General features: G+C 34.3%; 7 protein-coding genes and 1 long non-coding RNA gene across 14 annotated transcripts in view; 3 read left to right on the top strand and 5 right to left on the bottom strand.

Moving 5' to 3' along the window:
* LOC121248238 (LRR receptor-like serine/threonine-protein kinase ERL2) overlaps window positions 1-4,084 on the top strand; it is a 7,727-nt gene extending 3,643 nt beyond the window's left edge. Inside the window, exons 15-27 of the mRNA XM_041146640.1 lie at window positions 16-87; window positions 209-280; window positions 383-454; window positions 534-605; window positions 719-790; window positions 893-964; window positions 1,058-1,129; window positions 1,212-1,283; window positions 1,353-1,426; window positions 1,725-1,856; window positions 1,941-2,279; window positions 2,529-2,899; window positions 3,300-4,084. Coding sequence (XP_041002574.1) covers window positions 16-87; window positions 209-280; window positions 383-454; window positions 534-605; window positions 719-790; window positions 893-964; window positions 1,058-1,129; window positions 1,212-1,283; window positions 1,353-1,426; window positions 1,725-1,856; window positions 1,941-2,279; window positions 2,529-2,899; window positions 3,300-3,662 — 1,855 coding nt within the window. The 3' untranslated portion in view covers window positions 3,663-4,084. The remainder of the gene's footprint in view (window positions 1-15; window positions 88-208; window positions 281-382; window positions 455-533; window positions 606-718; window positions 791-892; window positions 965-1,057; window positions 1,130-1,211; window positions 1,284-1,352; window positions 1,427-1,724; window positions 1,857-1,940; window positions 2,280-2,528; window positions 2,900-3,299) is intronic.
* A 1,445-nt stretch (window positions 4,085-5,529) lies between these two features.
* Window positions 5,530-8,246, bottom strand: LOC121248377. Of its 3 annotated transcripts, XR_005937430.1 has the most exons (5): window positions 7,452-8,246; window positions 7,109-7,204; window positions 6,101-6,260; window positions 5,883-6,014; window positions 5,530-5,784 (listed from the first exon to the last, which is right to left on the bottom strand). XR_005937430.1 is itself a non-coding variant. In XM_041146837.1 (4 exons), the coding sequence occupies exons 1-4, from the start codon at window positions 7,621-7,623 to the stop codon at window positions 5,969-5,971; spliced, it is 474 nt and encodes a 157-aa protein (XP_041002771.1). In that variant the 5' UTR covers window positions 7,624-8,246; the 3' UTR covers window positions 5,530-5,968. The 3 variants fall into 3 exon arrangements, 2 of the variants coding, with proteins under 2 accessions (XP_041002771.1, XP_041002772.1); XM_041146837.1 differs by having other exon boundaries at window positions 5,530-6,014; XM_041146838.1 differs by having other exon boundaries at window positions 5,530-6,011.
* A 3,770-nt stretch (window positions 8,247-12,016) lies between these two features.
* On the top strand, window positions 12,017-15,756 carry LOC121248294 (probable aminotransferase ACS12). The gene is made up of 4 exons (XM_041146713.1): window positions 12,017-12,576; window positions 12,699-12,833; window positions 13,970-14,130; window positions 14,286-15,756. The coding sequence occupies exons 1-4, from the start codon at window positions 12,136-12,138 to the stop codon at window positions 15,139-15,141; spliced, it is 1,593 nt and encodes a 530-aa protein (XP_041002647.1). The 5' UTR covers window positions 12,017-12,135; the 3' UTR covers window positions 15,142-15,756.
* On the bottom strand, window positions 15,362-16,683 carry LOC121248344. Its single transcript, XM_041146791.1, has 2 exons — window positions 15,749-16,683; window positions 15,362-15,494 (listed from the first exon to the last, which is right to left on the bottom strand). Exons 1-2 carry the CDS (start codon window positions 16,586-16,588, stop codon window positions 15,384-15,386), a joined length of 951 nt encoding a protein of 316 aa, XP_041002725.1. The 5' UTR covers window positions 16,589-16,683; the 3' UTR covers window positions 15,362-15,383.
* Window positions 16,684-19,843: 3,160 nt separating this feature from the next.
* LOC121248339 (AT-hook motif nuclear-localized protein 6-like) lies at window positions 19,844-25,075 on the bottom strand. The gene is made up of 6 exons (XM_041146787.1): window positions 24,239-25,075; window positions 22,545-22,612; window positions 22,127-22,258; window positions 20,926-21,087; window positions 20,183-20,544; window positions 19,844-20,037 (listed from the first exon to the last, which is right to left on the bottom strand). The coding sequence occupies exons 1-5, from the start codon at window positions 24,588-24,590 to the stop codon at window positions 20,245-20,247; spliced, it is 1,014 nt and encodes a 337-aa protein (XP_041002721.1). The 5' UTR covers window positions 24,591-25,075; the 3' UTR covers window positions 19,844-20,037; window positions 20,183-20,244.
* Window positions 25,076-26,176: 1,101 nt separating this feature from the next.
* On the bottom strand, window positions 26,177-32,118 carry LOC121248260 (65-kDa microtubule-associated protein 3). Of its 5 annotated transcripts, none has more exons than XM_041146665.1 (15): window positions 31,906-32,097; window positions 31,698-31,766; window positions 30,658-30,703; window positions 30,502-30,589; window positions 30,162-30,368; window positions 29,747-29,998; window positions 29,427-29,636; window positions 29,179-29,334; window positions 28,901-29,060; window positions 28,665-28,816; window positions 28,484-28,571; window positions 28,051-28,124; window positions 27,833-27,907; window positions 27,464-27,752; window positions 26,177-26,867 (listed from the first exon to the last, which is right to left on the bottom strand). In XM_041146665.1, the coding sequence occupies exons 4-15, from the start codon at window positions 30,571-30,573 to the stop codon at window positions 26,395-26,397; spliced, it is 2,208 nt and encodes a 735-aa protein (XP_041002599.1). In that variant the 5' UTR covers window positions 30,574-30,589; window positions 30,658-30,703; window positions 31,698-31,766; window positions 31,906-32,097; the 3' UTR covers window positions 26,177-26,394. The 5 variants fall into 5 exon arrangements, 4 of the variants coding, with proteins under 4 accessions (XP_041002599.1, XP_041002600.1, XP_041002597.1 ...); XM_041146666.1 differs by having other exon boundaries at window positions 30,502-30,583; XR_005937414.1 differs by lacking the exon at window positions 30,658-30,703 and adding an exon at window positions 26,987-27,129 and having other exon boundaries at window positions 26,642-26,867; window positions 31,906-32,101.
* An 11,480-nt stretch (window positions 32,119-43,598) lies between these two features.
* Window positions 43,599-46,838, top strand: LOC121248398. Its single transcript, XR_005937441.1, has 3 exons — window positions 43,599-43,912; window positions 44,714-44,818; window positions 46,579-46,838. It is a non-coding gene; the product is annotated as an uncharacterized LOC121248398 (long non-coding RNA).
* Window positions 46,839-49,605: 2,767 nt separating this feature from the next.
* LOC121248279 (protein trichome birefringence-like 18) lies at window positions 49,606-53,383 on the bottom strand. The gene is given in 6 exon segments (XM_041146686.1): window positions 49,606-50,703; window positions 50,705-50,749; window positions 50,934-51,208; window positions 51,679-52,525; window positions 52,617-52,852; window positions 53,115-53,383. Coding segments are annotated over 4 exon segments (1,911 nt in total). The 5' UTR covers window positions 52,505-52,525; window positions 52,617-52,852; window positions 53,115-53,383; the 3' UTR covers window positions 49,606-49,938.
* Window positions 53,384-70,021: the final 16,638 nt, after the last annotated feature.

Below are 70,021 nucleotides of genomic sequence, written 5' to 3'. Positions count from 1 at the left end.
CATTCTATGCATCAGGAATCTTGCCAATAATGAGCTTGAAGGACCAATTCCACCCAACATCAGCTTCTGTGTGGCATTGAATCAATTGTAAGATGGTGTTTTTTTTTTCCTTTGGTTCTTTATATGTTTTTGACTTGTGACATTAATTTCAATTTTAAATTTGTCTGCAATTGACTGGTCTTTGTGATTTTTTCCCACGTCCCCCAAGCAATGTGCATGGTAATCGCTTAAATGGATCAATCCCTTTGGGTTTGCGCAATCTGGACAGTTTGACTTATCTGTAAGAGTTGACTCACTGGGTTTGAAAGTATTTCGTTTATGATTTTTATTGCATGTTTTTCCTGTACATTATTGATAAAAGAAAACTTTCTGGACCTTACAGAAATCTTTCAGCTAACAGTTTCAAAGGCAGAATTCCTCTAGAGCTTGGACACATCATTAATCTTGATACACTGTAAGTTTCATTTGAAAATTTGTTTTTCTGGTTAGTATCCGTCTCACAAGAGGCGGCTGACTGTGTTACTCTTTTTCAGTGACCTCTCTCGCAATAATTTCTCTGGACCTGTTCCAGCTTCAATTGGTGACTTGGAACACCTTCTCACCCTGTGAGTCTGCAATCAAAGTTTCCCCCTCAATTTTACTTCAATTTTTTTGCATCCAATACTTTGAATTTCTTTGATATTTGGTGGTAATGTTCATGATCAATATTTGCATTTAGAAATTTAAGTGGCAATCATCTTGATGGGTCTCTGCCAGCCGGATTTGGCAACCTCAGAAGTATACTGATCATGTGAGTTTTAGGCTTATGTAGTAATTTTTGTTGGTGTAATCATAGGAGACATCACCTTTCGATATTTATCTTTAAATGTGTGAAACTTATCTTTAATTGTAGTGATATGTCGATGAATAATCTCTGTGGTAGCATCCCTCCAGAGTTTGGTCAGTTGCAGGATATCTTCTCTCTGTAAGTAACATCTGCTACCCCTTTCATAATTTGATGGTTTTGTAGCTGGCACATTTTTGGCTAAAGCCATTTCCTTCGTAAATGTTTCGTTAGGATTCTTAACAACAACAAATTGCATGGAAAAATTCCTGATGAACTAACGAATTGTTTTAGTCTTGCCACTCTGTAAGTTGAATTCCACTCTCCTCTTCCACTTCCATTCATGTAGTGTTTAGCATCCTTTAATATTTGATTCCTCAATTTTCAGCAATGTCTCTTACAATAACTTATCGGGAGCTGTACCCCTTATGAGGAACTTCTCACGCTTTTCACCAGACAGGTATGGCAAAAAGATTATTTTTATTTTTTATGATGACTCCTTTAATGATTCCGTGTACATTGAAAGCAGCTTCATAGGGAATCCGTTGTTGTGTGGCAACTGGTTGGGATCGATATGTGGACCTTATATGGCAAAATCCAGAGGTACTAATACAATTATGTACCGGCGGGGTGCATTTCAGTTCCCATTAATGAAATATTTGTTATGCCAACAGGCTTGAGTTCATGTTTTTTGAGGGCTTGGAACTTCCTCTATATCTGAGTAGTGCTATTGGAAGGTTTTTACACTACGCACTATCCACATTGCATAATTTGATTTATAAGATTTAAATTTTAGAATTATCTTTTCAAATATAATTATGTCAAGTGGATGGTACGTGGCGTAAAGGCTTTCAAATAAAATTATTTTATAATTTCATCCTAATATATCTCTCTTTTCCAGCGCTTTTCTCTAAAGCTGCAGTTATTTGTATGTCGTTTGGCTTCATCACCCTCTTGTCTGTGGTAATAGTTGCTATCTACAAATCGAACCAACCAAAGCAATTGACAAAGAGATCTAAAGGGAGTGGACAAGGTATCCAAACTTTGGCCAATGTACTTGCAAAATATTCCTATCTTTTTAACCTCAGGTCCTGAGGTGCATTTCTTTTATTTCTAGGTTCCGCCACGCTTGTAATTCTTCATATGGATATGGCTATTCACACCTTTGATGATATAATGAGAGTCACTGAGAATCTGGATGAGAAGTATATTATAGGGTATGGTGCTTCTAGCACAGTATACAAATGCGTCTTGAAGAATTCCCGGCCGATTGCAATTAAGCGACTTTACAACCAATATCCAAACAACTTGCAAGAATTTGAGACCGAACTGGAAACAATTGGTAGCATTCGACATAGGAACCTAGTCAGCTTGCATGGATATGCTCTCTCTCTCTACGGAAACCTTCTCTTCTATGATTACATGGACAATGGTTCTCTGTGGGATCTTCTTCATGGTTAGCTTGCCTATACTGTTTTTATTACTTGTTGATTTTCTTGAATTTGATGAGTTTTATGATTCATTTCTGGTACGAGAAGTTATGAATAAAAAGCTATGCTGTTATCTTTCTTTAACTTCTGGAATACAGGAAAACTTTTCAACTCTGGAAGAGAGATGTACTGTTTTTTAGGACTATGAATCAAGTGTATATAGTGTAGATTTTTCTTGGATATTGCCTACTGTTTTGACGTGGCATGTATTACAGGACCTTCAAAGAAGGTAAAACTTGATTGGGAGACACGACTAAGAATAGCAGTTGGGGCTGCTCAGGGACTTTCTTATCTTCACCATGATTGCAACCCCCGAATTATACACAGGGATGTTAAGTCGTCAAATATCCTGCTGGATGAGAATTTTGAGGCTCATCTCTCTGATTTTGGGATTGCCAAATGCATCTCAGCTTCAAAAACTCATGCATCCACTTATGTTCTTGGAACAATTGGCTATATTGACCCAGAGTATGCTCGAACATCCCGGCTCAATGAAAAATCGGATATTTATAGCTTTGGCATTGTTCTACTGGAGCTACTGACTGGAAAGAAGGCAGTGGACAATGAGTCAAACTTGCATCAACTGGTATGTTTCTCGATCACAAAGTTGTTTCTGTATGAATTGTTAAAAGTCTTGTCATCCTAAATTGGCAATAAATGAAGTTCAAGATCCTGGTCAAACTTGGTTGATTTTGCACACTGCAGTGTGATGTGATTAGTTTTGATCGGCCAATTTGGCATGTATGGCCATTTTGCTTTGGCTAATTGATAGGATGATTTCTTATTTGAATATTGGGACTGTCTGACCAAGTGTTGGGAAGTATGGGGCATCTGGTTAAAACTAAAATGAAGATGGATTCAATATTTTTCACTTCTGTGCGTGGTTGGGATCCCAATACATACAAAACAACAGGAGCCAGATATAAAATGCAGCGGATTATAGTTGTTTTTTTTCTCCCTTTTCTCATTATTGTTATTTTCTCCAGATATTGTCCAAGGCAGATGATAATACAGTCATGGAGGCTGTTGATCCTGAGGTTTCTGTGACTTGCATGGATTTAGCCCATGTCAGGAAGACCTTCCAACTTGCTCTGCTGTGCACAAAGCGGAACCCTTCTGAGAGGCCAACCATGCATGAGGTCTCTAGGGTTTTGGTCTCCCTGATTCCAGCACCTCCTGGAAAACCTGGTTTTGAACCACCAAAGACAGTTGACTATACTCAATTTGTGATCGACAAAGGACAACAGCAACCAAAAGTGCAGCCGCTGCAGTTTCAGCAGGAGAATAATTCTTCTGATGCTCAGTGGTTTGTTCGGTTTGGTGAGGTCATATCTAAGAATACCCTTTGAAGTTCCCCATTTCAGTCCTTGGCATCCGACAAGAAAAAACAAGAGGATGGAAGATAGGCAAAGTCCCAGTTTTTGTTCCTTCCCTAAAAGTTGATGAATATCTGGCTCTAATGACTTGGTTCTGGGACATCTATTACTGACTACATTTTGCTCGTGAACATCTGATGATACATTTTTGGACGGTTGAATCTGCCAACATTACGGTACAAGTAATCCTCAATTTGTAATGTGTATTTTGTTCGAATACATGCTGACAACATGTCTATGCTCCAGTATAGTTTTGTCTTATTTCCTCTAGTCCAACCATTTAGTTGTTAATGCCTTCACATTCAGACTTCCACAAGATTTAGCTTCTACTGTAAAGATTTTCCTCTTTTCTGTGACGGGTTTGCAGGAATTATATAATACTGCTCTATTGTCAACGAACCTGTCCAATTCATTATTCCGCAACCTCCGATAACTGAACTACAAACTAGATGATAAATCCCATATGGGTCGTCGTCATTTAGCCAATATATGTAAGTAGGTAGATCATCATATTCTCAGTAAAATTACTATCTACTACCATGTCTTTGTGCCCAACAAGCTGTTGCCAGATCAGGTTCTCAACGAGTAAGGACTTAAGAGGTCTTGTATGAACAGGCATAACGTCAAATGTGTCCAGCCTGCAAGGACTATCGAGATCACTTTCCTAGTGTGCAAATAATCCAGAAGCCTCCAAATTCTGATATTGAGACGAGATGGAACCCTATTCCCTAACAACCGCCAAGCAGCACAATGATACGGCAATCGTACGTCACCAGAAAAAAAAAGTATTGTAAGCAGTACAATATCTTGCAACAGATCATAAATTCGTGGTTTTGAAAATGACTTGCTTCTATGTGAATGACGGAAAAAGCTTTCAAATGCAAATCAAATTTGGAGTGTTAGATTTGTAAAAGATGAGATGAGAATTTTATAAATAATAATAAAATAATTTGAGTTAAATATTTATTGGGTTTTGGAACTGCTGCTTTAGAGTTATTTAAAAAAAAGAAGAGAAAAAAAGGAAAGAAAACACGAATAGAAGAAGATCCAGATCCCCTTCATTTGTCTCCCCTCTCTCAAATCCCATATTAGCACCCCAAGATTTGCTGGTGGTGCTCTCTCGTTCCTCTCTCTGCTACAGCTTGGCCAATCTCCTCTACGCGTAAGCCACCTCCTAATTGTCGGGGACCACAGTCTGCAAGGGTAACGTGTCGTGTTTTCTTTTTTTGATCAAAACAGTTTGGCTTATGTTCATTTCCCTCATCTCTTCTAGTGTCCACTCCTTTTATCCCTATCACTCGGTATTCCATCATAGTTAATTATGTTACAATCCCACATTGATTAAGTATGTAATTGGTTGGTGGTTTATAAGTTCCTAGACACCATTACCTTTTAAGTTGGTTTTCAAGGGTGAATTCTATCTAGTGGGTTTATAATAAATGGTATCAGAGCCACCACACGTATGCAGTCCATGTTCACACGATTGCAATTGTGTGGCACAGGGGGTAATGCCAACATAATAATGTTCGTTCGGGGTTAGGAAAGACCTAGCGCACAGCCAACCCGTGTGAGCGTCGGGACCGTCGTGGACATCGACTGCAGTATGGATGGTTGTTACGATCCCACATCGACTAAATATGAGATTGATTGGTACCTTATAAACCCCTAGACATCCTTCTCTTGTAAACCGGTTTTCAAGAATGAGTTCTGCCTAATGGGTTCATAACAAACTACTTGTGAGTTCTGCGAAGAACTTCTATCAGTCTTAATAATAATTCGAGGAGGTGGCGTGTGTCCTTTTCCATGAAAATACACATATAAAGCTTAAATGCACTCCAGATGTTTGATAAAAAATCCAAGACACGTTGAATAAAATATTAACAATTCTAAGTAGGAATTAAAAGTGAGACAAACAATATTTTTTTAAGTTTTGTCTTCCATGTACGACTCCCATATTATATGGAGATACTTTCAATAAATTTAGAGAACTCCGTAAGACACCATTTAAACTTGCAAAGCAATGCTCCTCCTCCCCTGGCACTCTTTGGCAGGTTAATGATTCAACCAGCCATCATGGTTTGTCTGAAGTGAAAGCCTGCTAGATTAGTTAACATAAGCTAGCGTACCGCCCTCTTTCATTTAAATTTCCATCCCGCCCAAAACTCATTCACTGAAAGTAAAACGAAAAGGAACCGTTTCATTAAATCACATTCCATGTCAGCTTAGGTGTGCAAAAACGCCTGAAAGAAAGAGTTTTCCAATTGAATATACACACGGTCTCATTTACGGATCTTTGGTGAGACCCAATTGGGGGAACACCAACTACTGAAAAAGAAAAGTGGAGATTAGTTATAGACTGGCCAGTGTCACCAATAAAAAGGGTACCTGTGAAATAACTAACGTTCTATCACCTCAAAAATCGGGTAGAATGAACACGAGGTTTCTTCTGCTTGGCCAAGTGACTTGCTGTTGGTTTCATTAAGGTAGAACTCCTCGATAAGGTTGACTTGACTGGGGACTTTGTTTTGGCTTTTGGCCCTGCTTCAGCCATCTGCTTATAAAAAAGAAATCCTAACGATACATGAATTAGTATTTGGATACACAACAAGAAGAAACATAAAGAACGATTGTAAGAAACATTAAAAGCTAGTTAACACCAAAAATAAACGTAGAACATGGAATATTTATCTGGTCAACTCTAATTTTATTACTTGTTCAAAATTGAAAATTTCAATAAATGGCTGCTTCAACCTCGTATCAAAAAGAGGCTCAATATCACACAATCTCCATTAGTTATTATTATCACTTGATATCACAAGACTTCCATTGGTATTTTTGGCCAATATAAGTAAGTTATTTATAAGACGTTTTCAGATTATAAGCAATTCAAAGGGAGTTGGAAGATGGAAAGGAAAATACATTAGCCACAAAGTGATTACACAAAAATAAACTTACAAACTGATGTGACTTGATGTGGAATGTCAGATCGTAAAGTTACTTTTATTATAAAGTAGATCTAACGGATTCTATGAAGTCACATCAGTTTGTAAGTTTACTTTATATAATCTCTTTGTGTCTGTAACAGTTCTCCGATAGAAATAACCACCGAATTGGATACAATACCAAACAGTCCAATTTGTACATTGTGCACCAATTTGTGAGACTCTGTTTTGAATTTAACTTTGCACTACTAGCATTTGACAAAACAACTTAAACATCACGATTCTTTGCATCTTTCTGCAGGTATGTTCATCTCGTCACTGTTGCCCAGAATTTCAAAGCCATGTTAAACATGAGAATGATCGAATAATACTTGTACCACCATTGCTTTATTTATTTAAAAAAAATATATCGATTTACTTCTAATGGTATAGTTAAGTACATGAAAAAACAAAGTTGAAGAATTCTATCAAGTATACCTTTGTTAAAGCCATTGCCACTGGAGTTCCTCGTTTCGGTGTTTCTACTTTCTACAGGAAGGTCTTTCCCCCACTTTTTCAACTTGACGATGATAGCTAGAAATTAAACGATAAAACATTTAAAAAATAATCGAGGTATACCATATAAGATATTCAGATACCACAACAGGACATGTCGTAAAATGTTAACTAGTTCTACAAATATGCATTCAATGTTCCAAATAGAAAATCGTTATCAACTTATACGAAATATAACAATTCCACCAAATGACGTAGACGGAGTATAACCATCCATAAACCAAATTTTTCTTAAACAGTCAACATGCTGTGGGTGCTTGCTTACGCGAAGGCGGATAACTCTGTGCGGATTCGAACCAGCGCTCGGCTTTTATAGCCTCGAGATCAGTCTCCGCCCGGGTGAAATCATAGAACGTAGCCGCATCGAACTCGTAATCGAGATCAATTTCTTCAGCCACGAACGGTTCCATAACAATCTCCTCCATATCTTCGTTCATTTCTGTATCGCATTCGCTTCAATTTCACTCTCACAACCACGTATCAGGCAAAGAAGCCAAGGCAAGGAACGCCATAGATACCGTATAGTTTCTCTCAATTCTCAAATTTTTCTTTACAGATTTTCTTTCTCCCCTTTATATGTCTTACTCCTTTTCTCGGAAACCCCACGGAAAATGAGAAAGAAAGCTCTGGTTTTACTGCTTCGCGATAACGAACCAAACCAACAACATTGATTTAAAGATTTTCCCACGCTTTCTCTCTCTTTCTCGGAGAACGAGAGAGAAAGCACCGCTCATTCCCTTCAAACCTCCATCAAAACTTTACTATCCCAATAACTTTTGCGACAAATCTCTTTGCCTAAGCCTTTAATTCCGGGAAAAATTATATATACAGAGAGAGAGAGAGAGAGTTAAAATGAGGAACGTTCTAATTGGGTAAAACCTAAATTATTCGTTGAGAAATTGGCGTCGGAACTGGCAGCGAGAATTTGGGACTATGTTAACTGTTAAGGAGCCATGAACTGATGGAAGTGAGTGGAGGAGGTGGTGAGGACGACGGAGCGGGCATTTTATAGCGCCAAAATTTCAGGAAAGCCCGAATTTTTTAACCGGTGGGGTCCGAACTTTTTTTGAACTTAAAATGTATTGACCACGAAGCCATTTTACGAAAGTAGAACTCAAATATCATACGATATATTTCAATTTATAAATTTAATTTTATTATAATTTTCCTACTGTAGTATTTATCAAATGAATAATAAAATTTTAAAATTTGACTAATGCTATATACAGTTGTGAAATGTACAAACGTCGCGCAATATTTAAAAAAAAAAGTAAACAAATATGAGATCTATATAAAAAAAATTAATTTTTTAATATTAAACCACTTTTTTTCAAAGCCGTCTAAAAGAATTATACGATACTTATACATTTTACAACTGTATATAGCATTACCCAATATTAAAATCTGTAAAACAATAGAAATTCTCACCATCCAATGCACACAAACAAACTAATCTAAGAAAAAATATCAACACAAATAACTGAAATTGGCAATTGCAGCTCACATAAACTGTATCCTTTTTTTACTCAACAATAATCCCTACAGATATGCAGAATCATTCGTTGTGTGAGACTAATTTATACAGTACTTCGAGTAAAATGAAACACAAACCAATGACACAAAATATAGCTTCGTTTTCTTTCCTGTCTCTTAACCTTTTACAAGCTAATTGGACCATATATCACTTTGAGTATGTGTGTTCATGCTTTCCCATTTTGTCCAACATTTGATCTATTTGTACGTTCTTTTTAATATAAAAGACGGACTTTACTCTATGTTGGCGACAAGTTTCGTACAGGCCTCAGCTACCTGCAACACAAATAAGGTGGAGGCTCGGGGTTATGGATAACTCTCGATGCTTAAAGTAATGTTTTTCTTCTTAGAGAGAATTTTAGTAAATAAGAAATCATGATCATTATTTGGACTTGGTGTTTGACTTTTATACTGCTAGCCGAGGTGGTCTTCCTGTATTTCATGCCAAAGGTTCCTGTCTTTTGTACAAGACGTTGTGCTGTCGCCTTTGATTAAGCATTGCCTTTTTTGATCACATCCTCGCAGCAGGTATGTGGGCACAGCCACTTCCTGCGCGCCTTTATCAGTGACAAGGGGTCGTGTCGCGCACACTATTGGGGACAAGTTGCCTTACTGTGGTTTCTACTCGTGTGTGTGTTAGGCTTTTGACGTCAGCGTCCCGTCATCCTATATTTGCTTCCTTATTGCCCAGGCTTTGGGCTCCTTCCCGCTGGGGCCCTGGGCCCCCTTACCCTTCATGCAACCCATGGGTCGTACATAAGGGGTAGATGTGGAGATTGGGCCACCTTAGCTAGGGTAGCTCATGGGTCGTGCATAAGGGGTAAATGTGTGAAGAGTCCTCAGTATAGACTCGGGCTAGCCTGAGAGGTAGGCCTGAGCAAAATTTCAAAAATCTGACTTTGCTTCTGACTTCGTTCTGGTTTCGCTCTAACTTCTATAAGTCAGAGTTTTTTTAACCAGAAAAGTCAGAGTCAGAGGTGGCGATATACCGACTCCGACTCCGATATTGTACATATTTTATAAAAATATATGCATGTTTTATATATTAATCAAATATATTTGATACATCTATAACTTATATAGTTAACTAAATTCAATAGTATACTAGTATGAGCAAATTATTATAAAATAATATGCTTATATTATAATATAAATAGATTAAATTCACTAATAATAGTTTAAAATATGTAAACACCATACTATTAACTATTACTATCGCATAACACTAATGTATAAACACTAATGTATAATAACAAGCAATACTAATTATATCATAACTAATGTATAATAACATTTAATAATAATGTATTGTGTATAAACACAAATATATAAATTTATAATAACATGTAATATTAATATATAATAACTAAAGTATAATAACTTGTACTAGTAATGTGTAATAATCCATATATAATAACATGTAATACTAATGTATAAGCATTAACATATAATAACATGTATAATAACAATTATTTGTACAATGATTTGTTTTTTCAATTTTAGTTATGATTTAATAAAACTGAAATTGAAAAAATATTAAAAAAAAAAAAGAAATATGGAAGTACAAATCCGATTTGTAAGAGCTCAAGATTGTCAAATTAAAATTTCAAATGAGCTAAAAAAAAAGTCTAAATCTAACTCTGTTTTGACAAGTTGGAGTCAGTATCAGAGGTAGGGTACTCCGGCTCTGACATTGTCGGTGCTCAACCCTACCGAGAGGGACACAAATTTTCCTCCCAATAGGGCCCAACCAGAATTTTATATTCTCCCCACTCTAATTATATTCATACACCATCGTTTATGATAGAAAATACCATGATTACAATAAGCTTTGAGTACAAAAACCAAAAATCAAACTTATAAGATTAACAATCTAAACGAAAACAATTATTACAACCAAGTCATTACAACATTGTGCAACAAAACTACTGTTGTCCCTAAAGAAGTTCAAACATCAAACACAATATGTAATAACTAATGAGTAATGAGTGTAAGTAGTGTGTGGATTCTGTGTTGCTTGGGAGGGAGACGTTCTGATCTTTAGTGAGTATGACTCATATGTTATTCGAGTTTTCACTTAGAACTTTGGCCACAAAAATATATTTCACAAAAATAAATTTACAAATTAACATAGTTTGATATAGTACGTCAGATTGTAAAATTATTTTTATTATAAGTTTACTATTTTGAGATATTTTTGTGATTGTAGCACATCTCCAAAATATACAACATATACAAGACTAAAAAACCAATCTGTATACAAACAACCCAAAACAGAATATGCTAAAAAAAAAAAAAATCATTTACCTCCTTCGTAATTGTGTTATGTTTCAGTAGCTCCTTTGGTTTTCGTAACCCAACTTATTTCATCTCAACATTCTAGCACCATTAACATAAATAATTTTTAATTTCAAATTTTTAAATTTTCAACTCTTGTAACTAATAATTATAATTTTTTCAAATTTTGACAAAACATAAAAGACAATTCAATTTTTTTAAATCTCAAAATAAAAATAATATTTTAATTTTATAATGTTTTAATTTGATTTTTTCTCTATTTTTCTCAAAATTTCATAAAACAACTTAACTCAAATAATTTAAGACTATTCACAAATTATCTTACTATTATTAACAGTTTTCTCATCTCATATCATTTGTGTAACTAATCGAATGATTAGTATCTTGAAATACCAGTTGCTCCCTTCTTTAAAAATAATAATAATAAATAGCGAACCCATTAACGTCTCTACACAGAATAGAGACTTGAATGTAGATGTAGAATAGGCAACATGATGTCTCCTTCCACACATCCCAGGGAGACAAGCTTTAAAAAAATTATTATGAGTAATGATATATATACAATTTTATTTATAATTTTTTATATAATTATATTTTAAAATGAAAGTGTTTATGTAAAGTGATGTGATTTTTATAAATTATTTTATAAAAATATCCTTAATTTAAAACATAATTATACAAAAAGTTATAAAAAATATAGCATGTGTATCATTTTCCTCCATTATTATTGTTGTTTCGAAAATGATAAAATTACTACTATTATACAACTTTTATATAATTATTTAATAAAATATGAACTTTTAAAACTATTTTGACTTTTGCTTTTAGATTTGATGTATTTAAAATTTAAAATTAAAAGATATTGTAAAATTCTGAAAATAATTGTAAATTAATCACAACTTTTTCAATTTTCACTTTTAAGCGAATGAATAGCAACACAAAAAGGTCCAAATTAATCAAGAAAATGGCATCTGCCGCCTCAAATGCCAAAACCAGCTCGAATAAAAACACAGTTATAAACTTATAACGTTGTCTCATCCTCATCTCCTCACAACCAAACTTTCCACTCCAACGGACCATCCGAGCCCTGAGACTATTTCGGGCCGCCCGCCAAACTCATGACCGGTCCCCGTAGCCCAGAATACTATGAACCCGAATCCCAGGCTCGAAAGCGAGCCACCGCGATGCGCCTCGTAGTGCCTCTACGGGGGGTAGTCCAAGGTAGCGGAGGTCTTATATTGGGCTCTCTCATCCCCTGCGCCCTCTTCTACTTCTTCCAGCTCTACGTTAAGCGGCACCGTTCTCCCAGGTCCGACTCGAACCCAACAACGCCGTCTCAGTCCTCGTCCAACCTCACTGAGCTCCCACGCTCATCCTCGCGGTCCAATTTATCATCCCGTGGGTCCATAGGACGCGTCCGAGTCTCTTCTAGGGCGAGCTCGATTGCGAGACCGAACGACTCGCCATATTATATCGGGTTGGATAAGGTTTCGGAGGACGCTTATGACAAGTTCGATAACCCCAATGGGATTATCCAACTTGGGTTGTCGGAAAACAGAGTGAGTTATTGTTTTGGTCGTTTAATTGTTTATTTTTGAATTCTTTCTCCTTTTATCTTTTGGTGGTTTGGTTTGGACTAACTTTGTTATTCTTTATTTTTTTGGGTGATTGTAATTTGTAGCTGTGTTTTGATTTGATTGAGAAATGGCTTTCGGAGAACTTGAAGGATTCAGTAATTGGAAGTGACGGCGGTTATTTGAGTATTAGTGGAATCGTAGCGTACCAACCGTTCGATGGATTAATGGGGTTGAAAGGGGTAAAATTTATTCCTTTATTCATTTCAAACAAGAAAAGGGAAGATTTTTCTTGTTTGGATTCGTAGCAACTGATGCTATATTGACTGCAGTTGTAAATGAGTGCGAGCTATTCAAGTGTTCTCTGTTAAGTGATGATTGGTACGAGAATTTAATTATAGCTGGGTTTTTTCTACACTTCATGGGCCATCTTCTATGGAAATCTTTGATTAGTTGGTAGTAAATTAGTTTCATAGAAGATCTAATTCTGGTGCCAAATCAGTTACGGTTAGTCTAAAGATGGTAGCATTTAGCTGTTATGAGCAGATGCAGGTCTATGTGTCCACCATCGATAATCTTTGGAATTTTTTTTCCCCTGTCGCAATGAGGCAAAAAGTTGGTTATTATACTTGTTCCCTGTATCTATTTCTAGCACTTGACTGGGTGTTATTCCCTTGTATACGTTCTGTGTACTTGAGGCTACACATTTGCTCATTAATGTCAATAATATTTTTTACTGAAAGAAAAAGGATATTAGGTTTGTATGTCTGATTGTAAACCCTTTACAATTTACAGTCAACATTTAGTCAAACAATGTTTGCACCTTTATTAGTTTTTTTTTTCTTTCTTCAGAGTGATTTCACTGATTTGCTTGAATATGTTCATCTTGAATTTATGCTACTGAATATATTCTTTTTTACTTGCAGATTTTATTACACTGGTTATCATTGCTAGTGTCTTGCTTAAATCTAAGATTAGTAGCTGTTTAAAACGATTGATAAGTAACCAATTTCTTTTGTAGGATTGCTCGTGGTACGGTTAATATACTTTTAATTAATCATATGGATTCTCTTTTAGATAATTATGTTTTATCTCGTACATCATTCACATACAGAAAAACAAAAAAAATTGTGATTTCTGGATTTAACAGAAATTGCCAAAAAAATAAAATAAATAATGGAGGTCACTTCCTTTTTTTTTTTTTTTTATGTTCATTATTTTTTATAACCAAAGAACGAAAAAATGTAAGGCTAGCCTAATGACTCTGGTGAATACTGTACAAAAGTGATCAGCCAATTTTGTAATCAGAAATCACATTTAGTTCGTGGTATTTCTATATTTATTACTGCTAATATGAATTATCCTTTTGGTGCTTTAGGCAATGGCAGGTTTCATGTCTCAGGTAATGGGAGGAGCAGTCTCATTTGACCCATCACAGATGGTGTTGACCTGTGGTGCCACTCCTGCTCTTGAGATGCTATGCTTCTGCTTAGCAGACCCAGGAAATGCATTTCTTGTACCCACACCTTATTATCCTGGGTAATGCTATGACATTCATTAAAAGTTGATATCTATGGATAAAACCATTTTTTTATCAATTAAGAAACCAACCTACCACCCAACCCCCCCCCCCCCCCCCACCAATTTTCTATACTCAAATGTACTGGGGAAGCTAATTAAGAAATGATCTACAGTTTTGACAGGGATATGAGATGGCGCACTGGAGTGGAACTAATACCAGTTCACTGTCGCAGAACTGACAACTTTATTATAAGTATCAGCGCTCTTGATCAAGCATTTAATCAAGCAAGAAAACGTGGAGTAAAAGTTTGTGGGATTCTCATCTCTAATCCTGCAAATCCAGTTGGCAATTTGCTACCTCGAGAAACACTTGACAGTCTTTTAGACTTTTCGCAAGAGAAGAACATCCATATTATAGCTGATGAAATATTTGCGGGGTCTATGCATGGAACCGAGGAATTTGTAAGCATGGCTGAAGCTCTTGATTCGAAAGATATTGACAAAACTAGAATTCATATAGTATATGGTCTATCGAAAGATCTCTCTCTTCCCGGATTTAGAGTTGGGGCGATCTATTCCTTTAATGACAGTGTTTTGGTTGCTGCTAAAAGATTAACAAGGTTTTCTTCAATTTCTGCTCCAACCCAGCGGCTGCTAACTTCAATGCTCTTAGATACCAGATTCACTCAGACATATATTGAGACCAACAAAAAGAGGATATGTAAAATGCATGATTTATTTGTGGCAGGTTTGAAACAATTAGGAATTGAGTGTGCACTGAGTAGTGCTGGTTTATATTGTTGGGTTGATATGAGTGGATTAATTCCCTCTTATAGTGAGAAAGGGGAACTTGATTTATGGGAAAAGCTGTTGAATATTGCTAAGATCAATGTGACTCCGGGGTCTGCTTGTCACTGCATAGAACCGGGATGGTTCCGATGTTGTTTTACTTCTTTATCTAAAGAGGATATTCCTATAGTTATAGAACGGATCCGGAAAGTTGCTGAAAGTTGCAAATCTTCAAGTTGAAATACCGTGGTAGAAACAGCTAATTCAGTAGTTTTCACATTGACACCTTACAAAAATTTATCAGGAATATGAGTTCAGCTGTCTTTGAGTTATCATAGATTGAAAATTCAATACATCGCAGATTTAGTAAATTGTTTTGCACTGTCAAGTCCCAGAAATGAGAATTATATTGATTTGGAAGAGAAACTGAAGGGAAGGAACTGAATGCAGAAATGTTGGACCACAAAGTAGGTAGAAGTTTTCTATATCAGTTTCAATATCGGCAAGCGCTTCCTCTTCCTATACAGTGCTTCGATCATCTTGCTGCCAGATTTGAAAATGAAGCATCCGAAAGCGCCTTTCTTTGTCAATTCCTGTCATAGTTCCATTCAGGCAAGAGTAAAAGTTGTTTTCGCATTCCTTGTTCAAATAGGGGTAGATAACATTTGCTTCTCTCTCTTTTTGGGTTGGAAGGAATTGACTACTTTTTTTGTAAAATTTTTTTTTTTTTTTTTTTTTTTGTTTTTGTTTTTTGTCTTGGTTAAACGTACTTACCAAATGTTATTCTATGGTAGGCTAATGCCTAGATTAATGATAAGCAAAATTGAAGCAAGAGATCGAGTTTTACCTTTGATAGATTCTGGTTTCTCATTTGAATAGCCTTTCTCCGGTAACTTCTCCTTTGGCTCATCATTATAAGCTCTCCAAGCGTAGGGGGGCTCCTTACCACGACACTGCTATTGCTTTCAAGATCGCAGGGTTTACTTTTTGGTTCCAGTGAAGTCTTGCAATCCTTTTCTCCTACCTTCTCGAGAAAGCCAGAACTGGGTGGAAAGAGTGGAAACAGGTGTTCCAAGAAGGAAGCCCCTACAAGGCTTGAAGTGCCAGTTACATAGCTGCTTGTACTACTGTCTGTTTCAGAAGGTGGTGAGGAAGGGGTTTCCAGCTGGCCACTCTTATCTTCCTCTGCTGATATTTTCTCCACTGGAATAGCAGTAGAAATTGCTGTTAATGGTACAAGGCAATTTGCTAGGAGAGAGGGAGCCGAGCTGCATGAACCTTCTGTTTCAAAACTGAATGTTTCGATGTCTGATTCAAAAAAACCTTCTTCATCTCCCTCGCCTCCATAATTCCCACTTTTATTGTAATAATTGCTGTCATTGTCATTGTAGTGGCAAGCATAAGCTAACAGCAATGGAGGGCTGCTGAGCCTTGCTGGTGGCACCAATTCTTGCGGTGGTGACTGTGAAAAGGAGGGCAGCGGCGTTCCTGGCTTTTCCTCCCACAAGAAGGGAACCGAGACAAGAAGTTTGACGGGAGGTTTTGGAGCAGGCCGAATAACCAAAGAAGTACCTGGCTTCCAGTCCTTTTTGGGTATTCCTGGCCTTTCTTCCCAAAGAAATGGGACTGAAGGTGGTTGCCTAGCCTGCTTCCTGTTTGAGTTTCCATTGAATTCTTTCTCTGCCATTTTGGAATGGACTCTGTAGCTGAAGATATTCTCCACCTGTTTTCTCTCTCTCTATATATAATGGGAGTGTCAGCTACTAACTACAAATGCTAACTGCACCATTTTAGTGCTTGAAGAGAATTAGTTCATGCTAACTACTGCTCTATCTTTGTGCGTGAAGAGGTTAGGTCACCTGCATTTTTCTCTCTGAGTCAGTAGTTACAACGCGAGAGACCTGGTCCAATACAATAAAACCCCCTGGATATCATCAACTTGATCTTTGGGATTGGAGTTTGCTGTTTTCTGTCCAGTAATATTATAGTTACGTTTTTTATTTTTATTTTTCTAGATATTAAAGCGCCTATGTATCCTCCTCTGATTCCCATATTTCTTTGGTTATATCCTCTCGTGGGTTAGTTCGGTGAACACTCTCCTAAAACAACCAAGGCATTATTATAATAATAGCTTTATGTTTCCAAATGCATGCAAAATTGTTAAGGTGTTTCATTAAATATTAATTTGGATGAGATTTGGACAGTTTCAGACCATGTCATTGCAAGCAGGCAAAAGACATGAAAAAACAATACAATCGAATTCAGCAACAGCAAATGAACACCATATAAAATTTATACAACCAACTTACAAAGAAAATACTAACAAACACCTAATAAATGAAACCTCAACCGATGTATGTCGAAGCGATACCAATCATATCCAATTCAATTGATAATAAGATGGAACATGCAGGAAGTAAGATCTCTACGTCACGTTGTCAAGTGGGTTTGCTCTGGGACTTTGGGCGTCAAGTCTAGACGGAGCGTTTTTAATTATGTAACAAGCAAGTCACGAACCGTTTACATACATGTATACATTATATATGAATAGACTTTTCTTAAAGTTTTTGACCGGATTTAGAGTGAGAAAGAGAGACATACTATGAAATGGGTCCATAATATTCATTGAGCATTTAATATTGTCTAAAAAAACTACTGGACAACTATAAATATTGTGAGATCCACTTCACGTCTCTCCTGTTCTTAGGGCTGAGCACCGACTGTTTCGGAGTCAGAGGGCCCAACCTCCGACTTCGACTCTGACTTTGTCGGAGGTCGAATCTGACCTTCGACTCCGATATGTACAGAATCCGCTCCAACTCCGACTCCGACTCCAACTTGTCGGAGCGGAGTCAGATTTTTTGATTTTTTTTTTTTTTTTATCTTTTTTAACTTCATATTTGACCCACTTTTTTTAAAAAAAAAAAAATTATAGGCTTTCAAATTTCAATTTTCTCAACATTGCAATCTAAACTAATTAAACTTTTGATTATAACAAAAAATACAACTAAATAAAACAAGTAACATACTAACTTTTGATTAAACTTTTGCTATAGTGATTTTAATTTAGTATAACTATATAATAGTATTAGTATAAATATTATACTAACTATATCACTAATAGTATTAGTATACTAACACTAGTATATCACTATAGTTAATAGTACCCTATAGTAATATAACTATATTAGTATTAGTTATAGTGATTTAAATTTTAGTATAACTATATTAGTATAAGTTATAGTGATTTAGTATAATTATAATACTATAAGTTATAACTATAGTCTATATTAGTATTAGTATTAGTTATAGTGATTAGCATAATTATATATTAGTATTTGCTATAGTGATTTTAATTTAGTATAACTATATTATAGTATTAGTATAAATATTATACTAACTATATCACTGATTGTATTAGTACACTAATGTCTAAAACTAGTATATCACTATAGTTAATAGTATCATATAGTAATATAGTATTAGTAATTAATACTATAGTGATTTATATAGTAATTTATATATAGGCTTAAAGTGGTTTACTAATTTATATATAGTAATTAATACTATTAGTAATTTATATGAATAATACTTTAGTTATTATACATTAGTATTATATGTTATTATAAATTTATAGATTAGTGTTTACCATTAGTATTACAATATTGCATGTTGATGTTATTATGCATCTTAGTGTTTATAGTATATTATATATACATTAGTATTACATGCTATTTTATTTATACATTAGTAATTTAGTGTTACATGGTAGTAATATAGTAAATTTGTAATAGTATGATATTTACATATAATCATATACTAAACTATTATTAGTCAATTTAGTCTATATATTATAGTATAAATATATCATTTAACTAGTATATTATTGAGTTTAACTAACTATAGAAGATATAGTTGTATAAAATTTAAATAATTAATATATAGAAAAACACATCTTTTTATAAAATATGTGTAAAATCGGAGGCGGAGGCGGAGTCGGAGAGCACGTCGAAGGCGGAGGCGGAGTTGGAGGGTCTGAGTCAGATCGGAGCGGAGCTGGAGTCAGTTCATCAATGACTCCGACTCCGACTTCCAAAAGGAAAAAAACCTCCAACTCTGACTCCGACAAGTCGGAGTCGGAGCGGAGCGGAGCCGGTGCGGAGTCTGATTCGGAGTCAGATTGTCGGATTTTTGCTCAGCGGCTATTCTAGATGTTCTAAATCTTTTGTTAGGTGGACCAAACTCATACAACATTGTCTACTATGGATTCCTATTACGAGACATCTCTTTTATTCTCGCTCCTTATTTTTTTTTTTATCAAAAATTTTATGTACAGTTATTTTTGGTACTCTTTTGTACACTTCACTAATATGATTGACTGCGTCACTTTTTTTTAATATAAAATAACTACTTTAACCAATCACATCAATGAAGTGCACAAGGAGTATGCAAAAGTGACTATATATAACAGAACTCATTTTTTATTCTTTTATTTTTCCACGTTTGTAAGAATTTTTTTTTTCTTTTTTTTTTTTTTAATTTATTTTTCCTTTGGGGGGTTGGGTTTGTCTGCAGTTTTAAATTTATGTGGCGTGCGGTGCTGTGATAATGTCATTCCACAGGAACATGGCAACCCTTTCCAACTCAATTTCATTCCATATTATTAATGTATGTGGAGGTCTATATATTCATATATTTTGCTCCGAATTGGGATGGCATTGATGTGATTGTTGTTTTTTCATGTACTTTCTAAAGTGAAACGTAAAAATCCCATATATTAGTTAGTTTTGCATGTAATTATCTAAGGGCTGTGCAAGAGAACCTTCTATCGCCGAAGGGTAAATAATCTACTTGAATTTAATCGTTCAGATACAGAGAACTAAATCAGAAGAATAGAATGACATGGTAGGTTTTTGATACATCTGAAATGCTGCACCAATCATTAACACAACACTAGAAAAATACATGATGACAAGAGCTCCACAATACAAGCCTGATCATATTAGAAGTCCTACCTAACGTCTAATTAGAAGGTAGAATTATGGGGGTTAAAACGAACACCATATTGAATCCTAGTTTGTCCTTAAGTAGATAGCCCATGAAGTTTATATATCTGTCAAACAAATTTGGGTGAGCCTAATCCTCGTAGTGTCTACAGATAACAGGCAAGACAATCCGCACACAAGGAGGGGGTTAAAACAAACACCATATTGAATCCTAGTTTGTCCTTAAGTAGATAGCCCATGAAGTTTATATATCTGTCAAACAAATTTGGGTGAGCCTAATCCTCGTAGTGTCTACAGATAACAGGCAAGACAACCCGCACACAAGGAGTGAACATGATCAACAAGAAACCTCACACTTCATTTGGCTGGCGCCTTTAGATTCTTCTTCAGGCATAGAGGTCTTAATGTCGGCAGCCAAGCTCCTAAAGCCCTGAATCGGGTTAAGACAAGCTGAACTGTCGCCATGCAAGGGTGTGAAAGATTTCAAAATGGCTTTTTCTCCCCCATAGACTCCTTTTGTTTCTTCAACACGGAGAGGATTGGGAAGGGCAGGGATCACAGTTGATATAGGTTCAATTCTCTGCTTCTTGGGCTTCTGTTCTTGCTGGTGTCCTGGTAGAAAACTGCCCACAACAACCTGATACATTCAATTGGTAAAGAATAATTATACAACTATTCAAATGGTTAATGGGGATGACAAAAGAAAACATATTATACACGCCCACTAGTATGCATAGGCATGCACGCATGAATGAAGAATTTATGTAGTGTCAGTGTCATATGGGCATATCTGCTGAGCATTACTATGCAAGATCGCAGTGTTATCTACAGTGGTAGCTCGTTATTACCCATCTACGTGACTTATTTCATATTTGAAAAACTTATAATACATTCTCATTTTAAACATATCAAAGTACCATGATTAGCATTTGAAGGTTAAAATTTCAACAACTGCTTAATGACCTTTAATCTTCTGTCCCTTTCTTCTTCATTTCTCTTCTAAAACAAATTATTGTACCTGCACAGGACCAGCAGCCACTAAGAGACCAGCAAGTCCTCCACCCATCACTCGACCATCTGGTCCAGCCAAAGAGACACTCATCCCACCAGATCGGCTTTTTGTTCCTCCATTCTCGGTAGGCATAAATGATCCAGACAAGGAAAGTATCTCAAAACGACCCTGTAAAAACAACCAAGAAAGCTTAATGGTTAATGCGATGATGTGTGAAAAGGATAATGATACTACAACCACCAAGCCAGCTATTGTGGACCATTTTGTTCTGTAACTTCTTAACCCACTAATCCTGTCCCCATCACATGTGAACATTTGAACCCCAACTTCAAAAGAATAAATTGCGTAACCACTAGGACATAAGGCTACTAATAAGTTAGCCATATTGAAGAGTAAAACAAGGATCAGCAATAATTGCTCCACAGGGGAGTACATCAACCTTTAGATTGACAAAGAACTCAGATTGCATAGTTGAGATAGCAACAGCATAGGCATAAGGGAAGTATACAAGCCTTTCAAATAAAGAATTACTCAAAGTGATGCTTGTCCTTGTTATCGCTATCAATTATCATATAAATAGAACATAATTACATAAATACCTTCCATGTTTAGTCAGGTCAACATATGCTTATATAGAAAATTATGCATTAAAAAAAAGTTGTATCCTAACCGATGAAAAGAAAAGCTTCAAGGCACTCAACAAGTTCATTTTCTGAAAGATATTATTCAAACTCAACATTGATGAGCAGCAGCAGAAAGTAATATAAAAGAATGGTGATGGTGGAGATTAGTTTTTTGAGCTGCAGCTAAAGAAAATGTTTGAGAGAGAGATGTCTTCAGTTTTGGAAAAGAAGGGAAGGGATAAGGTTGTAACAGTCAGCTCTAGAATTTCAATTAACTTGCTACGCAGCATTGCCCCCCAACAATGTGTAATTTGAATCCAACTTCTAGGAATTCTAGGGAGAAAATAAGTGCATGCTAAAAATACATCTCTGAAAACAAGCCACCATATTCTTGTATTTTTCAGTACAAAGAACACACATCTGGTGGCACATAAATTACACATGGCGCACAAATGATACATCCAGTTTGGATTCGAGTGTCAAACAGTATGACAGTCATACCCAGTCGGCTTATATGTTCAATAATTTGATGCTCATGCACATTAATAAAAAAAAAAGGACGACCTTTTATGCATAGGACACACCTCATATGTTAAAGTACCCCCTGAAGAAGCAGGTTGACGAAGTGTAACATTTGAAATTGTACCATTTGCAGAAAGAATGCATATGGCCCGGGATCCTTGTTGAGAGAAGGACATAACCTTCATTGTAACATCCTGTAACAACCAGAAGGAATACCATAGTGAAGAGAAGTACAAGATAAACTAAATACTAAATATTTGGAAAGGAACTGATGAAGTCACCGTGTAAAAAATATTTCAAAAAAGTGATTTTCAATCAGCTTTCTGCTTGGGTTCATGTGTTGAAAAAGAAAAAAGACTTCCCAAGCCCAAAACATTGGCTAGAAACACAGTCCAAAGAAACTCTGATACTGAAATGTATAATTGAATATTAGAAATTTGCTGACCAAGTTTCATTTCACACATATTTGTCTGGACATACCTCGCCAGCATTAACTGTGAGCACATGGGGAGTAAAATTTGCACCAACGGAGTATGCAATTCTCTCACCTACAATACAAATTTATGAAAAAATCGATAAAACCAAAATGGAACTCTCACTTTACTCGTAGAACATGGTTAGTAGCTCCTAAAAAGGGGGTTGTTATTCAAACATAAACAAAAATTACAAAATAGCATGCCGACAAAATTGCTTTTCAATGTTCATTTCCAACTTGATTAAGAAACAAATGTATTTCTCGTTAAGTTATTTTATTGATGAAGCCGGCAAAATGATAGGGTCACAATATAAGAGGTCTAATGAATGGAACAGTGTATGAAGATATAAGGTAAGCAAGAAGAAAATGCTGCAGTAACAAATGAGAAGACCAACTAAAAATAAGCTTAGAACCCAAAAAAAAAAAAAAAAAAAAAAGGGAAAAATACAGATTTAATACAAAGCCGACCAGGAACTTTTGTGTGAGTGCTCAACTTGAATTGGTCAAGATCCAATGTGAAGTATACTTTGTACTTTCTTTCCTAATCATCCAGATGGCTATGGTTGGTACTTCTATATGTTGTGAATGAACAAGATTTTGACTTTGACCATCATTGGTCAATGATTTTTTAACCCCATACGAGCGACCTTTATGATAGCTTGTATAAAGAGTCTGATCCAGATAAAATGTGCATTAGTTATATCCTGATCTTAGAAGAAGTATAAAATTGTTTGATTGATTTTTTGGGGTAAACTGGTCATTATACACAAAGCAGTCTCTATTTCAATAGGTTATGACTTTCAAATCAATTTACGTTTAAATTTAAGTTTGTATTTTAAGTTAAATCTTTTTAGAAAATTAATTACAGAATGCACTGACATTCAATTCGGTAAGTACTAGACCAGAAATTTATACCAATCGTTTACAATTTGAATTACAACCTAATCGTTGAAGAATGGTGGTAAACTTCATAAAAAGTTAAAAGTTGCCCTTATGTATCACAATTTTTCAAGAATAGGGCTTGGTTTGGATGCTAAGATACCATGTAAATAGTAGTGAAATAGTTATTGAATAGTAATGAAATAATTTATGAATAATAGTAAACTATTTTTAAATAGCAGTGAAAGAGCCTGAAAATATCTGAATGACCCAGTCTCTTCCATTCAGCAAATTTTCCGGAATTCACCTATTGCACAACCTGGCAGCTTCAATCATTCTCACCTATGTTATCTTCCCTCAGAAAGGCAAGAACTGTAACATTCGAGCCAGACGAGAAACATTCCCTTGTTTTACGGTATCCCCAACAGAACCCTTTTTCTTACAACTACCATTAAATTCCAGATCTGAAGGGGAATCCAAGACGAGGGTCCCCTCCACACTCCAAACCCAAACAGATCCTCTTAAATTCTACTACAGAACTCCAATCCGATCCAAAGTAGTCAATCGTACCCCACAAAACCAAACCACTAGCGACTGGCTCTGAATTTTCACATGATCAACACTGTTATTAACAACTTTCTTACAGAATTTCATACAGCTATGCCTCATCCCGACCAACTACGAAGCAACCTTATGGACATATCATGATCTTAAATGTAACAGTAAAAAAATAAAAAAAAGAAGTCAAAATTTACCAAAGTTCAAATTTTTAACACCCTAAAAGAATTCAAATAGAGATAAAACATGGACCATTAATTACCTGAGCTTCCATACTCGTACTTATGTGACTTCTTGACTGATTCCGTGGGCCGCCCCCTACAAGTACCTCTTTTCCAAGCTGAGAACTCACCGGTAAGTGGTATCGAGGACGAAATCGGCATCGGAGACAGTGCCAGAGTACCGGTCCCATCAGCACCATACTTCCTAGGCCTGCCCCTCTTCTTCTTCATTCCTGTACCAGGCGAGACAGCCATAGCCGTAGCAGTAGCTGCCATTGTGGGACCCCCGCCTAATTGGGTCGGGATTTCAGTCTTTGGATCTATACGGTAGCTCTCTGGAGCCTCATCAACTCTCACGGTAACCCCAGAACCAGAGCTCTCTTTCTCCTCCATAGATATACAGAAGTAAATGGCAGAAACAAAAACCCAAAACTTTCCAAAAACTTCACAGCCCTTAGAACCCTAAACAAACTGAAGCCAACCCGCTACAGATACAAGCTTCCCTAAATAAAACACCCGGAAATGTGAAAACGATTGCAAAAACGTTGAATTTTGTTAATCTTTTCCGAAAACCTTCCCAAAAACCTAAAACCCTAATTGGAGTGCTTAATATCAAAAGCCCAAAACTACAATTCCTGCAAATGGGTTTGCTCCGAGTCACAGACAAAGCTCTGTGGCTTAATTCTCCGCCATTGCAGAGAATGCAGAGGAATTCAATGGGGGCACCGAATTTCACCAAAAATTGCAAGAATTACAGGGAAAAAATCATAAATTTTAGGAACAAAAATTATTGAAAAGTGATAGCAGAATTAGTTTGAAGGAAAAGGAGGAGAAATAAATAAAGTGGAAAATGAAAAAATAAAAATAAAAAAATCATATAGGTAATTTAATATTGAGAATTTAGTTAATAATTAATATTTTAGTTGCAAAATTCAAAGTATTAATTTTGGTTAAGAAAATGGTTCACGTCCGTCTTGGAAATTTAATAAAACCGGTTATTTAATAAATATACACAGTAAATTCGAATAAAAAAATAATTTAATTTGGGAAAAGAAAAATTTTTTTTTTTAATTTTAAATTGACATTTATTTATTTAAAGCTGAAAAAATAAATATTTAAAGCTGTAAAGCTAACGTTAGAGCCATTTGCATTTCTCCACCTACTGACAACTCTTTGTCTTTTCGTTAAATTAAAGTTTGACCCAATTTAACTTCAACCAAATACCCTCGCTTTTGAACAAATCTACTGCTAAAGCCACAATAATTGCATCTCTTCCTTTTATTATTTTTTGAATTTAAGATTTTTAAATTTATACTGTTCCTTTCTCTATAGTCACAGATAGATGGCCTGTATATTGTCTATGCAAGAGGATTATCACCTACCTTAACCCACCACTCTATTTTAAATATATAAATAAATAAGATATTAATTAGGGTCCCAAAATTCCTTGTACTACTTGATGGAATGGATTTATAGACCTTGCGATCGAGTAATACTACTCATCATTCCATGATGTGACATTAGATGATTAAAAATTATTTATTATATTTCACTTGTAAACCTATCATCTAATGCAACACATCATGAGATGATAATGAATAGATTTACTCGAGCAGAAAATGATTATAGTAGAATAATCCATTTCAAAAGAAGTAACAGAATTTGCTTAATATATTTACACACGTCTATAATTTGCAAAGTGTAAGAAAAAGAAAGAGAATGTAAAGGTTTTCTTCTCATACCACTTGAGCAAAGATGAGTTTTCCAAGTTATTCATTCTCCAGATAAGAAGTTAATATGTTTAAATTCTTCCCTCTGAAAGACACAATAAAAAATCAGGAAGTCAATTCTGGACAAACCCGTTCATTGTTTAAACAACAGGAACAAGTCCCCAAATGATCTAATCCTTCAAAAGTGTTCTCACACAAGATCACTCCACCTGAACAGACGAGCCGGTCCCCAGAAAAAAACATGGAAACTTTAGGCGCATTTAACATTGAGAGATCACACCAGGAAAGGACAAGCTCAACATCCTAGTTCACATTCAGTATTCGTAGGCAATGTACACAAGTCAGTAAAGCCAATTACAATTGACTTTGCCATCACAAACACCATAAAACAAAAATTCATGGTCTGACACTGTTGATCGGATTAAAAGCAAGCTAAAACAAATCAATTCAGGTCCACCTAAAGCTTATCATACTTGTATCATGGGCTTTATATGTGTTTTGGAAAGCACAAAACCAGCTCTCATTTCCTCGAATGAATATTCAATCTCTTGAAGAATCTCTTCAACTGTGTGAATGCCAAAAGGGACTGGTTGAGGAGCTGGAGTTGTAGCTGTCTGCATTGGAACTGACACTGTTGAAGGTGTTGTAGGGACAAGAATCGGCAGTGCCTTTGGTGTTTTATTCTCTTCGGTTGCCATAGAAGCTGTCTTGGAGGGACTAGTAAATTGCATGTTGTTAGTTGGCAGCGTATTCTTCAATGTCTCACTATGTCTTGCATTCAGCTCATCCGAAAAGTTTGTCATGTTGGCCTTTGATGATGCTGTGGAAGAGATGGGTGAGAATGGTATTCGCATCACGGGTGACTCTCCTTCACGAACGTTTCCATTACCAAATGAGTGTTTTTTTACAGGGAGACCAGCAATATCCAAGCCTCTCCTACCTACATATAGCCAGGTAAATATAAATTAGGCAAACTTTATTCAACAAACATTCTAAATGATTTTCTATGTACCACAAAACACACTAAAGAGCAGTGCTAGGAACACCAGCAAGAATTACCAGAACAATCTACCACTAATGTGGCCCTGACTTCTTCCCTCAAGACCAAACAAAGGATAAGCCTAAATCATCCACTTAATTCATTATCGCCCTTACCCCTGATAGCCATCAAGAGTTCTTCTACAACTCAGCGATGTCCGAGCCTATTGTACAAGAAAAACATAAATAGAGAATCCAACGATATTTTTAGGTTCTTTTGGTGACATGTTGAACAATGAAATGTAGCTTCCTGTTGTTTAACTAAGAAAACTTGCCTCCTTAAATTAAGACCCTAAAAGCAAAATTCCAATCAACAACATTCAATGCCTTCCTCAGAAAATTAAAAACTGTGGGTATTTAACACCATTAATCCAAAGGTTAAAAAAAACAGAGAGAGAGAGAGAGAGAGAGAGAGAGAGAGAGAGAGCATAAGTACCAAGTTCTTTAAGGTGTAAAAAATTGCATCTATTCCTCGTAAATTGATGTATAAAAACCTACCAGCTGATAAAACGGAAGAGACATCATCTTGAGGATTCAGTCGGTCATTTAGGTGCACCCGATCACTCTTCCTGATGGGACGTGAGTGAGGACTTGCTTTTGCAGATTGAAGCAGATCAGGTTTGGGAGTGTGGATCATTGTTCCTCCAACTGAAACTCTTCTGTTGCTTGCACCTCCAGTTGACATTCTAGGAGCCTTTTTTACACTCTGAGTCTTCAAAGGGCTGGGTTTTGACCCATAAAGTGCCTCTTGTTCTGCAATCAGCTGTTCTTGGAGTTTCTTCTGGTCCTGAAATAGAAATATAATTTGAATGTTCAAACAAAGGAATTCAGAGAGGCATATGACAGGGCAATGTAACAGATCCATACCCGTTGCCTGCGGCGTTCTTGCTCTTTCTCTTGCCGTAGTAAAGTATACTCTTCAAGCATAGATAAGAGACGGATCTAGACAGCAGCAGATAACAGGGAACCCTTTCAATTTAATAAATTGTTACAGAACCAATCACATGAAAACACAGAACAAACTTCAAGTAGGACCAACTAGTTAAACATTCCACACCTTCAGAAATTTAGGGAAGTATACTTACACCATCATATGTAAACTCAAAGCCTCTCTCCTTCTCCCATGCGATGGTTTTCGAAGCCAATGCATCAACCATTGCTGTATCAAACAAAGACCGATGGAAATTTTAGATACCACCAAAGTATGTTGGGGTGATGCGAAACAGAGAAGTAAAGGAAACATGGGCAGCAGGTAGGCGCAAAAATGAAGCTGAACAGAACAATCAAAACAGATAATAGATTATAAGAGTAGACAGATAATTAGTATTAGATATGCTATATATATATATATATATTTTTTTTTTTCCTTCTTTGGAAACTAAAATTATTAAAAAATCATCACTTTAACAAAACAATTCAAATTAACTGATCCCAGTTTTCAATGGACCTTTGTACATGTGGACTCAAGATTCAGTTCAAATTTGTCATGTTTGCCAGGCTACATGGTGCAGTGTTTACCTGGAAGCTTATTAACCAAAGAGCGAGCTTTCTCAGCACGCTTAAGAGTAAGATGAGCACCTCTTCCAGCATTATATCGATTCTCATCCTGAACCAACAAAAAGGCAACATTAATCAGAGGGATTTAGGGATGGAAATAAATAAATAAATAATCTGAAGAGATGGTAAAAAAACACTTCACCCTATTGTACTCTTCAAGCCAACTCTCCTCATCACACGCAGCCAACCATTTCTCAATCTTTTCAAGTATTTCTTTCCTGCTAAAAGCCTCCTCTTTCACCTTAGCAATCTGAAGCTCAATTTGTTCAAGGACACAAGCAGGGTCTACAACTCCTGCATGAAGAAAGATGTTATAAACATTCAATACTCTTGAAGTATTAGTATCAGTGTGACCATAACAATTATCAAGACAGATACCAGACTCTATTGCTTCAATGGCATCATCCATTGTGCTATCTACTTCTGGAACCATATGTGTCTTTCTACAGAACTCCTCTAGTTCAGACCTCTTCTTCAGAACAAGCTCTTTCATTTTGCTTGACTTTAACTCTTCCAATCGAGATACTTCTGCCTCAACCTACATGATTTACTTGTTTATAAATTCTGAAACAATCCATCCACTTCTTTCAAACAAACAAATCAGAAAACGAAAATCATATAATCACAACGTGGCAATGTAGATGTATATAACTCACATAATTTATGAAGTCCACAGAGAGAGTGTTTGGTTCAGTTATTTCATGTTCTGAAGCAGCTATATTACAGGTAACAGTCTGAAACATCTGTTGTTCTTCAATTGGTGTATCCATCAAATTCCAGAGCTCCAACATGGTACTTGCAAGATCTTGGAGCTGCCAGTGCATAGAGGATTACTACAATCAATGAAGGAAAGAGAAACATTTTAAATACGAGACAATGACAAGTAATTTGAACCATTATTTACCCTCTGCATTCTCTGTAGTTTAACCTCTCGCAACTTTCGTATTGCAGCAGCCAACTGGTCTATTGTAGTATTACTTATATTCTTGGACCCCACAGAATCACCTAAACTTGGATGAACTTCAGTTACAATATTCTTGGAATCCACACCAAGCACTGAGCATAGCGAGTTCACAGTAGATACATGTTCCTGAACCTGCCTCAGGCGATCACTCTACACAAAAGGAAAGATCTATGAACAGTAACTAAAGAGCATACACCATTGCAAAGATAGCAGTACAATAAATGAAATGGGAACAAGGAAATAATGAAAAAAAAATCAACCTTCTCCTTCTGAAGTTCATGCAACTCTCTGTGTAATTCTTCAAGTTTTCTCAAAGACAAATCACTTTCATCCGCTACCTTCTTGGATGAAATATACTCCGTGGTTCCATAGATCTCCCTTGAGATGTCCTGTATCTGCTCTTGAACTTCTAGGAATTGATTTTTTCTGTCAGATTTCCTTTTCCGCATCTCCTCCAATTGTGGAAGAGTTCTTCTGAGCTCTTCCTTCAAGCTTCCAGCATTTTTATCAGACTGGAAAAGGAAGCCAGGAGAGGGCAGAAGGAAATTTATGAGCTAGAACCCCAACTTCAAAAGATAGAGAAAGAAATTTCCTAGGTAATATTGGTTTGTATCAAAACTAGAAAAAAAAAATATATCATGTACAAGTTATCTTCTGTCATCATCATTTGCTAACCTGCCTAATATGTACAGGTCGCTCGCCCATAGCAGAACAGATGGCTGCTAATTCTGCTTCGGAATCAGCTATTGCCTGGCGTAGCTGAGCTCTAGACCGGTTTGCAAGATCTACCTTTCTCCTGTAAACTTCTAGACATTCTTGTTCAATCTCAAGCAGCAATTTATCCCTATCAGCGTCTGACTCGCCAACTTCATCCCAAATAATCTGATTGTAAAACAAACAGGAAAGAGAAATAATTTTTGGCAAACAATACATCCAGGACAATTTCAAAATGTTTTGGGAACATGAGGACAAAAAAATAGGAATTATCACATATTAAAAAAGATTCACAAAAAACCTGAAGTTCGTATAGAAGGGATCCACAAGTCGTCTCCACTTGGAGAAGAGTATCAGTTTGAGGATTAGACATATTATAGCAACTGTACCTGCCAAGAAAAGTTGTCCATAAACATAGCCCAAAATATTTGGAAAACAGGGTTTCCAGTTTACTTACAAGGTCAATCTGGAAGCAGAAAGGCAAAAACTATTTGCAACAAATCCTGGAAAAGAAGGGACGTAAAACTAAATGACAAACTGAAAGCAAGCACTAGGCTCTTTACTACATTAACCACTCAATAATTGTTTGAAGTGGCTGTCTAGAAACCATTTGTCTCCAAGCAATGAATGGAATTTATTTCACACTCAGCATGAACATAGGATATAAGTAATCAAGCCATTCAATGAAAATTCATAGCCAATTTATTCCTTTTTTCCCAAACCCTTGAAAAGAACATGACAAAAAGTCAGAAAACACTTATTCGAAGCTTCCTTTTTTTTTTTCCCTCACATTCTGCATGCACATAGGGTATAAGGAATCAAGCCATTCAATGAAAATTCATAGCCAATTTATTCCTTTTTTCTCAAACCCTTAGAAATAACATGGAAAAAAGTCCCAAAACACATATTCGAAGCTTAGATTTATATTTTTCCGATGAGAACATGGGAATAAATATCTCGGTTGGCCTTAATTATAATAATTACACTTGAATGTTGAAACAAATCAAATTGCCGAGGAAAAACAAGAGTGAAACGAAACAAATTTAATACAAACACAGATATTTAAATTCAACTAACTCATACACACGTAGATATAGAAAGAACAAACGATTGCCTTAAAATTACTGGTGTATATTTCTCAGCTAAGTATGTTTTATAATTTCCCCTGAATTTCTAAATCAGGCATGCATTTCGCGCCTAACACAGTGCTAACAATATAATGATTCCAAACATCTTATTCTTCGCCGATTGTTTTGAGGATATTCTCAATTATCGGAAATTACACGTTAAATAATAACATTTATTTCTCTAGCATTGATGATATCCAGAAACTTCAAAATAAAGCTCAGCTGGATAAAATTGAAACCCCAAGTATGAACCAAAATCAAAAGAGAGAAACTAACCATAGAACATTCCGTTTGTGTCAATGAGAAAACTTGAAGGGAAGGAAAAAAAGAATGAAAGAAATCTTTCAAAAACCTAATAGTAAAAACTCGCCTTAATTACGCCGCCCTCCCCTAAAAATAATCAGGTCCAGCTTGGTGTGCGCCTCTTGGTTTTCGGGTTCTAAAAAGGAAACGTATAAATTTAGAAACTTTTCATTAAACTCTTGTCATCCATTTTTCCTACGTTTTCTCGGCAGCCAAACGGAGCATGAGAAGCGCAAAAATAGAAAGGGCACAGAAGAGAGGATGGGGGAACAAACCTTAGCGAGCGAATTGCGTCGGCAACGATAGGGCTGTTGTCTTCCTGAGAGCAGAATGGGTTTCCTTGAGGAGTGTGTTGAGATCGGAAGGGTTTGAAATTAGAAAGTTGTTATTTTAGAGAGAGAAGTAGCCGTTTGAGGAAAAGGGACCGTTGAAGAGCGAGCGGTCGATAGGGATTTTTTTATATGTTTTTGTCTTTAATGATGTGGTCGTGGGTCGGTGGTTTGGAGATTGATTTGAATTTCAAATTCTTAAAGACTCCGAGTCCGAGAGGAGAGGATTTGGATCGCCTGTCGTGGATACATAATTTCTGACTTTGGTTAGGCAAATAGAATCGAGACACGTCGTCAGCGAATAGAGGAATGGTGCTGCTAGCCTCTTTTAGTTGAATAATAATTATTAACAAAGTCTCGTTGGTTTTTGTAAATAAGAGAAATTGAGATTAAAGTTAAAATTTAAATAAAATATTATTAGAATATATTTTTTTAATATTATTTTTATTTTAAATTTTGAAAAAGTTGAATTATTTATTTTATTTTATGTGTGAATTTTAAAAAGTTGTAATGATGAGATAAGATAAAATAAAATGAATTGAGAGGAGTTGTGAAAACAAACGTGACCTAAAAGTACACTATATAGGGCTGTAAATGAATCAGTTTGTTCGATAGCTTATTCGGTACTCGCTCGGTTAAATTCAAATCGAACTCGACTTGGCACATATTCAACAAAACTCGACTCGACTTGGCTAAAGCTCGTTAAGGTCCACTCGTTTACGCTCGAGTTAACTCATTGGCTCGGGATATAAGGTTTGTATTCGCAAGCCATCTCAATTCATTTCAATTCATCTCAACTCATCTCACTACTATTCATTACTATTTATCAACTTTAACTCACAAATCTCACTACTATTCACAATCCATCTCACTACTATTCACAACTCATCTTAACTCATATTTGAATCCAAACGACACGTAAAACTTATTCATATATTGATAAATATATATATACATCTATGTATATATACGTATACTAGGTCAAAATAACGTGCAAAGCACGTTTGCCTAGTTCGGTGATATAATTATTTTAAAAAAATAATATATATTCCATAAAAAAGTTTATTTCAATCAATAAATTAAGACATATAAGAAAAAATGTGAAATCTAGCAAATATTTAAGGGTAATGATAGTTAAGTAGAGTATAATAATTACATGCTTGCATAGATTAGAAGATAAAAACATTAGTTTAAAATATAACATACTCCAACACATATTTATAACATTGATAGTTTTAGCAAAGTTACTTGCGATAAGTTTAATACAAACCCAACAAAAACATTAGTTCAAAATATAACATAGTCCAACACATATTTATAACATCGATAGTTTTAGCAACAAACTCGACAAAAACATCAGTTCAAAATATGAGTCCTTTGATGTTTTTACTATGATCTATCATTTTGTGTCTTCTTGTACTGCATCAATAAAAATGACATTGAAATTCTTGTGTTGTTGTTGGTTGAGTCGATTGGGATCTACTAAAAGTTCAATCATCCACTCTTTTTGTGAAACTTGTGCTACAAGATTTTCTATATAAGGCAAATGTTCCTGCAAAAGAAATTTTTAATAACCTTGCATGATTAATAAAAATTTAAAGAATATATATGCTGGAAATTAATGTAGTAAATATGTCAAAAATTCTAAGATGGACTTTTTTACTCACAACAATAAAGGTAATAGAAAATAAGAAAACATGCATCACCAGTATGATTCATTAGCTCAACTGCCGAACAACCGAATGCTTCCTCTACAACTTCACCAAACATAACAGCAGATAGTCTTCCTGTACCATCGTCGAGTTGAACATATGCTCGACAACTATAAAATTGATGGAAATATCATTTTAAGTTAGAATCAATAAAAGTTATACATTAAATCTATCACATAAATTATCAAACAGAACAAAAAATTTGAATGATACATACCGTGGTTGGGAAATACTTTGGTGTTTGCAATGGTAACAAAGGAATCTATCATTGTAATCATACCCAATTCCTTTATTACAACCAATACATGACATGTAAAAAAATATCTGGTGCAAGTCAACCACTATTATCTTCGCCTTTATCCAAAATTTTACTTTCTACATTAGATCAAAAATAATTTTTTAGATGAATTGATTGTATAAATATTTGAATTTGTTACGAAGAATAGGATTTTACCGCCATGGGTTGTAAACTTTTGATCAACTCAGCAACATCACAATTCTTGATTATTTCTCGTATACCAACAGAAGACAGAGATGTAGACGGGTATGTCAAGTATCTTGCAATAATACTCTCAAGTAATGAATCATTAATTACCGCCCTTAAAATTTATAAAAACAAATGCAACATAAGAAATAAAAATATGAAGATTTTAATATTCAAGTGGCATGAAACAAATAATGATTTATTTCTGATGATTACCACTCTTGCAATGAAGTTGCCTCAGGAAGAACATGATTGATCATAAATTTACTTTTCGGACGTGATGAAAGAGACAATTCTTCATTAGAAATAGAGATCGTGATTAATGCAAGCATATACAATATAAAAGAAAAATATAAGATTGTTAATTATTAAAAATACCATTATAAGAACCAACTCTTATTCTTGTTCCAAGTATAACTGGCTTTGTCCCAATTATTTCTGAGATTTTTTTGCATTCATCTTACACAAATTGACCCCACATAGTTAAACATATGGGGTTTAAGCTACAAAAATTGAAATAAAAAAAAGAATTAACAGAATATACAAGAAATAAAGATTGAAACATAATTTTAAAAAAGTGAACTACCCAAAAAATATTTTTACCTTTGATCAATGACATATATTTCCTGAATAGTTGTTGGTCCATGCACTGAAGTTATCTCTCTACATGGCTTGATATTGATTGCAACAGCTAAAACATCTGACAAATAAGATTTAAATTTTTAATATATTGATAATTAAATATTCTAAAATCAAGAGTGAATTACCTATTTCTGCAATTGAGTCTTTGTAAGCGTCTAATTCATTGAACGGAATGAGTTGGTACTTTGGTACCTCCAATTGTTCTTCATCCTTTGGAACTTCCTCAATTATCGTTTTGGAATTTAAGATCCATTGATATTCATGTGTTTCAATTCTATACTTCGGATCCAGTGGCCTTACATATGCATTACTGATGTAATATGACCGGAAAATATGTAAAGTATCATCTCGCAAGTCTATATCTATATCAAACATTGTTGCTTGTACTCGATTTCCCTGTATAGTATAAGAAATTGAAATAAATAATTTACAAAAAAAAATATTGTAATAAATAATTGAGTATAATAATTTTGTTTATTTTAAATTATTTTTGGGTTTTAAAAAAATAATATTTTTAAGATTTTTTACAAATTAGTAGTAAAAAAAATAAAAATACAAAACTTAATAAATATGATGCAAAAATAACAAAATCATTTATCAGTTGTTAGTACACCAAAAAAAAATAAAAGACAATAGATAGAAATAAATATTATACCTCTGGATCAATCAATGTTAGGCTTTGGTACTTCACTGGTGAGCGTTGGCCTGTTCATTTGGGTGACTTGTCTGCCACGATCATTTTGATTTTCCAATTCCTTGTACTTGGAGTGATATCTTTTATCGATGTATAAACCGTCCGCATCTTTAAAACTGTTCACATGCAAAAATATTAAATGTGTAAGTATAGTAACCCAATACTAAATTAAAAAAAAATTACAATGAGAAATAAAGAACACAATACTAAACATATAGAAAAAAGAATTCTATAAAATGCATAATTTTTTTTAAGTAGTTAAACTCAAATTATACAATTGAATCATTACCTGTAGAACATTAATCTGAACATGTTAATCTTAATAATTCTGTATAGACAATATTTTTTGTGTAGTTCTTTTCTGATCGTTCAGTCGACACTGGCCGTATTAAAACCTTTACTGTAGATGCAGTCTTAACCCTTGATAAAGCCACATATAATTGATCATGTGAGAAAACAGGTTGAGATAAATATATCTCAACAAAATCCAATGTTTGCCCTTGTGACTTATTTATAGTCATTGCAAAACTTAATCTGATAGGGAACTGGGTTCATTTGAATGAGAAACCACTATTTTCATCAAGATTTGACAAGAATGGGATCCTTGGAATAAAGACTCTTTTTCCGCTATGGTGCCCAACTGCGATTTCTGTATCAATTACATTTCGATCAAAAGCCCGACAAATTAGACGTGTTCCGTTGCATAGTCCTTCTGAAGGGTTAATGTTTCTAAGCAACATGATGGGACAGTTTATCTTTAGTAACAATTCATGAGGAGGAAGTCCATTTGAGATTAGAGTATTTAAAAAATCATCCATAACTGATTGTTCAGATGCATCTATTGCTTCATCAAAACTATAATATCGCCTAAGCTCACCTAAAAACCTATGAATCAGTAATGTATTTATTTCATCAACATAACTGTTCTTCGGTGTTAATATGGCCCGATTCATTATAGCTGAAATATTTATTGAATATTCATGAATATCTTGGAAAACAACATCTATTAAATGATCCAAAGAAGTACAGTCATCTTCATAGGGAACAAGCATGCCATTAGGAATTTTTACAGTTTCGTCAATTGTGATTGGTGGCATTCCGTTGCCTAATTCTAACACATATTCTGAAAAAATTGGATTCAATCTTGCTCTCATATTTTCAGTTAAACGAAGTTTGATCAATGTAGGCCACAAATAAGAAGAAACCAAACTGGCGTCAACCTGTTCTTGTCTTGTTCCTTTACGAACTACAGGTAAAACTTGGCGAAAATCTCCACAAAAAACGACAACTTTTCTACCGAATATTAACTCTGAATCATTAATGTCTTGTAACATTTTATCTAATACTTCGATGTGTTGTTTTCTTGACATAGGGGCCTCATCCCATATAATTAACCTTGCTACACGTAGCAGCTTTGCAATGGCACTTTGTTTACTGACACAACACATGCTATGTTCATCAATATCTAGTGGAATCTTAAAGCGCAAGTGTGCTGTTCGACCTCCAGGAAGGATAGATGCAGCAACACCAGATGAAGCAGTTGCAAGTGCCACTAATTTTCTTGATCTTACTGCAATGAGAAGTGCCTTGTACAGGAATGTCTTCCCTGTCCCACCAGGGCCATCAACAAAGAATGTAGCAGTTCTGTTTGAAAAAATATTTTCCAAAACTGAATTATAGACATGTCGTTGTTCACTATTAAGGATTTCTGATGCAGCAGTATCTTCTTCTGGAATTTCAACAGCCAATTCATCATCGATTTCCATAGATTCGAATTGGTCTTCATCAAAATAAATGTCGTCATCAAGAAGATGAAATGAATTAATGTCTTTCCCCATTGATTCAAGTGTAAAAGAAATTGAGTGCAAAACTTGCATTCTTACAATCAACATAGAATCTTCAGTTAACCTAAAATCAATTGACATATCTTGCTCCAAACGTTCCCAAAGCTCTCTCGGATTGGTTGGATTACAATAAACCAATATAATTGCAAATAGCCGTCTCAAACTGGACGGCATTTGATATAGAGATGCTTCCTGTAAACAATCTTCTAAACCACTGTCTCTCTGTAGCAAACCATGCATAGTTGCTGCCTCACGAAAAGTTGGAGCCACAATACCATCAACTGTCCTAAGATTTTCAAATGACAAAGGTCCTCTTACATGATTTAGCAATATTCGCAGATAATACATCTCACCTTCAAATGGATTTGCTGTAATAATTCGACCTATAACAGTTTTCTTTTTTCGACAAGTCCGCCCTTTGTATTGTTGGCTCCAAACATAGAATTCTGGAAATTCTTTGTACAATAATGTCCTGGCATTCTCATCCACTCGATTTAATGTAAAAAATTCTGTTAACATCGATTTTGCAGATCGATCAGAGTTGAGAACATTGATTAAGTCTTCATTTGCTCGAAAAGTTACTTGGTGTCGATCCTCAAGGTGTAAATGTAAGCTATACACTGCTGGGTACATTTCATTAACAACGAAGCCATATGTTCTCCACATAGCTTCAGGCGGAGCAATCCATCGGGCTGAATGGAATTGTTGGATTTCATCAATTTGTTGATTATTTTGTTCAGAAACCAAATTGAAAGCAACACGATCATGCCCTTTGTAAATGTACTTATAAAGATATTTGACTGCTTTTATAGTAGAACAAATCTCGAAGTTAATGTGACAGTCAAATGTTGCAAGCAAATACTGATTGTATGGAACGACCCAACGGTTATCCAAATTATGACCTCTCACTTTGACAGTTATTCCATTGTCAGAACGCCTATATATTGGGAATCAATCATTTCCAACAGTCGTACTTGATGCAAAATTTTTTGGATAATGGCTTTTGCAATACTATTTTTTTTCATGCAAACATTTGTTGGATTCAACACTCCACATGGTCCATGCATCATATGCTTGACAACGGCGTTATGCAAGTACAAATTCGTATTTTTATCAGGTATTTCTGCCGATACAATCTCATCAAAAGATTCAGGCGCATAGAGTTTCCAATCTCTTTGTAATATAATTAAAAAATGAGCATGTGGAAGGCCTCTTTTTTGGTACTCAATAACATAAACATATGCTGAAACTTTTCCAAATATCTGTTGCTTGAATAATCGATCCTTTAATTCTTCTAATTTTGCACGAAAGACCCAAGCAACTAAATCAGGCCGATTTTGACTCTCCTCATGTAGGCGTAATTCATTTGAAATTTTTTACCAATTTGGATTGCATGTCATTGTTAAAAAAATGTCTGGTTTACCATAACGCTGAACTAAAGCTATTGCTTCCATATATCTTTTTCGCATATCTCTTGGACCCCTAATAAACGACAAAGGCAGAATAATCCGTTTTCTAACATTAGAAGCGTTAGTTTCCCCTAGTGTAATGGTATCAACAATACCTTGATATAACTCAAATCGAATATGTTGTTGTTTGGTACGGAAATAATCTAATCTTGACGTCTCGATCTTAACATACATATCAACAACGAATTGTTGCAACAGACGACCAGACAGCAACAAAATTGATCTGAAATTTTCTCTGATTTGTAATTTGTAGCAATAATATTCACGGCATGAAACAATTGGATCCTTCATTTTTCTGTTTAATGCTACAAAAGTTGAAGGGGAATGCAATATTACAAAATTGGACGTGTACAAACTAAGTACAAAATGGGAAGATTAAGATTACACTCTAACCTCGTTGTTCTCTTGTAAGTAATTCTTCTGCTAGCATTGATTGGTGAGGATCTATTGATCGGGTTGTTTCATTACATATTAATGTGCTTCCTCTATTGATCCTTTTAATACCTTGGTGCCAACCAGTATCCCCAAAAAGAAATAAGAGCGGATACTGAAGTGGATCATAGCAGCCAAAATAATACTGAACTATATGACTTCCACCAGAATGACTAAAGACACAAATGTCCCGTCCTCCCAACTGATCTGCATCTTCATTTTCAACCCATACTGCTGCAACTTGTGAAGATGTCGGGGCATTGAACACACGCTAATCTAGGCCAGCATCTGATCTTATATGGATTACTTGATTTTTCAAATTTGGCAAATCACCAAGAGATCGGAAAAACACAGAATATGGATTGATGCGAAGAATATCGATGAGTTGAGCTATAATTGATGGGTTCATTCTGTCTGAATCAGAAATACGATTTTCTAATTCGTGCTCAGTATCATAGAAATACAATTGGCGAGAAGAAGGACGACCATTTAAAGGGACTAAATCATCAATATAGTGATAGATCTGTCCCTAAGTTCGGAAGGTATAAATCCCTCTATTTGGTCTGCAAAGATCTCTATCGAATTTAACTCCAAAAGATGTAAACGCGAACTTGTTATTATAAGTCCGAACATAGGTCTTAAAATGCGCGGCTTCATCTGCATCGGAGGTAAAAAGATCATAAAGCTGATCAAGGACATCATTTGTGGCCAAAGAAATTGTCCCATCTGCACAGCAAAATCCGTTTGTTTCATGATAGAATCACTTTGCTTTACAATGTCTGCAACAAGGCACATACGGCAAGGAATATGCTTCAGATGGCACAACTTGCAATAGTTGTCTACGTCCAACAAAGCGACGATGCTCCCCACCTATTGAGTTTAAAAATGAACAGAAAACAATAGTCGTAAACCCATCGAATTGTTTGAATGATCTGGCTAAGGACACTGCCGGAAGAGTGTCAAGAGTTGACAATGGAATAAGAACGAATAATATAATTATACTTGTTTCTTACCCCTATGAGATGATGGTATACTTGTTTCAAAACTTGACTCTTCCCGAACAACACATGGAGCCTATTTGAATAAGATGTTACCAAATTTCAATAAAAAAGAATATAAGGCTGCTTGAATAAGAAATATGAAAAAATAATTTCAAGAAAACCTGTTGAATCAAAAACTGATTAGAAACAGTCGTTTCATCTATGTTTGTGTTTCCTGATTTACGTGTCAGGAAATCCATAGAATTACTCGGACAATCAGAACGATTCGCCACATTGTTTAATGATGAAGTTGCCTCTGAATCAACTATACAAACATTAATACCAGGAGGAACACATACTTCATGAGACGAAACCAATTCATCGATATCAACACCAGCGCGGAAAATTCGTTGTCTCTTTGACACTTTTTGTAGAACAGTGAAATCCTGAATGATGTTTATATGTTGGACATCATTATTTGAAGGTTCATCAATTGACGTAGTCATTTGATCACCCCCAAATGAAGCTGAATCTTTTAATTGGATGGAATTGCTTCTAGATGCTTTTTTTTAGCATATCTTTCTCTCTGTTTTCTATGGAGTTCTTCTTTTTTCTCTTCAGGTAAATCTTTATACGAGATTTTCTTCGCCGGTTGTTTTCCATGATCTTCAAAAAATAGTTTCAAAGCTTAAATTTTATAAAACTAATATTACTATTTGAAAACAAATGCTACATAACTCATTAACACAATCTTACCACTTCTCATTATGTTAACGAAGCAAACAATTCTTCTAAACGTTGGATAATACTGTTCCACACAACCCAAACTAAATGAATAATTAATAACTACTTAATGCGAAATAAACGTCTCCAAGGTAGTGACATATAATATATATATATATATATATATATATATATATATAAAGGCACTTACAGGTCTTGAAATGAACAGTAGAGAGTCTTTTATATATTTAGATCTCTTGATAAGGAGGATAATTCCTATTTAGACACAAAAGACATTGTAAGTTTTGATTGCATTGTATACATACAAACACACACACACACACACACACACACACACACAACATCGTTGGTCTTTGAAGTGCCATTTATGTATGTCGTTTAGGTTCCTATTTATTCGAGATTTATGTGGTTTCGGTTCCTATTTATTCGAGATTTTTTCTCATCTTATTGTATTTTTCTTGTCCATTTTTGCATTTCGATCTGGATTTGAAAGTTTTCTGGTATCTTTATTCGTTTTGCATTTCCATTTGGATTTGAGATATATTTTCATTTTATTGTATTTTCATTGTTCATTTTTGCATATGAATCAGGATCTAGATGCGATATATTTTTTCATTGGTCTTCGAAGTGCAGTTTGTGTATTTTTGTTATTCATTTTTTTATCTATATTTGGATCTAAAGGTTTTACTCGCATTTTTTCATTTTCTTGCAATTTTTTTCATTTAATTTTTGGATGTGTAAAACCTATTATTAGAAAGAAAATTATAATATTAGCAAAAATGTTATGATTTTTTTTTGTTGTATTATTGTATTTTTTATTTTCATATTTTCACTAAGTTGTGTTCGTTTCGTTAAGTTGATTTTGAGATGACATATGTAGTAGGCTTGCAATCCGAGCTAAAAGTATCGGATATGCTTTGTAATTGAACAGTTAGTTATTTCATAATAGTAATATTATTATGTTTACATTTTTAAGAGACAAATGTTAGATGAGTGATGCATGATAGAAATAGTCTTAGTATGCTTTGTAATTGAACATTTAGTTATTTCATAATAGTAATATTATTATGTTTACATTTTTAAGAGACGAATGTTAGATGAGTGATGCATGATAGAAATAGTCTTAGGACGTGTAAATTTCGCATAATATTTCATTCAAAAAAATTATATAAATTTGAGACTCACATAAAAAAATTATTTTTATAATAATGAACTCTAACTTTTTTTCCAGAAGTACATGGAACTTGCACATTCTAAAACTCATATGTTTAGGTTTAGTAGTTTGACTAATCTAATGTAAAAGATTTTACTCATACCTAACCAAAATATGAATATGCATTTAAGTTATATGAAGACCTTTAAATATAATTATTATTTTCATAAATTTCCGTTTTATCACCGGTAAATAAATATCGAATTGCCTCTATCTCTAAAAGATGATCAAGAGAGTAATCGAAAAGATGGTCACCTTGACCTAACTGACGTGTCGATTTTGTGGTGGTTCAGCAGATTCTTTTTATTTTTTATTTTTATTTTTTACTTTTGAACTTATTCAAACAATAATAATATTTAAAAAAAAAATAGAGGTGAAGAAAAAGGTCAAAAAAGTTAAGAGAAACGTGATATGTCAGTTGCAGCTGTCATTGGATCCCACCTTCACGATTTTCCATATATCTTCCCTCTCTCCTGCATAATAATATATATATATATATAAATAATTTTAGAATTTTAAATCTTCACCGTTGGACTTGGGTTTATGTGTCAATCTGATATATATATATATAATATTATTCAAACTAAATAATTTAAAATACATTGTAACTATATATATTTTTTTTAAAACCATTAAAGATTAACTATACCGGTTAAATAAATAAAATCACGTGGCAAGCATAATCATGATGCTTCTTAACTCACTGGACCATGTGATATGAACCTCAACGTACCTTTTTAAAAAAAGAATGAGTTTATAATTAAAAAATAATTTTTTATGTAAATTTCATATTTATCTATTTTTTAGTATATTTTATAAAAAATTATTTTAAGATTTAAAAAAATTGAATTGTTTATTATATTTTATATATAAATTTATATTGATGAAATGAAATTAATTGAGATGAGTTAAGGTGAGTTTTAAATTCAAATGAGGCGTTATTTAAACACTATAATATTTATTTTTCAAGCCGTTGATTTGATTCTAACAAAAATTACTTCCCACCATTCAATTATAATGATTTGGAGTTGTCACTATTGTTGTTTTTATTAATGGTATCAGTTAGATGAGATTGACTGAAGACACACTCTAATTTTTAAATTAATTAATAATAATATAATATTATTATCATGAGAATTACAATTAACAAGTTAGACGATAATTATACCAGTTAAATAAATAAAATCATGTGACAAGCAATGACTGACATAAAATGACATGTATTATTAGTGAAAAAGAAATCAAACAAGTATATATTCACAAGAAGTAATGACCGACATATTATTTAGGCGGGAAATGACTTTAAGTACATATCACGTGACAAACAAGAAGTAATGGCTGACATAATGTTTGAGTGGGAAATGACTTTAACAAGTACAATTCATAAAAAGCATTTATAACATATTCAGGCATTAAGCATATCTTCTACATCTTTTTCCGTCTCTCTCTCTCTCTCACTCTCACTCGCATTCTTTTATTTCTTTTTTTCACTTTTATTCTTCTCTTTCTCTCATATATTTCTTGCTGTCTGATATCTCTCTCGATTTCTATTAAATAATCTTCTCATCTCCCTCACTCTCGCTCACTCTTTCTTCTTTCTTTCTTTTTCTTACTTTTTTTCATCTTCCCGTCTCTATCTCTCTATCTACCTCCCGTAAGCCCACTCTCACTTTTCATATTTTTGGTCACATTTGCTATTTGCAGCTGTCTATATTTTTGTTTCCATCGTGGATCTGCAGGTAAATAAAGAGATATTTCCTATAGATCTAAGTTGATCTGGATTTTTTTAACATGTTTTATTTCTATTTTTTTTCTATAGTTCTGAACAGCTTTAAAGATGTGAAAGATCAAGTGTTCTTATTATTTTTAGATCATAAGTGTTCTAAAGATCAAGTGGATTTTTTTAACTCGTTTTATTGATATATTTTCTATAGATCCGAACATCTTTAAAGCTGTTCAAGCTGTTCATATTTTCTATAGATCTATTTTCAGATCTTAGTGTTCTTATTATTTTTTTTCTCTTGATCTTTATTTTTTTTTTCTCTTTCACTTATTTTTTTGTGCTTTACTATTGGGTTATTTTGTTTTTCATATATGTGGAGATTATTTTTTTTTTCGGTGTAGGCAAATGAAGAAACCCTTTACTTACAGATCTACTTGAAAGATTTTTTTTCTTCAGTAGATCTGAAAGAATTTTTTTTCCAACTTTTTTTGTTGTAATCTGAACAGATCTTCATATATTTGAAGAGATCTTGTTCAGATCTTAGTGTTATTTTTTTTTCGCTTGATCTTTATTTTTTTTCTTTCACTAATTTTGTTGTGCTTTCCTATAGGGTTATTTTGTTTTTCATATGTGGAGATTATTTTTTTTTTTCAGTGTTAGAGAATGAAGAAACCATTTTCATTCCTTATATATTTGAGTAGATCTGAAAGAATTTTTTAACTTTTTTTTTGTTGTTGTTGTTGTAATTGGTCACGTTGATGGGATTGGATTCATTTTCTGAGTTGGGGTAGTCTAACGGACAATTGTGTTCGTGCAGAGGAGAGCGTGATCTCTTACACGCCTGATCGGGTTTTGGTTAGCAACGGGGCCAAGCAGAGTATTCATCAAGCATTTGCTTGTAGTTTGTTCCCCCAGAGATGAGGTAAAGTACTACATTATTAGTTTTGTATTTAATTTTTTTCCATTTTATACAATTTGCTATCTTATTTCTTGAATATACACTTTGGAACAATATTGCCTTTTGGGAATCTTCACTTTTTTTGTACTTGTTTAGCCGTCACTTTATTTAGGTTAAATTACTGAAAAGTTATTTGAAAGTACGTTTAAACAAACTTGTTGAAATCTTAATTCTCCTAAATGTAAATAGCTTGACAATTTTGTAGTCTTAATTCCCCTAAATGTAGATAGCTTGACAATTCTGTATTCTGTATTAAACAAAGAAATAACTTGTTTAAGCTGTTCTTTCCAGATCACGTTTATTGGATGCTGAATGGATGTTTTTTTCTTCTCTCATGCCTAGCTGTTTATGGTGTTGGTTTCTGTAGATTGGTTACTGTGTGGATTTTTTTCTTCTGTTAAGTGTTGGGTTTGAACCAAACCAGTTTGCTCTAAAGTATTTTTTTTTTTTTGTTTGTATTTTTGTAGTAATTTTTGTTTGATTTCTCACTATATATTGTAAATAAGGTTACCTCTTGTAAATACGATTATTACATAACCTCTTTTGTAGATAGGGCTTTTAGAAGCATTTCTTTTATTTTTACTTGTCTGCCAATTTTTTTTTAAGTGCATTCACAGTTTCTTTTTGGTTATGTATATTTAATATTGTGTTTGGTTTTTTGAACATGGTATAGTGTCTTTAAACACAAAACTAACGAAGCTAGAAACACAGTATCAAACAGAAAAATAATAAATTAAAAATAGAATAAAAATATACAACATATGATTTTTTGAAGGCTTTTCTTTATCTCTATTATTGTATATTCTGTTTGAATACAATAGTTTTCTCTAACAAAATATCAACAAAGCGAGAAAGAGAAAAACAATAAATGAAAAAGGGGAAAAATAAATACAAAATAAAAATATTATACACTTACAAAGATAAGAATCAGAAATGTCCAGCACTAAAAATTTTCAATCAACAAGACCTGAAAACAAATCAGTAACCCAAAGAAAATACTAAGCATGACAGTAACCAATGAACAAAAAACAAGGAAGTAAAAAAATATTTACTCTAAATAACTAACAGAAAATATTACACTAAACAATCATGCACTTACAATGATCAAACACCAGAAAATTTTAGTTTTTGAAATCTGCTGGTAAGAACACCTTAGAAGAAGCTGAAAAGAAATCATCAGTAGAAGAAATCATCAGTAAAAGCAGCAATAAATATTAAAAATCAGTAAAAGAGTAAAAATAGAGAATAAGAGAAGAGACGGTAAAGAAGCTGAAAAGATGATCAGTACGTAAAAGAAAAAAATGGAGTATTAGAGAAGAAGTAAAAAATACAGGATTTTTCAGAAAATTACCTATAGTGAAGAACATTATCTGGAACCAAACAAAGAACACTATGAAAATAGGAACTCTCCTAAAGATGAACACAACATCATCTTTTAAAGTATGTTCCCTCTCTTTCTAGGCGTCCTCTTTCCAGACCTCTTATCTATCACCCATCAGACTGCTGTAAAGTAAGTAAAAACTGTAAAACCAATCAAATCAGACATCAAATCAGAGATAAAAAGAAAATCTTCCAAATCAGATAGGGAGAAAAAGTCTTGAAATGAAGTATGCATATGAATTTTTTGTTCGGCACATGTTTTGTTTACAGTTTTTTTTATTCACTCAGTTGTATTTTTTTAAATTAAAAATCTGACATATATTTTATTTTATTTTATTTTGTAGGGAAGCTCAATTTGGAGTATGAGACAAATATATTTGTCTTGGCAGAAGATTTTGACCGATTGTTTTACAATATTTTTTTAATGTTTCCTTCTTCTGTGGCGATTTTTTCTTTTTTATTATCATTTTTAATTATTTAAATATGTAAATCAGTATAATTATCTATATTCATGTATTGATTCAACCTACTAACACAAGTAATTTCTTTTTCCTACTGACACAAGTAATTTCTTTCTCCTACTGACACAAGCAATTTCTTTCTACTGACACAAGCGTGTAGAAATTTCTAATAAAATTAATTTTTTTCTCATAATTAAAATATATTCTGACACAAGTAATTTTCTTCATAATTAAAATGATATACTGACTAAAGAAGATAATAAAAAAATTTATACCGGGAATATAAAATTACTGACATTTTATACTGATACAAGCATTTACTGACATAATTCATCCTTTTTCATAATTAAAATAATATATACTGATACATCTATATATAAAAAGATATTAAAATAATAAAAAGACATTTACGGACACAAAATATAAAAAGCAGTATACGTGCTACACGGATGTCACACGGAAAAACAAGAAAAGTACTATCCATTACTGTTCGTTTGAGATAGACTCTTATATAATAGAGATTGATATATGTATTAGCTAATAATATATGCATACCACTTTTATAATTAAATATATAATATGTAATCTAATTACTTATGTCTATATAGTGAATATACTTTATAGGTGTATTTTATAATTTGTATAATAATTAGTCGATAAAATTTAATAATTTCATATACTAGAATGCGAGAATCATATATGAAATAGATACATTCTATCATATTAAGTGTATATATTAATAATATATATAAGCATATAATATATTGTTATTTTTTATAAATATCAACTAGTTAAATATTTTAATTATTTATAAATATTTTAAGATTTTATAATTCAATACAGGTTCTATTTGTCAGTTGTATAAATTCAATATTAGATCTTTTATTTATCTATTTATTTAATTTATTAATTATTAAATCTTATTAAAAAATAAACAATTCGAGCTCGAGCTTGGCTTGACTTGAACTCATTTGTAGGACGAGCTTGAGTTAAGAGTTTAACTTATTGAATTGAACTCGAATAAAAAAAAAAAAAAAAAAAAATTCTCAAGCTCAAATATTTTGAGTCAAACCAAACTCGGTAAGCCAAAAATCAGTTTGGCTAGGCTCCATTACAGCCTAGCACTATATCAACTGGCGAATTGAAAATGACAAATTCATAATATTGAGTAGTACCACTTTTTTTTTTTTGTTGAATCAGAATTTGAGACACTTTGAATTATTCCAAACCCAAAAAGATATTTTATAAATTACTTTTTCTGCTGAGAAATTATTTTAATTGTAGTCTCCAAGCAGCCCTACAAATATTTCTAATGTGCTATTTGATTAATTATTGGAGACATTTCCAAAGTTATAACTAATGATGAATTTATTGCCAGAAATTTGAGTAAATTTAAAATGATCTTTATTTTGTCTCGAGCTTTATGATCAACAGCTGCCATGTTTTTAAAAATAAAGACAGCTGCCATGTTTTTAAAAATAAAGTCCATTCCATCCAAGTCTAGTGATCACTGATCATGGGCCAAGACAGTCTGGGCTACAGTTCACAGCCCAGAAGTTTGCATCCGTTTTAAAGGAAAATGAGTGCACTAATTTTCTTTCTTGTGATATGTGAAACAATGTCTTGAATTTAATTCGTACTGGTTGGTATGGTTGAAATATGCAGTATCTGCCGATAGCTGTTACAGAGAAGTATATTGTTTCGTAACAGTCAAAATTTTGGCTTGTATTGGCCGATATATAGATTTCGAGCTTTACTCTTTTCTTTTTCTTTTTTCATTTCTTTAAACTGCAGGCTTATTTTTAGATCTCCAATTCAAATCAAATTATTTATAATTTATATATATATAATTTATTTATATATAGATTATTCCGAAACGGTAGCGGTACTGAAATATCTCGTTTCAATACCTAGACCGAAATGGTATTCCATACATTGATGTGAAATCAAGACTAGTAAATGGCCTTTGCTCAAGGGAGGAAAAAAAAAGGCCGTGCAAAATGACAGATTTTCTTCAGATATAAAGAATAACAGCCATTTGCACCTATTAAAGCATCTTTATTGGCTTGGTCAAAGTTGAATGATGGCTAAAATTTAGATAATTTATATCAAAAAGACTCCACATTGAATTAGGCATCTCCAAAACAATTTAGACTTTTACTATAGTGGTTGGTCAAAGATGGAGAACCACAATTGATTCACTAAATATTAAAATACTAATTTCTCACTCTAACCACTTGTAGGTGTTTATGTAGGTACAGATTTTTTTATTGACATTGAAATTGGTATGTTGCTAGATATTTGGTTAGTGAATAAGAAATTTAGATAGAATTTTGAATAAGTTTAATCTCAATTTTTGGTTATTAGCATTAAATGACCTTTGAAAATATGATTTTTTTAATATTAATTTAATTAGAATATAATTATTATTAATATTAAATTGGTAGAATTATAAAATGTGATACAAATAAATTAAATAAATAAATTATTAATTTAATAATATTTTATTATTATATAGAGAGTGAATGGCTAATCCAATATGAGGATTGAATTTAAATGGAATGGGCAAATACAAAAAAGTGTGATATTGACTAAATTTTAAAGATGCATTTGACCAATCCAATTAAGATGCTTACCTCTACCACTGGTTCCTGTGTAAGACCGGCTTGAAAATTCGATGGTGCCAGAAAATTGCTTTGCTTTTCCAATGGCAGGAAGCAGGCAGCAATAAACTTGCCATGGTACCTGAAACACCATTCACAGAACAACACCACACGTCCGGAACTCATTTCCACTTTCAATGCACCTTTGGTTTGAACTTTTTGTCACACTTGTATTTATCACTTTCAAATTGAAAATATATATGATTTTGATATTTATCATATTAAACATTCAATAAAAGCATATAACTGAAACATAGGAACAGCTCTGAATTTATATATGGAAACATATTACAAGAAGTAAACCGTACTCTGTTTCTCTAGGAGTATTGCCAGAAGTAGAACAGCACTTTGTTTCTTTTGGAGTACAGGAGGAAGAACTATTAAATAAACCAGTCGCTGGTCCTCCCCATCTGTAACAACAATCACTTCTCTATAATGAATTTTCAAAACTGAAACAAATAGACAAAAATTTCCACCTCCCGAGTATAAATTAAACCTACTGGATGCCGTTATAATTACAGAAACACAACAATGCCAGCTCTGCTTGGCCATAAATAAATTTTAAAAAAAAAAAAAAATCTCATGATGGAAAGCTCTTACTGCTCTCATATTCTCTCCTTACGATTTCAAACACAAGTTCATTCCAGGTATCAACTGGGCCTGGCATGCACCAGTGCAAGCAATCCTGCGGCGGTGGCTTCCCATCCGGGCCACGTTTTGTGATCTTGTTTGGATCAGGGCTTCGATATGGTCCTGGATGTCCATCATGGCGGTACCCAAAGGCTTCGGTGATATCCATCAACCTCAACTTTGATTTGTTTGTTGCCTTCTTAATTGCACCATTGAAACCAGCGACCTGTTTTTTATGCATTGTTTCTGTGAATCCATTCTCTACCAACTCACCAATTGCAAGTGGCCTTGTCTTTCCAGTGCATGATCCACCTGTATTCCAGGCCCCACCCTCGTAATGATCAGGAGAAAAGGAACGAACAATTGTAATCCCTGTATAATTTGGATGTGTAACAAGAGAAGTAAGAATTGTCTCAACAGATATCCCAAATGCTTCTACACTATTAACCTTCATATGCCGAGACTTGTCAGGCCACCACAACTGTCCTCCAACAATCTCGTTATTCAAGACATAAACTGACTGCTTGGCAAACCAATGGCCAGAAGATATAACGACCACATCAAACTTCGGGATAAATTCCATGAGATTATCATCAGGGGCATCAAGAAAGAGCTTGGTCACTCCCTCTGGAGCAAAATCAAATGGTGCAGACGTTTGCTTCACAAGCCATGAGGACCATATCCGAACAATCGTTACAGATGTTGACTTGAAAAAAATACCGTTGCATTTTGCGGTTCCCTCGGTTTTTAGGAGCTTCTACCTGAAAATATTCCGCAATACTTTCTTTCAAGATCACATGGGGGAAAAAAGAATAATCCAAGACTTGAAAACGGAACCATCAGATATAATGCAAATTGAAAATATTTCAGAAGATAAAATTGCGATTTGAGAATGGCCAAAATTATATCTTCTAAAATTACTAACTTAAAAAGATACGTAATTACCTGCCAGAGAATACACAGCATTGATTCCATCTGGTTTCGAGCAACTGAGTCACCAATGAAAGCTAGGGTCTTCCCTCTCATTAACTCTAAAAATTTCTTTGCATCGAATCGGGGGAGGTCACACTGAAAAGGCTTCCATCGCCAATTCTCATAGTCCTTGTCAGGCCTCCCATTCCCCTGGCAATTCTGCATCTGCGTCAATACAGGGCATGTATTGTTTGTGTATAATGGCCCTGATGTATCATAAAACCAACTTCCCTGGTACAGATCACAGCCTGCAGAATGGAAAATGAAAGCACAAACTAAAGGCATTTGAAGAAGAGACAAAAGAGAAAAAAAAAAAAAAAAAAAAAAGTAATACCGCTCTCAACAATGGAGCAATTTAGCTCATGATGGGCCTTTAGTATTGGTTTAAATATGAGGGACATGCCATGATGGGCATAGCAATAGTTAGGAACAGCATGGTGATGGTTATATCTAACTAGGGAGAATCACTAATTTGTCGTCTATTGATTCTTGATCTTTTTTATGACAGAAGAGTTTCTAACTATATCAGGAAAGTTCAGAAAACTGGAGGCACAAAGTCAAATTTGATGTTCAGTCAGTCAATGAATAGCTGTCAGATAAACAAAGTAATGATAGCTAATTACATTTCAGCAAGCAGGTAAACATGATAAACCGACGTGATGATAATTTGATAAGTGATGAAGTAACCAAGTAAAAATAAAATGAACATTGAGGGTACCTGAATCTACTGACGCATTCTCAGTAGCCTTGCTGGGCAGACTAGATAAACTTGGCGCAGCCCCTGATTTGGAATCAGAAGAAGTTGTAGAATCATTTGATCCCATATCTATAGAATCAAACTTATTCAGCAAACTTGGAGAAATGGGCTCTTTTAGCTCAACATTCGTTGTCTTGGAACTAGGCTTGGCATCCTCCTCTTTTCTTGAAACAGAAGATGCAGGAAGAGGTGCCATTAAATCTGTCACCTCCTTGTTCTCCAAATCAACTGTAGAACCAGGTGAACTCATGGGCATCTGTGAATTAGACTCGGGGGGCAAATTCTTATGAACCACTTTTGTATTGTTTTCCACCAAGGGACCATTTGATCTCACAGACGGTTGTGAATTGGACAATACTGGAACAGTTGATTCAACATGTTTTGTCTCTGTGGTTTTTGAATCAACCGATGCATCACTTGTACTCGCGAGCACTTGTGGATTGGTCCCAGAGGACAAATCCATTGCATCTCTCAGAGGACCAGTTGAGCTCATAGACACTTGTAAGTTAGACTCGGCCGGTATGTCCTTAACAGCTATATCCTCATTGTTATCAACACGTGGAAAAATGTTAGTCTGATTGCCTGGAGAGAACAACAGATCCATCTTCTCTGAGGTATCAACACCATAGAAATACCCCCGAACTGTGGAACCAATTGGGAATGAGACTAGTATCCAGGAAGCAAACATTAAGAAGAATGCCAATCCTGCTACTGAAACTGCAATGAAAGAAACTGTCCTCGGATATGCAGTCATTATGGGAGAGCCTTTTGGAGAGGCCCAAGTCATATCATTCCAAACCAGCTAGTCCTACAATAAGTTACGAATCATTGAGGGGCTTCCAACAGTAAATCAACCACAGATAATACGAGGCTCCTAACAAGTACTTAAATGCACGTACATGAAAGGTTTGTAATCAAACTAAACCATAAATGTTCTTTCCGAGAGCTTTGAACTTCGAATCCTCCAAAAAAGCTTCTCAATACGCCCCTTTTTTTCGCAAAGTTTCGGTAACCAAATCAAGAAATAATCTCCTTGTATCCTATAGAACTCATAAAGTACCCTTTATAAATAAACTGTTCCGGAATAACGTATTACCAAAACTCTGGCTACCAAGTTAAACTCATCCCATATTCACTGATAAAGTGGCACAAAAAACTCCACAAAATTAAAAAAAAAAAAACACACACACACATTTTCCCATAATCATAATTCGTGCCAAAAGACAAAAAAAGAAGTCAATATCCTGCCTCAAACGTCAAATTTGTAGAGAGAAGATTTAAGAAAATAAAATCAATCACTAATTTTCTCTGAAATACCAGAGTAATAATCGCCCGAAACATCCACAAAAATCGAGACTTTCTGTTTATTAGCATAAATCTAAGATCAAAACACTTACCTTTATAAAAGAGAAATTCTCTTCACGGAAGGAAGATCTAGGAGAAGCACTATACAGGGGCGAATCCGCTCAAAACTCTGAGAATTAGAATGCCGTAGATAATGGTTAGCAACTGGCAATACGGAAAATTCAGACCTATAGAAATGTTCGCAAATGAGAGATGGGGAGAGAGAGAGAGAGAGTGACTAATTCACATGGTTTATCTTCCCTCGTCAGTTTTACTTTATTCACATACCTAGTTACGTAAGACCTTGTGAAAGCTCTAGTTTTTTTGTTTTTTTTTTTTTTTTTTTTTTTTGTTGGGGGAAAGAGGAATCGTAAAAGCTACATAGTACATACGCCATACGCTACGGACCGACTCTGTTAAACACGGGAAGACCGGAAACTGCAACCTTAAAAAACAACAAAACTGAGTTGCTTGTGTTTCTTCGATACACGCAAGTTTGAGTTCCGTTAGATCTGCACTTATTTAACGGAGTCGGAGTTTCGTTGAAATTCATCCTTGGCAACACACAGAAATCATCCTACAGTTTCTTAGATCGCAATATATAGATGTATTTAAAAAAAAAGTTTAATTAATCCTTTTTTTTAAGATCTATTATTCTGTATTTTAGATTTTTTTCAGGTAGTCTGAGATTTAAGAAAATAAAATATTTGGAAACAATTTTAAAAGAAGTGATGAGATTTGGGCACTCCCATTCAAAATGCTCATCATTAGCTTTTATTTATTTAGTGCATTAATAAGACAATTTAAAAGTCAATTACGTGTTATGTTTGGGATTTATGGATTGGCTTTATTAACCCACAAAGTCAATCGCCCAATCACAAGACTGACCCCTTTTATTTCTTTATTTCTTTTTTCCTTTTTTAGCAACGCTCTAAATTTATAATCATACTTGCATACGATTTGTTTAATTAGCATGACACGTACATACTAGTCTACTAGGACTGTCGGTGTGGGATGCCGGATCCACTTTTGGAGTGGCTGATCTGTCCATCCAAATGGTTGCTTTATTTATTTATTTAATTTAAGTTTTTAAAATCAACAAAGCTTTTAATTATATCAATTATTGACGTCACTTTTAAATTTGGGATTGTAACGTTACTTTTGGAGTGGCTGATCGGTCCATCCCAATGGTTGAACGTCACTCTTGGAGTGGCTGGTCGGTCCATCCCAGTCGTCGTTGTCGTCGTCTTTTTGTTTCATTTTTTTTTAATCATAAAAAGACATCTAATTATATCAATTATTGACGTCCCATTTTAATATAGGATTGCAACATTGGTTTGCAGAGTTTGGATCAATGTCTCCTCACAATCCCTATCTAAACTTGTGTATTTGAAGTGGCATTAAAAGGTTAGGTTTGAAAGATGAGTTGAAATAATATGAGTTGCGATGAAAGATAAAAATTAAATAAAAAATTATTTTTTAATATTATTATTGTTTTGAGATTGGAAAAACGTTGAATTTTTTTATTATATTTTATATAAGAATTTGTAAAAATTGTAACGATGAGATTATATGAGATGTGATGGATTGAGAGTGTTTCTTAATCTAAATTGAGCCTAAATGCTTGATAAAAGTATTATTAGACCTATTTTTTATATTTATCTCTTATTTAATATTCTCAAATTTAAACAATAACTTGAGATATTTCTCCCCTAAGTTTTATAGTAAAATATACACTAATCTATCATTTTCCTGACTTATTTAAGGTGTTATTCAGGTAAGTAAAGTGCTTATAAGAGTAATTACTTCTTTTTTAGGAGCAAGATAACAACTACATTAAACTAATGGACAGTAGAAATGATGGGGGTGGGATGGCGAAGCTAGCTAGACCAAGACTTCAAACAGATCAATACATAATAACATCATATAAAAAGCAATGAAATATGAAATGGTTACAAAAAATCCATTGTTAGGTTGCCACGAAGAGTGCTAATCCATATTTCTTGTTGATTTATACAGAATCAATAAATTATCATTGCTCAAGTGGTTTTTAACACGATCCATTGTTAGGTTGCCACAAAGAGCACTCTTTAATATCTTGATTGGAGCAAATGTTCATGTTGAACATCGGACCACGTTGTCAAAAGGAGAACCATGAGCGACATGCATGTGCCCGTCAAAAATGGAACTTGACAATGCGTCCGTTTGTTACTAGGTCCAAGAATGGAGCCAGGCGATGGCGCCACTATGCCTTGTTGCTCTGCTGTGACTTGTGGCTAGCCCTCGGTGGAGATGGTGTATCTGGAAGTTTGGAGGCAATCGGAAGGGCACATGGGTGGTGGACATATATCGATGTATGACGGTATATTAGAGCTCCAAAACTCTTGAAAATAAAGCAAAAAATCAACACACAAAAAAGAAAAAAAAACATACAAAACGACAAATTTATTAAGAGAAAATAAGATGAAAGTGCCCAAATTTTGTAGGTTGAAGAACTGCTAGAATGTGTCGGAGGTGTGTGGCGTGTGTGACTCATGGATGTCATTTTCCCATAAGGAGGCGTGTGAACTGCACGCTTCGGTGGAAAAAAAAAAAAAAAAGAGACTGTGAATCAATATATTGAGATGAGAGGGAGCAGCATGCTACTAGGGTTATTTTCTTGTCAATAAAAAGCTACGTAATGTCATATATAATCATAAAGTAAGGCTGAAAACCAATAGTTTTTTAGATCTATGATGCCAATCAAAACTAGCCGACAGGGAGGGAGAGAACCGGCCAGAATCTTACGGCCAGAGCTAATCGGTTCGATGGTCAGTTCATCGGTGATTAAACCATCCCCAAATTCACATCACAAATTCAAAACAAATCAACTCAAAATTCACAAAAATTCAAAAATGCATAACAAATCAATTCAAAATTCACAACAAAATCACAAATGAAAACAAACAAACAAAAATAGTAGACCTTGAGTCGTGGAGATGTTGGAGACGAACGGAGAGATGAGAGAACGTTGGCGATGCATGGGTTTAACGAGCAGAGGGTAGCGGCGATGTGGGGGTCAACAGGGTTGGGGGCAGTGACTTCATTTTTGTTAAAGGAAAGTGAGACAGAGAAATTGAGAATCGGGAGGGAGCTGAGACTTGGGAAGGAAGTGGAAGAAGAAGAATAAGAAGATAGGGGGGAGGGTTATTGAACCCTACTTCGAAATGACGTCGTTTCACTTTTTTTTTTTAATATATATAAACTTCATGTTCAAAACGATGTTGTTTCACTCAATTAAGTGAAATGCGTAGTTTCATATATAAAAAATATACACATATCTACTATTGGCCGGTTTGGCAGTTTGACATTGGTTCAAACTAGGACCGAACCAATCAACGTTAGTTTTAGCAAATTCCTACCTCCGGCCGACTAGTTCCGGCCAGTTCCTAACTCTGGTAGCCAATTCTCACTGGTGACGGTCAGTTCCTATATGCCCCTATCATAGAGTGTGCAAGTATTACTCAGTTGCAATTCTAAAACCGTACAAGTCATTTTTTAAAAATTGTTGTAGTACTTACTTCATGTACGCACTACAAGAAAAACAACTTTTTGCGATGCCTAAAATCACCTCAAAGACCATTTGCAATGTCACAATTTGTTTCTAACGACGCTTCCTCATCGATGCAAGAGGGACGGTAATACTATGTCTCAAAAACATTTTCACGTTGAAATGAAACACTATTGCAAAAATGTTGACATTTGCAACGTACTTTGTTGCCCTAAAGGAGGACATGAGCGACACAAAAGACATTTCAATCTATAGGAAAAAGTCCTATTTGTGACTAGATTCTAGTGTCACAAAAAGTAAATAGTGCCGCAAATAACTTCTCAATCCTGGCACATATATTTCGTCATAAAAGTATTCATTCGCCAAAAATGGACTATTTTTTGCATCGCTTTGTCTTGTCACAATTACTAGTTAATTTGGCAACAAAAAACATGACTTTATTTCTGTTGATAACTATGGCGTCACAAATACTTTGAACGACAATTGATCAACTAATGCATTTAATACATTTCTGGGGATCACCAAAATGACTCAAATACACAAGACCCGCCGTAAAAAATCGTTGGGATATCCTCATCACAAATTGCTGGCCTCAAATAATATTAAAGAGCATTGGATTTATGCTCGGGAACACATATTGGAGATTGTTTGCATTTTAGGAAGATTTCACATTCCAAAAACTAGCTTAAATAAACATTAATATTTCAGTTTAATTTTTACGAACCGACATCTTGATCATCAAAAACTCATGAATCTCAAATCAGTAATTTGATCATCAAAATTTTATGTTGAACAATTTTGATAAAATTTTGGTAAGATTCCTAGGATAAACTCATGACTAGGAATTTGGTTGATCTATTTAAGTTATCCCTAATCAGTGGCAATGGAATACTTTGACTACTAATGTAAACACAGTTTGTCGGGTATCAATTATTATACATACAGGCCTAGTAGAAAAATAAAATCTACGATTGTACACAAATCCCATATCAACCAATTACAAATATTTAAGCTTCATTTAGAACATATCTCATCTACATATGCACAGAAAGTTGTTCAGAAGTACTTTTTTTTTTTTTTAATACACATGAGTCAACTAAAGTACCAACATATATACATGGAATGTATCTAAACACACCAAATCAAGCTTCATGCGATATATCATACAGACAGTTTCAGTATGTGCTATGCACACTACATACGTGGCAAATAAATTTGAGTCGTTTCTTGATTGAAGCATGGTCAGAATTTGCCCAAGTTCCTTGGATCCCATCTCTTTGGGTCACCCATCAACTTGGCGATTGCTTTGGTATATTGTTTTGTATCCATTTCTTCTTACAATTAAATAGACTGAGCAATCTTAAACTTAGATTGAAAGACTAGTAATCTAACATGTGTTAAGTTGTTTAACTAATATCCTATATACATGTATTATCTTTCCTCTTATTGTTAATAAACACTCAAATGCAAATAATGTCCAGGTTTAGGAAAACCCAAAAAGCAGCAAAGATACAAATGTAAACTCTTATGAAGTGCACCAAAAAAAATCCACCCCTAACTACCATGCACGCATGAAGTTTATTTTGTGAACACAGAATCAATTACTTTCCTTTTTTCATTATTTATTTGTCCCCAAAATAAACAAATTATGAGGGACCTACTCATATACCTGAGACTTGGTTGCCTAGTTTCAAGGAATGACCTTGGTGCGTGGAGAAAAACAGACGGGTTTAATGGAGAAGATATGGAAACGTGATAGATGTAATCTTGCCAATTACAAAGAAAAAACAAGAAAATCTGAGTAAGCCGATCGTAATGTGAACAATTTGGGACTGGGAGGGAAGGAGACTCGATGGAACTAGGAGGGCTTCAGGAGTTGGATTTCAGAGAAATTTGGGGGGAAAATCTAGGAGGCCTTGTGATAATGACACTGTATCACCTATAGCAGCAACTAAATTCGTCCAAAAAAATAATCGGCATGGTCGCAATAGAGGGGAGGCTCATTTTGCGGCGGGTTGGAATTGCTACTTAAGTGGCGTAATTCATCATGTATTTTTGTGGTGATAAAAAAAACAATTGCAAGAACTTAAAATTTGGCCGCAAAAGAATTAAGCACTATTTGGATCATGGTTTGGAACTATTTGCGATGAAATATAGCGACCAGTTACAAATCGCCGCAAATGATGCCTTTTTTTCATCAATTTTAGCTTGGATGGAAAAACTTTAGACCGAAAAAGATGTTTTTCTTGTAGCATGTAGATTAGAAACATAACATAGCTACACCCTTGTAAGTTTTGTTAATACCAATGGGTTTTTCAATTATTATAAAAACTTTCCTGTAGCACCAAGGGTGTTCGTTTAGATTTTCAATATCATCTATCGGTTTTTCTCATATTTAAATTATTGTTTAAAAAATTTATGATTAAGACAATATTTTATTATTAAAATTTTTTTATTTCTAAGCTAAAGAAGAGGGGACATATTCTACATTGTTGAATTGAATTTAAATCTTACATATTAAATATTGTCACATTAATAATATACATGTTACATCTTTTAAGCTGTAAGAATAATGAGAATTTATAATTTACAAATTTAAATTTAAATTTAATATATTAAATGCTAAAGATATAAAGATGAAATTTCTCTATTGATTATGTTGATATGATAAGAAATTGATGTGATAAGGGTATAAAAATTATTTGGTGGATTTTATTTTTATTTTTTAATTTAAAGGAAGATGATACAACAGGCGGTATTACTCACAGCCCCCAGGCGCTTTCACCGACTCTACCGAGGAGTGGAAATCCTAATGTAAATCTAGAACTACGGGGAATCAGGGATTGTAATTCCCTAAGCAGTTTCAACTTCAAGTTTGACCATGACCTCTGTCGTTTCTACATGAATGTGGAGGAGACCTGAAACTCTTGGCGTCAACCACCCGATCTCATTATTGCTCCTAAAGTTATAATTCCACTCAAAAAAAGAGAAGTTATTTTATTGCTGCATCTTGAGTTTAGGTTGAATTGTGCTTGAATGAATTATTTATAAATAGTAATAAGTTAAGATGATAGAGTAAATTTTATGATATTTATTTTAGATAAATTTAAATGTATTTATATGTTAAGATAAGTTTAGATGTATTTATAAAAAATTGAAAAAGATTATGGATCTCGAATGTAAATAAATGTTAAATTGAAAAAAATTATAAATCTCGAGTGTAAAGAGATTTTGAATTGAGAAAAATTTAATAATTTGAGAGTTAAATATTTATATATTAGACTCAACTTAAAGTGTCAAAGCAATCGGTTCAATTAAGAATACTAAATCAAGTATGAGAATGATAAGATTTGAAAGAGAAGGAAGGAAAAACATTCTTAAATGTTCTATTCTTATTGTATAATATGAATTTTATAAAAGAGTATTTATAGACATGCTGAACCATAACATAATTGACATGCGCATAGTGTCAGGCAACTGATGTGCGCGGTTACAAATGGTATAACAGAATTTGTTATAATATTTCCTACAACCAATCAAAACAATATAGCACAGTCTCAAATGTGTCTTCAAGTCTGCTCTACGTGACTCCAAAATCTTTTGAACAATTGGATAAAATGGTAGAATCTTGCTTAACCATCGTTGAGACGGAGGAAGAGGTGATTTGTTATAGAGAGCATCATTCCTCTTATAATAAATAAAGAGAATATTTAAAAAGTTTATTTCTTATACATACAACATATTGTTGACACGAAAACTTTATAGATGATCTATATTAAAACGTTTTAATTTTTTTAAGATTATAATGAGTTTTTGGGCTCGTTTATATAGTGAGATGAGATAATTTTATATGAGTTGAATAAAATATTATCAGAAAAAATGACGTGTTTCACACCACCAACCACTTCAATGACCTGCAATGAATAACTCGGCGACACTAGGTGCCCAGGATAAGCTCCGATGCTTAAGTTAGAGAATTAGAGTGTGTTTGGATGTTGAAGTGAATTGAGTTAAGTTGAGTTGAGATGATAAAATATTATTAGAATATTATTTTTTAATAATATTATTATTTTGAGATTTGAAAAAGTTGAATTATTTATTATATTTTGTGTTGGAATTTGAAAAAGTTGTAATGATGAGTTGAGATGAGTTGAGAGTAGTTAAATATCCAAACAAAGCCTTAGTCTTATGCCTCATTTGTTTTCACAGATGAAATAAGATAAGTTGAGATTAAAGTTAAAAGTTGAATAAAATATTGTTAGAATATATATTTTTTAATATTATTTTTGTTTGTGAAAAAGTTGAATTATTTATTTTATTTTGTGTGAGAATTTGAAAAAATTGTAATAATTAGATGAGATGAGTTGTGAAAACAAATAAGATCATGTAAAATATCTCAATAAGTTCAGGGGAGTATTTGTTACCTTCAGGAACTATTTATAGAGGCACAGGGATGTGTTAAAGGAGTTAATACCATCAATCTCATACGTTTATCTCTAGTTATCCCTTCCGGAAATGGAAGGAGATAATAGCTCTGGTTTTCAAGAGTTATCCATCTCAAGATAATTACCTTCATCTAGGGGTGTTATCTTCTTGCGAGTAGTGTTGTTCTCTTATTGATACCATACTTTCATGGGTCCTTAGGCCGCAAGCCTTGTAGGTCAAAGTGATAGGCTAGGCCTACCTTCCAGTCGTGGGCTGGTCACCAAGACGACCCTCCTCCAATTAGAATATTATTTTTAATAATATTATTATTTTAAAATTTGAAAAAGTTAAATTATTTATTATATTTTATATGCAAATTTAAAAAAATTATAATGATAAGATAATATCGTTTATCTATTTAAATAAACCCTTATAAGTAATGTGCTAACACAATGCTTATATATATTACAAACCTCATAAATAAATAATACTTTAAAAGGATTTGGCTTAACCTCTAAAAATAGTTCTTCAAAAAGTTTTGACTCTTACGTTAGGTTTGAATAGTAACTTAGATAAAATAAGTTGATATGAAACTTAAAAATAGAATAAAATATTATTAAGATATTATTTTATAATTAAAAAAATGAATTACTTATTATATTTTTTTATAAAAATTTATAAAAATTATAATAACGAAATAAGATTGTTGAAAGTATTTTTCAATCTAAACCGTTCCTCAACCTAAATATGTTTATATAAAAAACAATCGCAGTGGTCAAAGTATCTTATACGAATTTTTGTAACAAACAAAAATAATTTTTATTTTTTAGGAAAGTACAATATTAGTGGGAACCATTGACGAGCCTGGCCCGTCAGTTCTCACTTCTGCTCCTCGTCGAAGAAATATATATTTGCATAGTAATGTTTGATAAAGTTATAAATTGATAAATTTTATAAAAAGATTTTTTTTTTTTAAAAGTGAATCTTAGTAATAAAGAATATTTTTTTAAGATAGGATCAATTTTCTTGTAAAATTTTGCACAAAATTTATTATTTAGAATTTCTATAAATCATTTCTTACATTTGCTCTTATAAAGTAGAGTAATCTCTTTTTTAAAATATAAATAAATAGGAAATATATGAAATTTATATGAAAAATAGCAATAGATTTCACTATTTTTTTTAAAAAACAATATGAAATACTTATCCTATCCATCGCTAATTGCTATATAATTATATCTAATATTATTATAAAAGAAAATAGACAACAAAATCACTCTATTTTTGTCTATTATATCTAATAATAATATTATTATTTATTTATTTTTTTAAATATTAATTATTTTTTATTACTATTTAATATTCTATTTCATTACCATTCCCAGACAACCTAGACACTGAGCCCAGGTACCCTTACTACCCATACCCATATCAACCCCCTCCCCTCTCTACAACCAGTGAAGATGGAGATGAGCTTCGCGACCTACAAGATGATGCAGTGGCCTACGGGGATCGATAATAGTGCGTCGGGCTTCATAGCCCACTCCGGCGCCGATTTCGTCCCTCCAATCCCTTCTATCCATACCGAGGACCTCGAGTCCGACTGGCCCCAGCGCTAGGACATCGGCCCGATACCCAATATTGTCGTCACCGCCGCTAATATTCTCTGACTCTACGTTTTCACTTGTCAGAGTCCAAGAAGGGGGCAGCAGAGAGTCCAGTTCTTCTGCCGAACCCAAGCACGGTGGCGTCATGGATGGTATCTCCGGGGCTTCGCTCGAGCTGGTTTCTTATTATAGGTTTTCCCTACATCTGAACCCGAAGTCGTTGTTAATTTGGGTTGATGATTTTGTGGTCAGAGCGCAATGGAGCTATGTCCTATTGTTTTCAGGCGGGTTGACTATGTTCGAATGAGAGAGTTTACTACTTCTGTTTGATTTTAATCTGGGTTGGCTTGCAACACTAGAAGCATGCATCATGACATGTAGCCAGTTTCTTTACCCACTAACTCAATTGGCAAGTATTGTATGAGTAGTTGACAGTAAAGTTTGACTACATTGTGCTGTGACATGCATCGTCCTTGAGATCATCCTTTTTTTAGTAGGTTGTTTGAAGCATCTGGACAATATTGTGCTAGATCTCTTCCACTTTAACATAAGGCTAACTAAAATCTTATTTTCAGTGTTATGAAGCTTAATTTAATCGTGTGATTTATTCTTTCTGGAGCATATCTCCTTAATGTAATTGCATGATTAATTTTTTCTGGAGCTTTTCTATGCCTTTATGCAATTTCTGTTTAATTGATCAGGTTCATAAGCCATTGAATCAAGTTATTTCATCTCTGGTTGATCAAGAAGTTGGCCTTCAGGTTGAATATCATAATTTGGTTCCAATGAGCTGCATCGGACGCACACAGTAGAAGAATTTGAGGTCTGCATTTTGGAACCAGAAACGTTTGGGGGCCCTTGGCTAACTAAGGCTATAACTCCAATGCAGAGTTCTGAAAATGCTCTAACCGTGCGAGTGGTGGGCACTGTTGGTTAATTTGTTGCTTTGTCATCCAACTGACTCTTTTCCCCCCTCATGCTTTTGCTTCTTTTGTTTTTGGGAGAGATGCTGGCAGGATATTATATGAAACTAGAAAAACCTGGCTGGTATCTCTTTGTGGTCTTATCTTCTTTTTGGTCTAGAATATCTATCTTATTTTATTTCATTTTATTATTATTATTATTTTTTTTTTGGGGGGGGGGGGGGGGGGGGGGGGGGGGGGGGGGTGGTGTTAAAAAATCATTTTTACATATTCATTTTACTTATTCAGCTCGTCATTGCAGAATACCAATACTCAAGAGAATATAACGCTCATGGCCATTGCGACTGCTAATGTGCAAGGGAAAGATCTTACTGCAAGAGGACGACGTGTGCGTTTATTTTCTGTTGGAAAAAACACTGATAATCCACAAAACTTGGTATTTGCTTGGATCCTGTAGACTCAATCGTTTGACTCAAAAGTCAAATCTATGCTATGACGTGCAATTGATTGAATTCTATGTTATTTGTTCCATTTTTACTCCAACTGTGCTAGAACTTTCATTGCGTTTGACCCCTATTGTATTCTTGCTACTATATCTATATTTGTAAGCCCTACCAAACGCAATCCCTTTTGTTAATGTAAGCCTTACTTCTCAGGTTTCGGAGGTTTTCTCAAAGGATTAAAGGGTGTTATATCTGCTTTAGCCTCTCTTCAAGGCCATCTGTTGATAGCTTCTGGTCCTAAAATAGTTTTACACCGTTGGACTGGTACTGAGTTTAATAGTATTGCATTTTTTGATGCTCCTTCATTATATGTCGGTCCTTGACTGTGTTTTCAAGGGCTTGAGTTTGCGATGTGGTATGAAAACGTTAGTGTTTAGATGTTCCCAGAACTTTTTGAGGATTACATTTTTGGGAGAAGAAAAAAGAATAGAAATCAGAAGGTGCCCAAGGAAAAAAGATCCCCCAAACCCCCCCCCCCCCCCCCCCCCCCCCCCCCCCCCCCCCCCCCCCAAAAAAAAAAAAAAAAAAAAAAGGAAAGAAAGAAAGAGAAAGATGGAGTCAAGGAGTTGACTTTTGGTATTTGCTGCTCCATATCCCTGAACAAAAGCTTGTTGTTAATGTTTTCTTTCATTCTCTCAAAGCCGTTATTTGTCGCAGGTCAAGAATTTTTTCCTCCTCAGCTACATTCACAAAAGCATTTACTTTCTTAGCTGGAAGGAGCAGGGATCTCAACTTAGCTTATTAGCCAAGGACATTGGCTCCCTTGATTGTAAGTACCCCGAGCCTCATAGTTTCAGATGAGCAAAAGAACAGTCAGGATAGCACCTTTATCATGTATGGGCTATTGTTTATTCTTTGCCAGATCTAAGGTGACAATAGTAAGTGCTGGACTCTAATGTTATTTGAATTTTGATGAGAATGTTCTTTGAGATGGACTTGCATCATATCATGACCTATTAGGCTGGGAGTTAGTAGGGAGTCTCAGTGACAGAATTTAACTCAGATGATTTTAGTGTTGTAAGGTCAACTTTTGAGTCTCCGGGCTCAGGCCTTTGCGATGATGTTCTTTACTGGACCAACGACAAGCAAAATGAATAAAAGAAGGGAGAAAAAGTTTTGGCAGTATAAATGCAGACTCATGAATATAAATGAATAGATGCCAAGGAACATGTTATACATGTTGATTGATGCCTGCAGCATAAGCTAAGGAAGTTTTATCTCGTGAGGTCTGTTGCACTCTCAATCCACCTGCCATCATGCATGAAAAGTTTTTGGTTGGCATGTTAATCAGTTCTTTCAGTTTTCTTCCGTTTGCTATACTTGTATTGTAGAGGATTTGTATAGCTTTGACTTCCTATCTCCTCCTTCCAAGTGCTGCGGAGGATCTGCATTGCTTTGACTTCCTATATCGTTGTCTTACATCCCCATCTCTCTTCCAGTTTGAAATTTATTGATCGCAAAACTGTGGCTTCCTGTCTGGCATGTATACCTAAATGACTGAACCCTGAGGAATTTTGGCTCCAAGTGGCTAACAACTTAAAATAAAATATTGATGCCCAAACCCAGCCTGTGACGAAGAAATAAAATCATTGAAAATAAATAGTTTTGACTATATAATTATTACCTAAAATACACCTAACATTCTAAAATAAAATAAACTTCAAATCGCCATTATTCCAGCAAATCAGCCCCTTAGTTGTTCCCCTTTCACCCTGAGAAATTTCTCTACTTTAGCCAGATCACTCAGACTGCAGTTGATTTTCTATTCTTTAGTAAATTGCATCAAAGGGAATGGCAGTGTCTGCACCTCATCATCAGAAGGGCTCACCTGTAGTCTGTAGATGTTTATGTTTAACATTAGAATGGAGCAGAAATGGAAAATAAGTTACTTCGGCTTAATTATTCAATATTCATTAATGAAAACGATTTTTTATCAACTTTGTTCACTGGAAAGTTGACTTGAATGATGCAGCTTATCGACTCAGTTTGAATATTTCAACGTGCCAAAACAGATATTTTACTATGCACCAAAGATGTCTGAGAGTTGGAAGGGTTAGAAGCTTCTTTCTAGGGCTGAGTTTCATGTTAGTGTCAATGTGGGGCCTCGTTTGATTATACAGATGAGATGAGATGAGAAATCTGTAAATAGTAGTAAGATGGTTTGTGAATAGTAATGAAATGGTTTGAGTTAAGATGTTTTATGAGATTTTGAAAAATGAGAGAAAAAAAGTTGAATAAAAATATTATAAAGTTAAAATATTGTTAGAATATAATTTTTTGTTTTGAGATTTGGAAATGTTGAATTGTTTTTTGTGTTTTGTTTGGAAGTTTGGGAAGGTTGTAATGATTAGGTAATGATTAGATGAAAAAGTAGAAAAGTAGAAAATTTGAAATTAAAAAGTGTTTGTATTTGGATGTTGAGATGAGATGAGATGGGTTGAGACCATTTGTGAAACCAAACAGGGTAAGTTCTAATGGTTGCAGATGCTTTCTACTTCATCCAATCGAAGTGGTGCAGCTCTAGGGTCTGATAAAACCAATCGGTTTGCTTTGTTGTTCAGTGCCTTGGACGGCAGCATTGGTTTTATTGCACCTCATGATGAACTCACTTTTCGGTGGCTTGTGTTATTACAAAGAAAGCTAGTTGATGCTGTTCGCCATGTTGCTGGCCTAAATCCAAGATCTTTCCGCCAGTTCCGCACATATGGAAAGGCTAATCGATCTGGCCCTGACAGAAAAGTTGACTGTGAGCTTCTATGCCAGTAAGTTTTATCTTCCTCCAAACATTTTGATGTCTTGAATGGCATGATCTGATGTATGGTGAGATCATGAGAATCACTCTCAGATCTTCGATCTTGGGAGAGTCCCAGAAAATCCCGAGTCTTTTCAGTTTCAGAAAATATGAGAAGAAATTTTGTGCAATGCCAGGATATTTTTGTGATCATATAATATTTGTCCAGAGTTCTACAAAATTTTACTAAATACACAACAACCATTTACACAACGGTCACAACCATGTTTTAAACAAGGGACATTTTGTAAAATAACTTATAGACACTTTACGAAAATATCCTCATTTTCAAACATGGTTGTGTTAAAGATTGCGAAAAGGATTGCGTGTGTATTCTACTAATGTATTCTCTCTAAAGATGCTTTCTTATTCCTTTATATTATTATCTCTGCTCTATTTTCATCCGTCCGACAATGGGTGTTATGTTATCTATATTCCTTGTTGAATGCTCAAGTAACTAGATCTATAATGTTTTCCCCTTTCCTGTCGTGAGATGCTTCCATTGGAGGGAGGAACAGCTTGGATTCACCCATCAGATTGGAACTACTCGTTCCCAAATTCTCTCATATTTGACTGACCTCTTCAGGAACAAGCTTCTTGCGATTTCAGCCAAATTGATCTTAAGCGGATCATGGGAGTAAAGAATAGCACAATGAATATGGAGCTGGATGCTGGGGCAGCCTGAATCAAGTTTTCTCTGTAATATTTTATATATATATGGTTTGGCCATGTATGTTACAGCTTATGCGTGGCTGCGCAGTTTGAATCGGCCATTATCTGGTATCATCAGTTAACGAAGGAAAATGGAGGCGCGGTCAGAAGCAGAAAAGGTTGTTGCTTCATTGTTATACATGTATGTGATATACTATTATTGAAGAGGTGATAACTTCTCCTTCTCCAACCTATGAGTGGATATTAGTCTTAAATGATGAGATCGTCAAAAGAAAAAAAGGGTTTGCATCAAAGTGATGAGATTAGGCAGAGAAAAAACAATTTAGTTTGGAAGCAGTGAGTGGAAATTAGTTTCATGAAGTGAGAACTGTCAAATACCGATGCTGTGCATCATTGTAATGATGAGGGAAAGCGTGAAAGAAGAAAGAGACATTGCTGTACACCAAGGGTCAAAATTCATTTCACGTAATTGCTCCTGATTCAAGTAGTAGGTGGATAAAATGATAGCATTTTTTGTTTTTTGTTTTTGTTTTGTTTTGTTTTTGTTTTTTTATCTTGATGTCTTGTTCTGTTTTTATAATATATTTTTGGTACTATTTCTTTTCTAAACTGTCGTTACCTGCTGGGCTTGGCCGTAGATGGGTATGGTAAAACGAACACAACTAAAAACTCTGAATCTATGCATATCATTCCTATGATTTGTAAAATTGTCGCAAACACGCTTTAATCAGAAATGGCTGTAAAGGGTCTTTCTATTGTTGTTAGAGCCATTTTTACGTCGCAAGCTGCCAATATTCGAACAAAATGAGCTTACAACTCTTCATACCTAAAGACAACTAATCAGGTCCATGCATTTACATACACATATATATCTTAGATTCATTTTTTTTTGCATTTAAAGTAGTTTCAATGTGTAATTTATATCCATACATAAGTTTTCAGTCTGTATATATATATATATATATAAATATAAATGATTAAATTTCATATATTAAATACTTTTTTTTATAAAATATTAACGGGAGGCAGAGGTGAAGCTAGACTAGCTAGGAAGGGAAGAGGGGCGTACACTACAACAGAAAAGGTCTTTTGGAACGAAAATTTTAGTCCCAAAAGATCCCAATTTCGTCCCAAAAAAATTTTTGGGATGAAAAAAATTCGTCCCAAAGTCATTCCAATATCACTGTGCCAAAAGGTATTTTGGGACGAAAATCACCATTTCGTCCTAAAAAATTTCTTTTGGGATGAAATTGAAGGAAACCTTTCGAACACGTTTGAACGAAAATTTTTTTTGTCACAATTTAAATTCGTCCTAGAAAATAGTTCGAACGGAAAAAATTTTAAGTTCGAACAGTAGTGACGTGTTTGAACGATTTCGAAATATGTTCGAACACACATGAATTCGTTCGAACGTTATGAATTGTCTTTGTGCTCGAACGTTAAATGGTCAGGTCGAACGGTATATGGGTTCGAACGGTATAGGCTATGTTCGAACACGACTGAAATTATTTACGTTCGAACGTTGTGTGATCGTTCGAAATCTACGAACATAAATTTCGTTCGAACATTACGTTTACGTTCGAACGCTATTGTCGTTACATAGAGTTCGAACGTTTTACGTTCGTTCGAACGATATCTCTTTAATTTAAATCAATAATAGAAAATCAAATAGACATTCATACTATTTGAAAAAATACATTAGAAACTGTTTAACACTCACAAAAGTATTAAAATAAGCGCAAACTAAATAAATAACAGTCGAGACGGGCATTGTTCGTACATAAATAGATAATCCCAAAATTCATCAGTTGCTTGGAGGCCTGTACTGTTGCATAAGCTGCTGCATTTGGAGTTGCATCTGTCTTCTGAACTCTTCTTGTTGTTCTTCATGTTGTTTAAGGTGCATCTCCATATCTGCTTGTTTTGCCAATTGAGCCTCTAACTTATGTTGTCTTGCAGTCAATTCTTCGATTCTGGAATTCACATTCTCTAGCGCTATAGAAGTCATAGATGCATTCCCAGAAGAAGAGGAAGAGGGACCAGGCTTTACACAACGACCCAAACCCCTCAAATATCCTGAACGTTGACCCAGGACTTGTGTAAAAATCTCAATATCACTTGTTGAGAAATTTTGATCTGACGCAGATTCAGCACGTAGAGCAATCATTTTATCCTAGCTATATATAAGATAAAGAATTAATATCGTCATAAATATTCTAATATATTTAATTAAAACAGGTTATAAAATTTATATAATTTTCACGGGCATCAGGATGAGTCCACTCTCCATTACGATCAGTGTGCGATGCAGCATATAATTTTGTCAGATCATAATTAGTATCTGAATCTTGCTACAATAAATGTGTTAAGATATAAAGTCATTATGATTCATCCAAATAATTAACTATATCTAATAAAAAAAAAATAGCAATACCAATTTCTTAGAAAGGTGATGGAAAGATCTTGAGCCTGCATGATGATTAATCTTC

Source organism: Juglans microcarpa x Juglans regia, chromosome 2D (genome assembly GCF_004785595.1).
Source record: "Juglans microcarpa x Juglans regia isolate MS1-56 chromosome 2D, Jm3101_v1.0, whole genome shotgun sequence".
In the NCBI taxonomy this organism is placed as follows: domain Eukaryota; kingdom Viridiplantae; phylum Streptophyta; class Magnoliopsida; order Fagales; family Juglandaceae; genus Juglans; species Juglans microcarpa x Juglans regia.
This window is presented reverse-complemented; position numbering and strand designations above follow the sequence as displayed.

What these genes read in the sequence shown, in the direction of transcription:
- LOC121248339 (XM_041146787.1), bottom strand. Translation starts at nt 24,590, where the DNA reads ATGGAGGAGAAAGAGAGCTCTGGTTCTGGGGTTACCGTGAGAGTTGAT. An exon ending in GTACGAGTATGGAAGCTCAG is followed by an intron (nt 22,613 to 24,238) that starts GTAATTAATGGT and finishes TTTGTATTGTAG; the next exon opens with GTGAGAGAATTGCATACTCC. An exon ending in TCACAGTTAATGCTGGCGAG is followed by an intron (nt 22,259 to 22,544) that starts GTATGTCCAGAC and finishes TGGTTGTTACAG; the next exon opens with GATGTTACAATGAAGGTTAT.
- LOC121248294 (XM_041146713.1), top strand. Translation starts at nt 12,136, where the DNA reads ATGACCGGTCCCCGTAGCCCAGAATACTATGAACCCGAATCCCAGGCT. An exon ending in TTGGGTTGTCGGAAAACAGA is followed by an intron (nt 12,577 to 12,698) that starts GTGAGTTATTGT and finishes TGTAATTTGTAG; the next exon opens with CTGTGTTTTGATTTGATTGA. An exon ending in GATTAATGGGGTTGAAAGGG is followed by an intron (nt 12,834 to 13,969) that starts GTAAAATTTATT and finishes TTGGTGCTTTAG; the next exon opens with GCAATGGCAGGTTTCATGTC.
- LOC121248344 (XM_041146791.1), bottom strand. Translation starts at nt 16,588, where the DNA reads ATGGCAGAGAAAGAATTCAATGGAAACTCAAACAGGAAGCAGGCTAGG. An exon ending in GAAACCAGAATCTATCAAAG is followed by an intron (nt 15,495 to 15,748) that starts GTAAAACTCGAT and finishes GAACTATGACAG; the next exon opens with GAATTGACAAAGAAAGGCGC.
- LOC121248260 (XM_041146663.1), bottom strand. Translation starts at nt 30,573, where the DNA reads ATGTCTAATCCTCAAACTGATACTCTTCTCCAAGTGGAGACGACTTGT. An exon ending in AACTACAGAGAATGCAGAGG is followed by an intron (nt 29,335 to 29,426) that starts GTAAATAATGGT and finishes ATGCACTGGCAG; the next exon opens with CTCCAAGATCTTGCAAGTAC. An exon ending in GGCTTGAAGAGTACAATAGG is followed by an intron (nt 28,572 to 28,664) that starts GTGAAGTGTTTT and finishes TTGTTGGTTCAG; the next exon opens with GATGAGAATCGATATAATGC.
- LOC121248377 (XM_041146837.1), bottom strand. Translation starts at nt 7,623, where the DNA reads ATGAACGAAGATATGGAGGAGATTGTTATGGAACCGTTCGTGGCTGAA. An exon ending in TGGCAATGGCTTTAACAAAG is followed by an intron (nt 6,261 to 7,108) that starts GTATACTTGATA and finishes ATGTATCGTTAG; the next exon opens with GATTTCTTTTTTATAAGCAG. An exon ending in CATTCTACCCGATTTTTGAG is followed by an intron (nt 6,015 to 6,100) that starts GTGATAGAACGT and finishes TTTCTTTTTCAG; the next exon opens with TAGTTGGTGTTCCCCCAATT.